Below are 72,089 nucleotides of genomic sequence, written 5' to 3'. Positions count from 1 at the left end.
TGATATGAAACTTCCTGGCAGATTAAAACAGTGTGCCGGACCGAGACTCGAACTCGGGACCTTTGCCTTTCACGGGCAAGTGCTCTACTGACCTACTCAAGCATGACTCACGCCCCATCCTCACGTAGAGCACTTGCCCGCGAAAGGCAAACGTCCTGAGTTCGAGTCTCGGTCTGGCACACTGTTTTAATCTGCCAGTAAGTTTCAAATAATTTGCTAATTTGTAACTAAAATGCGTTAAGCACACAATAAAAAAAACAAAGAGAGAAGGGGGTTTGCCAGGAATTCTGTGTGTCATGATGTAGCAGTCATCCCCATCTAAGAACTTCGGGAAAACTTCCTCTCTTTTTTATTTATTTATTTAAATTGTTTAGACCCATAGAGAATCACACAAAGTGAACTACGATTTTTGGTTGCTATTTTTCTTGTCTTTCCAGAATTGTTTCATCATCTTGCTATGTTTAGCTCAATGTTCTTGTGTCCATTTTGCCATACATCTTTTGGGATTTTCTTCTGGTACGACTTCCCAGCAACAGATCTTCTGTCTGAAAATTTTTCTATCTGCAATCTCTGCGGATGTGATTTTGCCATTTTTGAGACCATTTTGAACTTGTTTGATCCAGAAAGAGATTTTCACTCTGCAGCGGAGTGTGCGCTGATATGAATCTTCCTGGCAGATTAAAACTGTGTGCCGGACTGAGACTCGAACTCGGGACCTTTGCCTTTGGCAGGCAAGTGCTCTACCAACTGAGCTACCCAAGCACGACTCACGCCCCGTCCTCAAAGCTTTACTTCTGCCAGTACCTCGTCTCCTACCTTCCAAACTTTACAGAAGCTCTCCTGCAAAACTTGCAGAACTTTGATCCAGTCTGTTGCCGTTTTTAGTTTCTGTGAGTACATTAGAATTTTCTTTGTTAATCTTTTGTCATCCAGTCTCATAATGTGTCCATAGAACTTCAGTCGTCATCTGCGGCAGTCTGTTTCAGTGTTGGAGTATTTTTCTGTTGTCATGTTTGAATATAGCCAATATCCTTCTTCTGTGACCTTTGGACCCATGTTTTTGTGAATGATTTTTCTTTCAACTTTTTTTTATGTTGTTGAGATCCCCTTTGTAATTGAGGTTTATGGTCTCGCTTGTATACAGTGTTTCGGGTTTCATGAGATTGCAATTTCCCTGTATGATTTTCGCATTTTGACTTGCCCCCTGCGGGTCCGGGGGTAAGAATAGGCCTGCGGTATTCCTGCCCGTCATAATAGGCGACTAAAAGGAGTCTCAACTGTTTCGGCCTTTAATGTGATGGTCCCTTAAGGGGTTTGACCACTTCATTTCAAAATTTGCCATTAGTACATACCATTTGGGGAAGGACGCCTTACATGGTGCATTCTATATCCATCTTGCCCTAAGATCTGGCACACCCAATATTTTCATGGAGTTAGACTTACACCGAGCTTCTGGCCACATCAGCTGCAGTGTGTTCCGGGTAGCATACATGCCCTCCATTGTGCACTTCCATCTTCGCCCTCGTGATACACATGGGTATTCGACACCCGACATCCAGCACGATAGCCAGTCTGTTGTGGTGTGGTCGTCATGTACCCTCTTGGTGGTAGCCCCCTGACTACAAAGGGATCGCACTGCTGACGCCTGAGCTGGTACCTCCCCACGTATGCCGAGGAGTAATTGCCTATCCCTCTGGTGCATCAGGACTCCCGGCAAAGGCCATCCTGCCAGGTGGTCTTTGCTGTGGCTGGGTGGCGCCCGTAGGAAGAGCCCCTGGTCGGAGTGGGTGGCATCAGGGCGGATGACCCGCAATGAAGCGTGGTACATCATCTCTCGCTGGTGGGCCTCCACCAGAGGTCTGTAAGTGGTCGAGGTCTAACCTCAACGGGAAGAAATATGATCCGAGATCATTTCCCTCCCTGTCCACTCCATGGGAGGAACGTATGGCTAAAGACAGCAGTGCCGATTATTCACTCCGGTACCTTGTCTGTACGCGAGTTGATGGTGAATCATTTATGCCAACCAAGCCTCAGTTTTTTGTGGAGCATTTAGAGGACAAGTTCGAGGAGGTGGAGGGCTTGTCCAAAATGCGCTGTGGGACAGTTCTAATCAAAACAGCATCCTCTGCCCAGTCACGGTAGTTGCTCGCTTGTGACAAATTGGGGGATGTTTGTTACCATCACGCCCCATAAGAGTTTAAACATGGTCCGGGGTATTATATTCCACAGGGATCTTCTTCTGCAGTCAGACGATGAACTATGCGCCAACCTAGAACGACGAGGTGTTCACTTCGTCCGGTGCGTCCATCAGGGTCCGAGGGATAATCAGGTAGCCACCAGTGCCTTCATCTTGGCCTTAGAGGGTGATGTCTTACCCGAAAAGGTCAAGGTGATGGTTTACTGCTGTGATGTTAAGCCATATATCCCTCCTATATCCCTCCTCCGATGTGGTGTTTTAAATGCTGGAAGTTTGGGCATATGTCATCCCAATACTCCACGTGCCCCACCTCCTATCTGTGTTAACTGCAGAGAACACCATTCCCCCTGCTTGCCAGACTGTAGGATTTTCCAGCAAGAATGGAAGATAATGGAATATAAGACCCTGGACCGCCTGACCTACATCGAGTCTAAGCGGAAATATGAGAGGCTACATCCTGTGCCAATGACGTCAACCTATGCCGCTGCTGCAACAACGATTCTCCCATCTCCCTTGTCGTTACGTACAGTTGGCTCTATGATCCGTCAGAATCCACCGGCCCCCTTGATTGTGGGGGACACTTCACTCCCTGTTGCTCCTGCTCCATCTACTTCAGGAGCAACACCCCCCCCCCCCCCTCCCCCGCCCCTCCAACCATCAGGGACGTCAGTTCCCACTTCCCAGCCGGAGAAGCATAAAACTTCTTTGGCTACTCTCGCCAGGAAAGGGTCCCTTGGGGACCTCCCTTCGCAAGTTCCGACCAGCGGAAAAGCGGACACCCACAAGTGGCTGAAACAACCACCAGTTGCTGTTCGTAGGGCCTCACGGTCGTCATCTGTCCCTGAGACCGGCCCAATGAAGCCCTCCCAGCCTGAACCACCGAAGACACAGCGCGAGAAGCAGGAAAAGACGAAGGTTCCCAAGAATCACGACATTGCGGTGGCACCCGTCCCACCGCTTCCTAGAAGCTCAGTGTCTGAGGATGAGGTCGAGATTCTGGCGTCTGCTGAAGACCTGGATCTCACCGGACCCTCGGACGCAATGGATGTCACTCGCGCGGGTACTGAATCGGTGGCAGCAAGTGACCTGGTGGTGTAAACTGCCTCCCCAGTCCCTTCCCACCTTTCTCAGCCATGAACAATACCATCCTCCAGTGGAACTGCAGCGGTTTCTTCCGCCATCTAGCTGAGCTCTGACAACTTCTCAGCCTTCACCCTTTCCTCTGTATTGCTCTACAAGAAACTTGGTTTCCGGCAATGCAAACCCCCACCCTCTGTGGCTATTGGTGTTATTATAGGAACCGGGCAGCTTATGAAAGGGTATCTGGTGGCATCTGCATCTATGTCCTTCACTCCCTTCACAGCGAGTCTGTCCCTCTACGAACACCTTTAGAGGCTGTTGCTGTTTGGGTGTGGACGCCACAGGCCGTTACTGCCACAGAATCTGCCATTCCCCGTTCTTCTGGGTCCCCTTGGCGGAGGACTGTGACTTGGTGATCGCCTGAGATTGATGAGGTGATTAAAGATTGCCAGCAGGTGCTCCAGCGTCACAAGCGACATCCCTCCACAGAACACCTCATCGCCTTTAAACAGCTGCGTGCACGGGCCTGCCGCCTTATTCGTCAACGCAAGCAGAAGTGCTGGGAACGGTATGTCTCCACCATTGGGCTCCATATATCTCCTTCACAGGTTTGGGCCCAGATTAGGCACCTCTATGGCTATCGGAACCCTGTCAGCGTCCCTGCGCTCTCACTGAATGGAGCAGTTTGTACTGACTCCGACGTAATTGCAAACTGCTTGGCAGAGCATTCCGCTTCTGCGAATTACCCACTGGCTTTCCGCTCCATTAAAGAGCAGGTGGAATGTCGGAGCCTTTCATTTCACACCCGCCATCCTGAATCCTACAATGTTCCATTCAGTGAGTGGGAATTCCACAGTGCCCTAGCCGCTTGCCCTGATACAGCTCCTGGGCCAGATCGCATCCACTGTCAGACGCTGAATCACCCTCAGTAGACTGCCAGCGACGCCTCCTCGACCTATGCAACCATATTTGGGTCGAGGGTGAGTTTCCATTGCAATGGCGGGAAAGCATTGTTATCGCTGTTTCGAAACCTGGCAAGAACCCATCAGAGGTGGACAGCTACCGCCCCATTAGCCTCACCAACGTTCTTTGCAAGTTGCTCGAACGCATAGTGAGCTGGCAGTTGAGTTGGGTACTCAAGTCTCGGGGCCTTCTGGCTCCGTCTCAGGGTTGGTTCCGTAAAGGCCGCTCTGCCACCGACAATCTGGTGAGCCTGGAGTTAGCCATCCGTACGGCCTTTGCCCGCCGTCAACACCTCGTCGCTGTCTTTTTTGACATGCGGAAGGCGTACGATATGACATGGCGCCATCACATCCTCTCTACGCTTCATGATTGGGGTCTTCGGAGTCCATTGCCGATTTTCCTACGAAATTTTCTGTCGCATCGTACCTTCCGCGTGCAAGTCGTAGCCTCCCATAGTTCCTCCAGAGTTCAGAACAGGGTACCACAGGGATCTGTCCAAGTGTCTGCCTGTTTTTAATTGCAATTAACGGGCTCGCTGCAGCGTTGGGAACGTCTGTCTCAGCTTCCTTGTATGCTGACAACTTCTGCCTCTACTATAGCTCCATTGGCATTGCAGCTGCTGAACGTCAGCTGCAGGGCACTATCTGCAAGGCGCAGTCTTGGGCTGTAGCGCATGGCTGCGTTATGCATTTCTGCAGGCAACGAACAGTTCACCCTGAGCCGCGCCTTTATCTTGCCAGCGAACTTCTTGCTGTAGTGGAGACACATCGGTTTTTGGGTGTGGTTTTTGATGCCTGGTTGACTTGGCTCCCACATATTTGGCAGTTTAAACAGATGTGTTGGCGGCATCTTAATGCTCTGCGATGCTTGAGCCACACCAGCTGGGGCGCTGACCGATCTACCCTCTTACGGCTCTACCAGGCGTTAATCCAGTCCCGTCTGAATTATGGGAGCCTGGCTTATGGTTCAGCATCCCCTTCTGCATTGCAGGTGCTGGACCCAATCCTTCACAGCGGGATACGACTTGCCACTGATGCTTTCCGGACCAGCCCTGTGGACAGCTTACTTGTGGAGGCAGGTGTCCCTCCACTGCAGTTATGGCACCAACGTTTACTGGCCACTTATGCTGCACATGTTTTTAGCTTGCCCGGGCATCCTAATTATCGTCTCCTGTTCCCTCAGTCAGTTGTTCATCTCGCAGAACGTTGGCCCCGGTCGGGTCGTATGATCGCGGTCCGAGTCGGAGAGCTTCTCTCAGGGCTTGAAGTTTTCCCTCTTCCACCTCCTTTCCGGGCCCCTCTGCATACACCCCCGTGGTGCATGCCCCGCCCTTTCCTTCAGTTCGAATTGGCTCAGGACCCAAAGGACTCAGTCCCTCCAGAGGCCTTCCGCCGCTGCTTTCTTTCCCTGCTTGCCACGTATCAGGGCTCTGGCATTGTTTACACTGACGGTTCAATGGTTGCTGGCTGTCGGTTATGCTCTGACTCTAGGAGACCATTACGAACAATATTCTTTGCCGGCTGGCTCCAGCGTTTTCACTGCTGAGCTGGTCGCCATCTTTTGTGCCCTAGAGCATATCCGCTCCTGCTCAGATGAGTCCTTCGTTATCTGTAGTGACTCCCTGAGCAGTTTACGACCTATCGACCAGTGCTTCCCTCACTCTCGTCTGGTGATGTCTGTCCAGGAATCCCTCCATGCTCTTGCCCATTGCGGCCGCTCTGTGGTCTTTGTGTGGACCCCAGGCCACGTTGGGATACCCAGCAATGAACATGTTGACAGCCTGGCCAAACAGGCCACCAGTAAACCATCTCTGGACATTGGCCTCCCAGAGACTGATTTGCGAGCGAGCTTACGCCGCAAAGTTTTTGAACTTTGGGACACTGAATGGTGCAACCTGACCACGCCAAAATAACTCCGCCCTGTCAAGGAGACGACGGATGTGTGGCGATCATCCATGCGAGCCACTCGCAGGGGCTCAGTAGTCCTTTGTTGGCTTCGCATTGTCCACACCTGCTTGACACACAGCCATTTACTGCGCCATGAGGACCCGCCTCTATGTCGCTGCGGGTCGGCTTTGACAGTGGTCCACATTTTGTTGGCCTGTCCCCTTTTAACTGTGCTCAGGCAGATGTTTACGCTGCCTGATAAGCTCCCTGTCCTTTTAAAAGATGACACTGCTTTGACAGGCTTAGTTTTGTATTTTATTTGGGCAGGGGACTTTTATCACTTAATCTAAGTGTTTGTCCTTTTTGTATTGATTCTGGCCTTAGGTTTACAATTTTAGTCTGAGTTTTTAGTGTGTTTCTCGGTGGTTGGCTTTTCCTTTTTTGTCTCTATGGTCGGCCTACCACTGTCACACTCTGTGTGATTTTAATTCCTTTTGTCTGGCCTCTGTCTAAATCTTTCTTGTCCTGTGTCGTCTGTTGTCTTTTCCATTGTTGTTTCTATTCTGTGTGGGTGTTTTTAAGTTTTGGAAAAAGGGACCGATGACCGTAGCAGTCTGGTCCCTTTAATCCCCCAAACCAACCAACCATTTTGATTTCACGTGCTTTTTGGGCTAATCTTTCTGTTCCTGTGGGTTCGATGATTTCACTCAAGTATTTAAAGTGATTGACTCTGTTTACAGTGCTGCATTCTGTTTTGACGTGTTTTGTGGTCATAAATTCAGTTTTTATGAAAGAGTCTTGGAGTCCGACTTTTTCAGCATTCTTTGAGTACTTCTATCTAATGAATTGCTGTTTGTTCATCCTCGGAGAGGATTGTGAGATCATCAGTGAAGGCTAAACATGTGCCATTGATATTATCTCGTTTTTTTTCCTTGCATGATGGGTCTGCGGCTGTTTTGTTTTTCCAGTTCCTTTTCCCATTCTTTGATGACCTTATTGAGAACGATGTTGAAGAGTAGTGGGGAGAGCCTGTCACCCCGTCAGACACTGGTATTGAAGAGGAATGGTTGGGAGATTTCTCCGCTGAACTTGACTTTGGAAGTTAGTTAGCATTTGTTGGATGAGTCGTCATGTTTTTGGGTCAAGATTGCTTTCTTCAAGTATATTAAAGAAGGATAATCGATCATTGGAGTCGTAGGCTTTCTTGAATTTGACGAGTGTGCAGATGGTTGGGAGATTTCATGTGGCTCGAAGTTTTAAAGTGGATTTCAGGTTGAAAATTTGTTCAGTGCATGATCTATGTTGTCTAAACCCTGTTTGGTAGTCACCAATTAGGGGCTCAAGCTGTTCTTGTGCGCATTGTAGGAGGCAGGCGGAGAGTATTTTGTAAGGGATGGGGAGGAGGGAGATTTCTCTGTAGTTATTTATGTTGGATTCGTTTCCTTTTTTGTGGAGTTGCTGGATGGGTGCACATTTCGAGTCGTCAGTGAGTTTTTCACTCTGCCAGGTTTCTTGGATGATCAGTGTGATTTCCTGAAGCAATCATGGCCTCAGATTTTTCAGTAATTCTGCGACAATTGCATCTTCTCCTGATGCCTTTCTTTTCTTGAGTTTCTTGATGTTGTGGTGGATTTCTTCTTGTGTTGGTGATTCTGCATCTGGTTTTGTGTGCTCTGGGACTAGGTGTTGCAAACATTCGTGTGGTTTGGGGCAGTTGAGGAGGTTGGAAAAGTACCATGCCAGTCCTTTGCAGTTTTCTTGGTTGGTGAGTGCAAGTTTTCCATCTCATTTTCTGAAAGTCAGATTTTGCCATGAGTAACCTTTAATTTTGCTGACAAAAGTCTGCTGTTGAAGTTTCTGAAGTTACCCTCTATTAATTTCAGTTGTTCAGTGATGTAGTCGCATTTTGTTTTCCTGTAGTCTGCTTGTAGATGTTGAGGAAGTGCTGTTGCATTTCTAGTGATTTGTGGCTGTTGTATTTTTGGAAGACAAGTCGGCAGCTAATGATAGCTTGATCACCGTCAGAATTCCAGCAGGGGTGTTTTACCTTCTTTTGCAGTGGGATCAGGTCTTTGGCTTTTCTGATATTTTGTTGCGGAAGTCAGTCCAATTATTTACGAGTTCTTTCTCCCATTCTTCTGCGATTTTTGTTTTCTGAATTTTAAATACATCAAACTTGTGGATGTGGGCTTTTTTGTGGTGAACTCTCTTTGGGGAAAATTTTACTTTGATTCATGTAATGTAGTGGTCCGAATTGATGTTCACACCCTGTCGGACTTGGACATCATGTATGGTTCTGTAGTGGACGTGGGAGATGGGTACGTAATTGATGTGGTATTCACAGAGTTGTTGGATTGGTGATCGCCACATTTTCTGTTTGTGTGTGGGTTTTCTGAAGTGGGTAGACATAATCTTTAGATCAAATTGTTGGCAGATATCAACCAGCCATGTGCAATTTGTGTTTTGTTGTGCAGCATTCTTTCCACTGATTTTTTGATAGATATTTTCCTTCCCAAGTTGAGCACTGAAGTCTCCCATTAGGATTTTCATGTCATCTTGATGAATTTTGCTCATGGTCTTTTAGAGTTGATTCTAGAATTTTTCGATGGTTTCGGGGTTCTTCTTATTGTTGATGTCGGTGGGGCATATGCATTGATGAGGGTATACTTTTTGTTGGCACTCTGGATGCACATTGTCATAAGTCGATTGTTGACGGGTGAGATTTCCTTGAAGAACTTGATAGAGCTATGCACAAGGAAAGCCATGCTGAAGATTGGTGCACCTTTCGTGACTTTCTGTTGTGTTTTGCTCTTAAAAAGGCGGTAATTTCCATAGTCCATGGTTTAGTCATCGGTCAGTCATGTTTCTTGAAGAGCATGGATGAGGACTCGTTGTTGGTCGATTTCTTGAGGGAGGTTGTGTAGTTTTCCTGTTTGAGTGAGTGTGTTGACGTTCAGTGTTCTGATGAATGTTTTCTGTCTGTAAGGAAGTTTACCAGACATCTCCAACATTCTCTGCTGTGCTTGTCAGGACTCCGTCTCTTGATAGATGGATTGTGTACCTGGGGTAAAGTTGTGATTGTGTGCACAGTTCATGTTCACTTGTATTTCAGTGGTTTGGCCTGGTTCGTTCCAGGGCTGGCTAGGACCAGAGGTTTTTGAGGTCTTTGGAACGTATTGTTTTCAGCCAAGCTCACTGAGCTAACAGACACTGACCAGAGTATCAGTGGTTTTCATACAGGTGTGAAAATGTGTTTTACTTTAATCAACTCTTCATATTATGCACTTTTTAATATTTGGGTATCTGTAATATCTTTTTTGGAACTTGAGATTGTCACATAGACTAGTCCTACCTGTTAAGGAATGAGCTTCACCAGCTGCACAGTTCCACTGTAGGACTTATACTTAAAATGAACAGCCAGAATCTTCTTTTTAAGTTCGAAATTGGAGGTTTATCAATCTTTAATCACATTTCTAAAATCCTATTGGCGATGACCGGGTCTCTTACAGTCTCTAATAATGTTTACACACAAGTACTTAGTACGTACACATGCAGAGCATAATAGTTCTTCTTTCTTTAAGAAAGTAAAACTTCAGACAGTACAGATGAAGTGTATATATGTTGTCTCACATGCAGCTATATAGGAAAAGACACAGAGCTGTTATTAGTCACAAACTTTGTCCAAATACTCCTACTCATATTTCGATTGTGTACTGATGAGTATCATAAAACAAGTTCTCTCCACCTGGTTCTCATGAATGGAGATGTGTCTCAAAAAGTTTCCCGAGGTTGGGCTAAAGGGGAACAGCTATACCAGCCAAAGGCTAAGAGCAAAATGAACAGAACTGAGAATGGACTAACACTGATCTGTGTGAGCAAGAGTACAGATTGAAGCAAGAGTGAGACCTAAAAGCAGACTTAAGAGACTAACTGAAAATGTTGTGAGTGTTGGCCTTATAAAGACTTGCTCTAGGATATTTCAGAACTTTGTTTACAATAGTTTGCCAATTCTGTGAGTCAGAAAGTTCATCTTTTGAAACTTCCTGGCAGATTAAAACTGTGTGTGGCAATTGATTTTGCCATTATATTTTGTTCATCTATTATTTATCATTAGCAGTAGCTATTAAAGTTTGCAGTGCTATTTTGTGCCTCAGCAATAAGAATATCGAGTTTATGGCCATGGGATCCATCTTGTATGTTCAAATTTAGTTATTGAAAATTTAATAATTTTTAATTAAGCACCCTTACTCATTAATTTGGGGGTCAGTAGATTCAGAAAAATCAGGCAATCAATAGTGTGTCAACAGATCCTGGAAATTTACAATAATTTGGCTATAATTGGCACTGAAACTTTGGACCAGGTGAAATCTGTAATTAACAATATCTTTTAAACAAGTTAAATTTGCGTTAATATAAATAAAAGGAAAGAGAAAAATTAGCTCTTTAATTTGGAAGTGGTAGATTTTCCCTATGGCTACATGTGCGAAATTTTATAATTGCAATAAGTTTAGATGGTTGTTATTCCTGATGAAACTGATTAGTTCATGGCAACAAACGGAAGTTTTGTGGGGGTATTTGTTTCAGCCAGTTTGATAATTTGCATGATATGTGCTTAATGTAGAAACTTTATCAACTGAATTTTGAAAAGAACATTTGCAGTACTTATAGGGTGGTAGGCATCAGTCTCCTTTGTCACAACATGTAGCTTTCATTATGTAAATAATGGAAACTGCACTAGTTATTTATTTTTTGCTGCTTAGCACAATGTGCTTCAAAAATTTCTGCCTCTCTTGCGTCTTTTCGAAGTTAGACTGCAACAGGAAAATTGGACAGTACAGATTTTTGAGGAATGGAATGTTAGGAATAGTAAAATGGTATTTTTGTTTGTTTACGTACAGGTATTGTGCCTCTTCCATTACACAGAATGTATATGTAAACAAAACATGCTACAAATTTATTATGATGCTGCAGCCTCACAGAGAGTTTGTTCACAGTCAGAATTTTTAGAGTGTTTTGGATCACATTATGTATGTATATAAGGTTTTAAATAATAAAATGTTTTTTTACCACTGTTGACTGCTAAATTATTGATTACTTTTTTTCCTAATGAGGAAATGTACATATTTATGAAAATTGTCACAGTTATCATATGCAAGAGAGACATTTGAAGAAATTAACTGATTCAATGTCTAGCTTGACATTGATATATATTTTTTTTTTCTCCTTGCATTTTGTGGTGCACAAAAATGTCAAGCTCCTCCATTAAATCCAATTTGAGATTTTTGGAAGTGGTGGAGTATCTTAAGATCTTCTATGTTGACAAATGGATGTCCAGTGTTTTTTGTGTGTGTTGCTATTGCTGATTTTGTAAATTGGTTGTGTGTAACATTTGATGTGTTCAGTGTATCTAATTTTAAAATTTCTACGTGTTTGTCCTATGTACCTGTTTGAACAAGTTTTACAAGTTATTTTCTATATTCTAGAGTCTGAGAATATATATATTTTTATTGTTTAAGGTGTGGACTAGTTTCTGTTGTATTCTGTTGTTCGTGGAGAAAGTTACTTTCGCTTCGAGACCTAATTAATTTTGCTATTTATGGAAATGTTATCTACATAAGGTAGCCATTCGTTTGATTGCACTATTTGTTCCCTCTAAAGAGTCAGGAATTTCTCTCATTTTTGTTATTTGTCTCTACATACTGTCTATCACTGAGCTGGGGAAGTAGTGTTGTGCTAAGCAGCAAAAAAATAAGTAACTGGTGAAGTTGTCATTATTTAAATCATGAAGGACACAGTTGCAGGGGTTCCTGAAACATCTAATATGATGAACAAAATTAAATTGCTGAATTTGTGTCAAGCTACCAACTTTCTCTTTCCTGGTGATGGGGATTGGAGATTTGCTGATAACAGCTGGATTAATCTTTCATTATACAAACAAACGCAAATTCTGAGTGTTTCATCTCGTGAACACAAACACACTTTCACTTCACAAATGTAATTGCAACACATTTCAGTATACAAATGTAAACAATGTGAGAATCAAAGAGGTTAGGTCTTTACCCCCTTGCAGAGAACTTACTCAAGGAGGAGGGGCAGTAGTGAGAAAGTACTCCCTGGTCAGAAACTATGCTTTGTACTTTTTATTCATATGAAATTGAAAACTTACTCAGAGAATGTTCTTTTGCTCTGAAAATCTTCTGCAGAGAATGATCCCATTCTTATTCATAAGAACCAAAAAAGGTATACGTAGCACATACATACACAGAAGAAAGAAACCATAGAAGCTTATATAGACATAACAGGGAAAACATTATTTGGCTGCTGAATCACTTTCTTCCTGAAAATCACCAATGCATAATGAAAACTTTTTGCACTATTTAGCAGACCCAGGCTTGAAGATTGATGTAGGAGAAGGCTTCAGAATGCACCAGACAACTGTGATACACATTTTCATATTTTCTTCAGCAGGTTACCAAAAAGCACCATTGTAGATCCAGTTTCTGAGAAACGTAAATGAATGAGAAACAGCCAAAGTTAACTGGCAGTCACGACATCTGTTTCTCTGTGTGGTGGGGGCCATCGGTTGAATACACATGCCAATAATGAAACATTATGCATGTTGAGACACATACGTTAATCGAAAGGGCTTGCCTTCTGTAATGTGCAGGCGATGTCTAACTACTGTGAAATGTTCATTAGTGTTAATTCCTCATGGCCTTGGTCTGTACATGGTGCCAGGATATGGATAAAATCATACGTATACCAGATAGTATGAGAGAACCAGTGTGATGCTTTAATTTTATGAGGCAAAGATGTAGCATTGTGCTGTGGTTAATAACACTATTCCAAAATCCTAAAACGTCTGATGAGAGGGTTACAACAGGCTTCACCTTAAGAAAACTGTGATGATCGAATGGTGCTTTGGGCAGATGGAAAGATGTTGCCCAGTTCTGCAGAACTAAATAATGCTTGTCCAAACAAAAATCAACAGTGTGATCATAGCCTGTTTGTTTTGCTGTGTTGTGCAAAACAAGATGATGAAGATTTTGAGGCACCTAGTGACGATGACAATCTTCCAGTATTTGAAGAAGAGGAAGCAGCAGGCATATATGACACAAACAGAAGATGGGAAATTGTGTATGTAATACGTCAGTTGTAGTGTGTGGGAGTTTGTTCCAGACATTGTATAAGTAAACCTAATTCATGTAATATTTGTAATTAAAATAATTTTTATTTCTTTAGATACAACAAAATACCATTTTGATGAAAATAAACTGTGCTCTGTTGTCACATTAGAAAATGCAATTAAGTTTTCTTCTTCCTCTCTTATCAGTTTCACTTTTACAAAGAACATTTGTTACTGGAACTTGTTACTCTATTGTTACACTTTCCCAGAAATTGTTTCAAGGGTGTGATGAAAGTAGTTGCCAGGTACTACAATAAATTAGTGCACAAATTGTTTAACCTGTACCAGTTCAAACAGAGACATGTTACTCGTATTGTTTCACTGAAAAGAAATGTTATCGAATAATTTCTTTAAGAGGGCAAGCTGTTGTGTAAATGAATAGTGCAAATAAACATTTCATTTAAAAAATAATTTTTAATTAATAAAAATGGTGTTCTGTTTTTCCATCACAAAATGCATTTATTGTTTTCCATTTTCATCTCTTGTCAGTTTTCTTTTCTCTTAAATACATCTAACTGGTGCAGCAATATCAGTCACTGTACTTCAGAATTTGGCAAATTGTCTCCCCTGTTTCCATGGTTAACCATCTTCATCTGTGTTCTGTGAGGACCCAAAACCGGTAAGCATGCAGAGGCAGCTACTATGATTTCTGAGTCCACTATATCTGGATCACCTTAGATTAAAAATTTGGGGATGGTGGAGAAATGATTGTCTCGATAAGTTGAGTCCGAATAATTCTGATCGACGTATTCCTTGCTGGCCTCTGGGGAATTGAGACACATAGATGCCCCAATTGCACAAGCTCCTAAAACAAATAAAAAACAAGAATATTAGTGTGAGTCTAACTCCATATTTTGAAGTGAGTATGTACAAGGTGCGACCCAAAATATCCAAGAATTTCATTGTAAAATCAAAAAACTACACTTAATCCTAATGTCCTCTGTCACCTTCAAAGTAGTCACGTCAGGCATTTATGAAACATTCCCAACACTGTTCCCATGTTTGAAAGCACTTCTGAAAGTCTGGAGGGTGAAGGCTGTTTAGAACCCACTGTGATTCGCTTGGATGTCTTCAGTCAAGTTGAAATGTTGCCCTTTTGACAAGAATTTCATCTTCAGGAAACCGCGTGCGGCTAGGTCTAATGAGTAGGGAGGGTGGAGGACTGTTGCCATGTTCTTTTGGGCCAAAAACACAACTCTCGCCATTTGTGCAGAAAAATTTTCCCTCATTCTCCTTGAAACCTGGCAGTAAAAGCTCCTGTTGACAGTCTGATCATGTGGGCAAGCTTCTTATGCAGTATTTTCCAAATGTCCAAAAAAATGATCAGCATTGACTTTACATTGATTCGAACTTGTCGAGCTCTTTCTGGCCTCAGAGAAGAGTTTTTGCTTTGTGATAATTGCTGCTTCATTTCAAGGTCATAACCATAGACCCAAGATTCACCACCTGTTATGTCTCTGGATAAGAATTTTGGACACTTTTGAACTCATTTGTTACACGTCAGTGCACGTCTGAATTCTGAGCTTTTGTTGCTTGCTGCTGAGAAGACGAGCGAAAAACTACCCTAATTTGTCTGATGTTCAGTTCGTCAGCTAGAACTCATTGACAGGTACTATATGACAGACAACGTCAGTTACAAACATCATGAATTGTCTGCCTTCGGGCTTCTCGAATCACGTCATGCACTTTAGTGATCATTTCCAGTGTTGTGTATGTTGACAGTTGACCAGAATGTTTGTTGATCTTCCCCAGATTCTCAGCCTTCCTTGAAGCACTCGAACCATCCAAATGTTCGTGCTTGAATTGGCAAACTCTCACCAAATGCCTCTGTCAGCATGGAGTGGATTTCAGCTGCAGTTTTCTTCAACCTGAAGCAGAATTTGATGCAGATCTGTTGCTCCATCACGTTTTCCATTTCACAATTTGCAGAAACACTGAAATACATCCTGACATACACTACTACAACTCACAATAGTACTGCCAAAGATAACACAACTTTGTGCCACAGTAGCTAAGAAGTACTTCAAGACATCTAGCAGCATATAAATAATGTAAATAATAATATGCTTCTGCTTGTAAGGATGAGAATACAGATCAGATAATTAATAATATTTCAAAGTATTAATATTAAACAATATTATTTCCTCATACATTGTATAGCATGCAAACAAAGTCATTGGTGGCTGAGGTCATGCATTTGCTAAGTATTTTTACATTACCATGTGCCTTGCACATTATCAAAACAAAATATCGGACTTCTTGCAGTAAAATTTCTGTGAAGATTGATTTACGGTTCTTGTATGCTAGGACTTTATAATTTTCCATCAGATTGCACACTAACCTCTGCCATGTTGCAGCCACTTAAGTAATTTTTAAAACTACTAAAATGAAAAAAAGACATAGAGGTTAATAAAATATACATTCAAGAAATCGAATATGCACATAAATTATGAATAGACACTTGCATATAAATTATGATTGTTGCTTGGCAGTATATTAATGTAAATGAGTACGTTGATGTGCCTCTTTAAATCTGCCTATGTTCAGTACGTAACAAAATGTCTGGAGAGTCAGAGCAATGACAAAATGCGTCTGTACAGAAAGAATTATCTCACCACTCTGAATAGTGAGAGAGGAGTCAGAGCTGAAGTACAATACTAAAATATTTGCTGTTTTTTCACTGCAAGTACATATTGTTTACCGATAGTACTTTATATTGTGTCTTTGACAGCACAAAAATTTACATTATCGCTTTTGCGTGCAGTTGAGTCCTTAAAAGCAGAATGTCATACTGCTCCTGGCTTGACTGGTACAATGAAATTTTCGGATATTTTGGACAGTACCTTGAACGAGGGTAAGTCAAAAATTATCTGCAATGTACCTATACCTCCTACTGCAATACAAATAGCACTTTTATGTTAATATCATTTGTCAGTATACTCCCTTGCTTTTCCATAAGACTTGATTCATTGTTGTGCAAGCTACCTTATGCCCGCAGAAAAGGTTTTCGGCTGAGCAGCAAGCTACCCGTGCACGGTGTCCTTCACTTTTGGATCCGAGGTGAACCGATGGCCCGTAATGCCTCTTTGAGTTGTAGTTAGAAGGTGCAAGATCAGGACTACACAAAGAATGAGCCATTACTTCAGACTCGAGTTTCCGGAGTGTTTTAGCAGTGTAGATAGTGGTATGTGGATGTTGTTGTGTAATACACCACCACCTTTTGACAGTAGTCCTCTGTGTTTGCTTCGAATTGCAGTGTTTAGCCTGTCAGTAATTGTCCCACTATGGTTTGTTGTTGTACTACTCTCCTGATAACATTCCAGTACTGGTCACTGAGAGTGCCAAAAATTGGTAAGCATCAATTTTCCTGCGGATTGTTTGGTTTGGAACTTTTCCTTGCTGGGTGATTGTGAATGTTTCCGTTCCATACTCAGCTGTTTACTCCATGTATTCCATCACCAGTGATGGTTATGTCTAAGAAACTGTCACATTAATTACCATAATGATCCAAATGTTTGTGGCAAATGTCCAAGCGCATTTGTTTATGCAACACTGTAAGTTGTTTTGGAACCCATATTGCAGGCTTTATGAAACCCAGATTTTTTGTGGATGATTTTGTAGGGAGAACCATGACTAATGTGCAGATGATGCGCCACGTCATCAGTTGTCACCTGTTGTGCACATTCAGTGTTGTCATCATTTGTGGCTGTGGATGGTCGTCCGGCTCCTTCCTTGTGCATCACACTTGAGCGATCATTTCTGAATTTTGCAATCCGTTCGTAGACACTCCATTGCAGCAAGACACTCTACCTTATTGTGCCAAAATTCTTTGATAGATTGTGGCACCTTATACCACTTCAGACATCAAAGACCGGATCACTGCTCATTGTTTCTCTTCAGTGCAAACTTTTACTGGAGTGGTCTATCTGCATCAAAGTGAAGGTAAATGCAGGAATTACAACCAGACTTTTATATACAGGATCACAACACCATAACAATAAAATAAATGAGGATGAAGGTTGGTATAAACAGTGTAAGAAAAGGTATGTCAATATTGCAGATAATTTTTGACTTACACTTTCATAACGAGCAGGTTTATGCGGAAGTATTGGAGAGGCTTGTCCAGTTATATGCATGCTCCGCTGTACTTGTTTAGCTGAAAATTCATCTAAAGATCAGAATTGTTTCATTACTGCAGAATAAAAATAAGTTCACTAGTTCGTAATTTCAAAGTGTTAAGCACTTAATGAAAAATGGAGAGAAGGGAACTTAGCAGGGATTTCGTTGGGACTGCAGTCATCCCCATCCAAAAACTTCAGAAACAGCTCTTCCCATTTCTTTTAATATGATTTTCATGTTCCCTGTCTTTTTAAGATTTGGCTTCAAATTAATCCATGACTTCATATTATGCACTTTTTTAATATTTGCACATCACTAATTTTTTTCTCTGAACATTGTCATGTAACGATGCTGAATTTACTGTAAACTTTGTCTTCTCCCTCCTTGCAGTTGGAGCTCGTGATTTATTTGTCAGTGAATAGTCTTTTTTTTTATTAGCTTGATTGGCCAGATTGAACCACTTGAGTCATTCTGTGTTCACCTTCTCTTTGAAGATTGGACTACTTGCTTCTTGTACTCAGTCCAGTACTTTTTCATTCATTCCGAACACAGTTTTCTTAACTCGTCTGAAATCTCTGCCAGTCTTCTGTGTGTCATTTCTGCTGAAAATTAATGATTCGTAAGGAGAGTGTTTTTGTTCTCTGCATCAGTAATTCTAAGACCAACTGCTTCAAGATCTTGCTGCATTTCTTTGACCCACTGTCCTCCTGTCTTCTTTCTGAGACTTCTCATCACTAGTTGTTTTAAAATCCTGTTGTCAGGTAGTTGTAAGACGTGAAAGAAATATGAGAGTCTTTTCTTCTTCATTGTGATGGTGGTTGGGTCAATGTGACAATAGACAGTTTCATTATGGAGGATTTTATGGACTCTATCAACCTGGTATTTTTTATTGATGCATGTTCTGATAAATCTTTGTTCAATCTTGAGGAGTCGATTGGTTCTTCTTTCATTTTTAATTTTGAACAGATGTTGACAAGCATAAGTTGGTTCCAGGAGGGTTACAGTATTGTAATGTTGGATCTTAGTGTCTGTTGACAGGCATTTCTTAATTATATGTTAACCAGGTTAGAAATTGTGCTTTTTTCATTTTGTTGGTTCTATTTATGCATGGAGAAGAAATAAAAACTTTGAGGTTCGCCGATGACATTGTAATTCTGTCAGAGACAGCAAAGGACTTGGAAGAGCAGTTGAATGGAATGGACAGTGTCTTGAAAGGAGGATATAAGATGAACATCAACAAAAGCAAAACGAGGATAATGGAATGTAGTCGAATTAAATCGGGTGATTCTGAGGGAATCAGATTAGAAAATGAGACACTTAAAGTAGTAAAGGAGTTTTGCTATTTGGGGAGCAAAATAACTGATGATGGTCGAAGTAGAGAGGATATAAAATGTAGACTGGCAATGGCAAGGAAAGCGTTTCTGAAGAAGAGAAATTTGTTAACATCCAGTATTGATTTAAGTGTCAGGAAGTCATTTCTGAAAGTATTTGTATGGAGTGTAGCCATGTATGGAAGTGAAACATGGACGATAAATAGTTTGGACAAGAAGAGAATAGAAGCATTCGAAATGTGGTGCTACAGAAGAATGCTGAAGATTAGATGGGTAGATCACGTAACTAATGAGGAAGTATTGAATAGGATTGGGGAGAAGAGAAGTTTGTGGCACAACTTGACCAGAAGACGGGATCGGTTGGTAGGACATGTTCTGAGGCATCAAGGGATCACCAATTTAGTATTGGTGGGCAGCGTGGAGGGTAAAAATCGTAGAGGGAGACCAAGAGATGAATACACTAAGCAGATTCAGAAGGATGTAGATTGCAGTAGGTACTGGGAGATGAAGAAGCTTGCACAGGATAGGGTAGCATGGAGAGCTGCATCAAACCAGTCTCAGGACTGAAGACCACAACAACAACAACAACAACAACAACAACAACAACAACATTTATGCATGTTGCTTCCTCACCCAAGTTGTGCAAAATAATTTCTCCAGTATATTTAAATTGTAGAACTATGTTAATTGTTTTATCATTTATGAAGATCTTATCTACGCAAAGAGGTTTCATGGGCATGATTTCAATTTTCTCAAAGGATATTTGTAATCCTACTTTTGAAGCAATTTTCTGGAGACTTGTGATCTGAGCATGAACTTCTTCCATATCAAGGGCTCAGAGAGCTAAATCGTCAGCAAACCCAAGGCAGTTTGCTCTTATTGCTGGTTTTCCTCCAATTTTGATTTTACATGGATTTTCTTTTTGCCAGATTGTCATCATGTAATCAAGGGCCACATTGAAAAGCAAAGGGGACAATACATCACATTGTCTGAGTCCTGTTTCTATTGCGAAAGCTTTTTACATTCCTCCTCTAAACTTTACCTTTGAATTTGTGTTAGTTAAAGTTAGCTGAATGAGTCTTACCAGATTGGGATGGAAGCCATACGATCTAAGGCTTTTTAGAAGTGTGGGTCTATGAACACTATCATATGCTTTTCTTAAAATCTATGAATGAGACGAATAACTGTTTGTTTCTGTACTTGCAATACTCCATCATTAGTTTCAAGCTAAGAATTTGGTCTGAGCAGCTTCTGTATAATCGAAATCCTCCTTGATATTCTCGAAGTTGTGGTTCCAGAATGTTTTTGATCCTATTGTAAATTATGCAGGAGAAAATTTTGTATGTGCAGTCCAGAAGGGTTATTTCTCTGTAATTATCTGGGTTGATTCTATCTCCTTTTTTAAATAATGGATGGATTATTTCTGAGGTCCAGTGCTCTGGTATTTTCTCTGTGATCCACATTTCAATTAGATGTTGGTGGAGATTTATGACTGCAGGTTTTCCAGAATTGTACCAGATTTCTGCAAATACATGGTCTTCACCACATGCCTTGTAATTTTTTAGTTCTTGAATTGAGACCTCTACCTCATTGATAGTTGGAGGATCAATTGGGTCTGAGGTGGTTAGAATAAGTGCTTCGGTGTCTACTTGAAATGTTTCCAGTGGGTCATCACAATTTAAAAGTTTGTTGAAAGTGTTTGCAAAGATCTCTGCATTTTCTTGATTACTATGCGCCAATTTTTCTAACTTCTCTCTCAGCATCAATGTTGGGGACTTTTTACGATATCTCTACATCCACGCAGCCCACAATGCCATAATCAATGTGATCAGTTCATCTTCAATGAACTACGCACATCAACACATGTATGTCTGTGTGATGATGCGGTTTGGCTGCCTCTCACTTCCACATACTCTGGTTAATACAAACTGCTCTTGAGGGGACCCAACACTCTCATCATCCACAAGGGCAAGGAAGGAGGCATGGAGACAGTCTCAATGGAAAAACTCAAACTTGCCTTCATTGCTCTTCCCCAAGATGAACTACCATGCAACCCACCTGTGCCGACACCTGCAGCACACGCCCTTGTGACCACACCTGTCTTCACTTTGTCTCAAGTGACACCCTTGTCCCGCCACCTGCTACACTGCAAATTTTCATTGGCTTTGCTCTCTGAAACTCCAATAGTACTGCATCTTTGTGTGCCAACTTATGTCCAGGTTCCTGCCATTTTCAGCTCTGTCGAGAAACGGCCCAGCCATGCCTCTGTTCAGGTGGCCTGCCACAGGCATGAGTTTGTCACCACCTAAAGTCCTTGCGGAGGATAGTAGTCGGATGAGGCACAATGCGCCATCGATCCGGGCTGTAGTCTCTGCAGCTTTTCAAGGGGGGGAGCTCCTTTGGTGACCACAATATTGACTAACTGATCAACGCCAGTGAAATGACTGTGTGCGAACTTCTTAGAGATGTATTCATGGCTTCTTAAATGTGTGTTGAGGTTTTATGTATCTGTGCTCCTCACAAGTGTTTTGATGCTTAATAAATTGTTTACTGTGCTCTGTGACAGAGTGGTTCATTCATAGTTGAGATAACTCAGAAATTCCTTTCATTATCTCCTACATACTTTTTTGTGATCTACTTTTATGGGGGGACATTCTTATTTGTAACAAATGTTATTCTGACAATTCATAAAACCAAAAGTGGCGGATCAAGAATTCTTAAAAATTGTATGTATGAATGATTTTATTTTAGAGTTCAAAGTGTATAGTTAATAAATATGATTACTTTTCCAAAATGTAAAATACTCAGTCACCAAGAAGATACCTTTTTTCCCCCTTGCCTCTACGATAAATTGTATGAATGAAACACACTGTAAAAATGAGACACTCTCGGTATTCCTTATTCTGCGGAATGGGACTGCATACATATGATCTTACATTCATTTGCATTTAAATCCTTTCCATTGGGCAGTGTTACATCAGCGTACATATAGTGTGATATGTGTCAATGTCATCAAAGTAAGACTTGTGTAAAGACAAATTTACATTTGAAATGCTAATTGGGGCATAATCCAACTTATTAAAAATGAAGAGGTATTTTTTAATATCTGGAAAGAGTGTATATTTTGATGTTCTACCAATACCATCATGAGTGTTGAGAAAGAATACAAATAAAATGTGCATGTCTTAATTTTATTGGTGAAAATATACATAATGTAGATGAATTTAACTTCAAGTGAGTCAGAATAAGTCAGTGACTATTCAGTTATAGTTGTGTGTGTTCAATGAGATAAAACGCAGGTATAGCACATATATCAAAATGTACTGAGTGGTTACACGAGGGATGTTCGATAAGTAATACAACATATTTTTGCTCAGGCCATTTTGGTTGAAAAAATGTGGAATTTGTTGTGGGACATCATGGAATATTCCTGTTTCAGCCCTACAGTTTCATGAAATTCCAGTAGGTGGCAGCACTATACATAACCTTCAAAATGGTGACTGTAACAGATTCGAATTCAAAGCAGAGAGCTGTCATAGTGTTTCTTTTGCAGAAAACCAGATAGTTGCAGATATTCATAGGTGCTTGTGGAATGTCCTCAGAGGGCTGGCAGTGAACGAAAGCACGGTGGGTTGGGCAAGGCACCTGTCAACATTGCAACAAAGTCATGCAAACGTGTTCGATCTCCCAGCTGCACACAGCTACAACACTTGCAGTGTTGCAGTATGCAGACACTCATTCGAGGTGATTGACAGATCACAATCAAACACATCACTTCTCAACTGGTCTGCTGACACATTTGTCCGCCAGATGGGGTACTCAAAGGTTTGTGCCCACTAGGTTCAGTTACAATGGACCATCTGTGTATTGTTGCTTGCAGGTTACAAGGCTTATCTTGAATTTTTTGTCGAACATCAGCACGTGCAATGAAATACGGGTTCTCACTTTGAACCAGAAACAAAATGGCAATCCGTGGCGTGAGCCACTCAACCTTTCTTCTGAACAAAAATTTCAAAGCTGCGCCCACAACTGATAAAGCCGTAGAGATAGTCTTCTGGGACTCTGAAGTCGTTATCATTCTGTTTGATGTAATCCCTCATGTGCAACAGTCAATGCTGAAGAGTATTGTGCTACTCTCAGGAAATTGAAGAAGTGACTTCTGTGAGTTCGTCACAACAAAAATGAAAACCAACTACTCCTTCTCCATGACAATGCAAGGCGTCACTGAAGTCTGTGCACCGGCTACCAGCTCACAAAACTTCATTGGGCTGTTCTTCCTCAACCACACTATAGCCACAATATTGCACCTTCCAATTTCCATCTGCTTTGCTCAATGAAGGATGCCTTCTGTGGGAAGCAGTATGTGGATCATGGGGAAGATATTGATGCAGCAAGGTGTTGGCTCGGGTGTCAACCAGTAGTGTGTTACCAAGGGGGTGTACAGGCCCTACAAATAAGGTTGCAAAAGGCCATCACATCGACTGGATATTAAGTTATATAATAGAGTTTTGTTGCCAAAAGAGTGGGGAATGTGAATGCAAAAGAGACACACATAGAAATGTTCCCAAATGTAATTAATTAGGAATGCAACACGGGCAGAAAAGGTCAACAAGTGAGAAAGGCATAATGTTGATATAATTAACTGCTGTGTATGCAATTTGTTCAATATGAGCACCGGAGACAACGATGACATGCTGTACAGTGCCTGATTTGCACCTGATGTCCAAATTTAGAAGTCATTTTTCCTCAGAATAAACAGGTTCTGCATTAAAATATCTACCAAGATTCGCTGCCGTACAATAACTACAGCCTGCACAGGATATCTGAACACCTGCATTTTAATTGTAACCACCCTGTAATAAGCAGTTTATGACTTGTATTGCATTAGGGTGTTTTAGCTGTTGAAGCCATAGCTAGGTACAAGCAGGACAGGTTGCAATACCATGCAACAGAACAAAATTTTGTGGCATCCTACTTGTTTCCACATTGTTGTGGTCAGTGCATCATGGTAGTAACAAATATTTTGAAGAAGAAAATTTTGGTTACAGTTAGTCCAGCTTTGATGCCATGCTCCATGCTAAGCTATTGTGTCCAAGGTCATTCATCCATGCCTAACTACTGCAGCCTACAGCCATTTGAACTTCACTAAAGTAAGCACATATTGGTCCCCCCTGCCATTTACATCAGCATCTCCCCTCCAACCTTCAGCATTGTCCTGTAGCACCAAGTTTCAAGTTATCTTCTTGCCTGAATTATCTTCCAAACTTCCATTTCTGTAAAAGACCACACTCCAAAAAGGATTGAACACAAATTTTCAATAGTAACAAATTTAACTCTTTCTGATACTTATTGCAACTCTGCATTTTATATCTTCCTACTTCAGCCATAGTGTTATTTTCCTACCCAGACAGAAAATTTCTTACCTAATTCCCTCAACCTCACTGGATTTAATTAGACATCCTTTGCTCTTGTTGATGTTCATTTCATCTCTTATCAAGACAGTCAGCTCTTCATCCCTTGCCAACTACTACGTCATTGGTAAACTAAACTGTTTCTTCTTCTTGGACTGTAATCTCCAAATTTTGCTTTGTTTTCCATCATAGCATGGTCAGTTTACAGATTGAACAGAACAACCCTGTCCATCCCTTCTCACTGCTGACCATACAGCAATTAAGCATCCAAGAACATGGTTTTGCAATGGGAGAACAGGGCAGCAAGTAAGTGCCAAAATTAGCAATATGATGTGGGTAGTAGTGGTTGGAGAAGGGGGGGGGGGGCCAAAAGGAGAGGGAAGGTGTGGAAATAATGACAGACCAACTACTTTTTATAGAAATATATTTATTACAGAAATGTATACATGTTTCAGTAATATGAAAATATTCTTCAATAAATAAAATATTTATTCATGTATTCCAATAACATCAAAATACTCTATACTGAATTAACCAATTGGTTAATTTCAAATGCTAACACACAACTTGCAATGAAGGTGTAAATTTCACTCCTTGCACAAATCTGCCTTTACAAACTCATTGCTCATGTTGTCTTGCTGTTTTTCCACAACACATGGGTGTATCAAATTATTGAGAGGCAGACAAAGTTGTCAATTTGTAAAATCCAAGACACAAATGGACTCATCATTGGCCAGTACTTGCCTAACTGCCAGAGCTGCTAGTAGGAACACTTAAATAGAACACAGCAATATTTGCATTCAAAGAATAGATTCATTGTTGAGGGAGGAAAGAGGAATTGATTGGAGTTTGGATAGGGTGCCAGATCATCCACACACCAAGAGGCTAAGAGAGAGACCCCTCTGTCATGAGGAGAAAAAATTACAAAAACATAGTTTTCAGTTATAAAGTGATGTATAATTGGTGGATTAAAAGAGGAAGTGAGATTAGTACGATTTGGAGGAAAAGGGTTTTCCTTTTAGGGAAACTGAAGGAGAATAAACAATAAATATAAAATTCTAGCATACAGCCTGTAGGAAAAAGGGGTTAGGTGTTTGAGTAACTGAAGTTATGTCAAAGAGAATGGTACGATGCTGGAAAAAGTAAACTTCTCCAGAGTTCAGTGCTGACCAGGAGGATACTTGTGTGGCATAGAATGCAAACGTTATCTTGGGTCATGTCAGAGACCACACTTCTCAACTAGATGGCCTCAAATCAGACAAGTCTTCTGAAATCACTGATTCAAGTAATTTGGCAGTTTGGTAGTCATCCCCATAAAGAAAGTCATGCAGTAATCATGTCAGTTGTTAATATACCTCAAATTTTGTGTGATTACCCAGTTGTGGTGTTTAAGTACATGATTGCGGGTACATGCACAATGTAGGTTATACAATGGGAATGATGGTGGGTATAGAATCACTGCCCCATGGAAAGTGCCCTCCAGACAAAAATCATGCATGTTGCAAATGAGGTTACAGAGTTTGGGGAGGGGGGGGGGGAGGGGGGAGGAGGAATTGTTGGGAAGATAATGCAGATCCAAAAAAGGTATCTACTGAATCACCAAAGTTCCAAGAGATTGTGTGTAACAAGAAGAATGCTTCTGCGATTATAGGTGCTGGAGGAGGCCCGCAGGGTAATTGTGGGAGATATACCACTTTTCAACAGGCACTGTGGCAAGTTTCTCAATTTAGAATCCTGTAAGGCAGACTGGCCAGTAAGTGACATTTGATAAAATTTAGGACAAGCTAACATTTAGACCACGATGGCATATATTTATATTCCAACTGTAGGAAAACAGTCACTGGTTCAACAAAGATACACAATAACATTACAACAATAATCACAGCCAATATAAAGCATCAGTTTTAGCACTGAAGTCAACAACATGTTACCAACAACAATGTTACAGAAAATAGCATAACAATATATAAAATCAATAACCAGATCAAAGAATTTGTGCAGTACAAGCATATAGCAAATGACAGCCACTTATTTTGTAATAAATAAATAGAATGTACACTTGTGTGCACTATAGACGATCATCAGGATATACTTCATGTTTTGTTAAGAGTGCATTTAATTGTGATAGTTTTCCTGTTCAAACAATTACTTTTTATTGTCAAGGAATTATGTCACCTTATAGCTAACCATTATATTTTTTTTTTTTAAATTGTGCCATCAGCTTTTGCTGGGTAGCCAATATTAGGATTGAAAGCAATGCCAGCTAACAGGAAATAAAAATTGTAACCTAAATTTCAGATAAACTTTTCACATCTCAGTTTTATCTATATACTGAAGGTGCACTAGTGCTATGAAGTTTACAAATGGCTTCTTAACATGTTTGAATCACAACACAGTGTAACAGTTGACAAATCTGAACTACAAAATTTCATGGAAAGAGGAAACACTATAATATCACATCCTTCATGCACCTAAACACTAACAAAACTGATTTACCAACACACCTCATCACATAATAAAAATATAACCATGGGGACTACATCCATGGCTTTTCAAAGTGACAGTTAATCCAGTCAAGTACTGCCAGGTGGGGGCCCTGATATTGATTAAATTTGTTTGTTAAATTCACTGTTCCCCATTCACAGGTTTGCAAAATAAGTACGTAGATGTACCAACAACACTTGCCAAATTTAACCTCACTTTTAAAGTATCTGTCACACTATGTCCATTTCCAAATGGCAGCAGAAGAAAAAACACAAGATTTTACATATGAAAGCTTTCAGAGCCAGTGGATCCTCCTCCTAGCAGAAAGGTTGAAGGGAAAGGAAGAAAGGTGAAGAAAGTACTGGAGAGGTTTAAGAGAAGGGGTAGAGTTCAGAGTAGTCCCTCAGAACCCCAGGTCAGGGGAGACTTACTGGACAGGGTGAGAACCTACAGCCTCTAAGAAAATTGAGTTAGATGGTGTTTTGATAATGGAAGTTATGTCCAAGAGGTGTTCGGTAAATCTCCCCTGACCATGGGTTCTGGGTGACTTTTCTGGACTCTACCCCTTTTCCTAAACCTCTCCAGTCCTCTCCCTTCACCCCTCTCCCTTCCCCTTTTAACCCTTCTGCCAGAGGAAGGAGCACTTGCTTCGAAAGCTTGGATATTTGAAACCTTTTTGTATGAGAGGTCTTCTGCTGCCACTTTGATAGATTTTTATTCATCCAGTTACATTATATTGTCAAAAACTGATTATTTTCGTTGTTACACTGTATATTGTGTGACATTTTGACACGAGTGGGAATGGCTCCCAATGCGGACCAAGCAGTTCTTGCACTGCACTTACCACTGTGTATAAAGAAGAAAAATATAGGATGCCAGTTCAGCAAATGGTTGAAGTCTAGAGATAAAATCTAAAGTTTATTTTACTATCATAATGTGGGAACATATACATTGTCCAGAAAACTGGACAGCTACTTTATTTTATTGCACTTCCATCCTTAAGTTCTGCACATAATATTCATTTCCTTCTTAACCTCTTCCTGCATAATATATGGCAGAGAGATGCTACACCTATGCCGTTTTGGTAACTGCCAGTGCTCGTTTCTATTCAGTATCGTAAATTATGTAACAGCAGAAACTCAAGATACAGTGAGATAAATTTTAATGACAGCTCGTTCTCCCTAACACACACAGTGAAACAACAACACAAACAATGTTCACCATACTGGCAAATCTGCTGTCAATCACACTTTTTAGTGACCAGTCCTCCAACTGGTTTGATGCAGCCCACTACCAATTCCTCTCCTGTGTCATCCTCTTCACCTCAAAGTAGAATTTGCACACTCCATCTTTATTTGCCAGATGTATTCCAGTCTCATCTTCCCTACAGTGTTCACCCTCTACAGCTCCCTATCGTACAATAGAGGTTATTCGCTACGGTCTTAGCATACAATTCTGTCCATGCTTGTCAAGTGTTTTCAATATGTTCCTTTCTTTGCCAATTCTGTAGAGAACCTCTGCCAATTCTGTATGGAACCTCCGCATTCTTTATCAGGCCACCTAATTTGCAACATTCTTCTGTAACACCACATCTCAAATGCTGCAATTTTCTTCTGTTTCAGTTTATCCACTGCCCACGTTTTGCAACCATAATGCTGTGCTCCAAACATACATTCTCATAAACTTCTTCCTCAAGGTAACACCTATGTCTGATACCAGTAACTTCTAATAAAGGTCAAACAGCAAAAAAGTACGAACTGTTTGTTTACAGGTGTCTTTACTACTAATTATACAATTACTAAGCAAAATACGAGGCAAAATACGCCATAGTTATGAGCAATGGCATTAGTAATTTTGATACGCAGTAACAACATTCAACGCAGTAATGTTCTGATGGTTCACTGAATATTCTTTGGTTTAAAATCTTAATGTGTAGAAAAGGAACAACACTTTATATGGGCATTAAAATTATCACGAAATTGCAGTGTCAGGTATAATTCTGCCAATGCCCTTTAACAACTACTAGTTGATCAGTGTTTCCTTTTTCAGCATTTTACGTACAAGAACATGTCAACAAATCCCTTTTAATACCAAGGGATTTGCGGACAACATGTTTAAATTTCCTGCATACTTTTCCACAACTATTTGCAATTTCCTTCCTTCAAAAGTCTGGCATCCTGAGGTCCAGTGATTAATTGGCACACTAATAATATAAGGTCATGCAGTGATCCCCCACTGATGCAAGGATGTTTTTCTTGTCATATATAACTGCTTTCGTCTCCAGCAATTGCATGCTAATGTGAAAAACTGAGCTACAATGTGGTTCATAACATGTTACACTGCAAGTCCTGCAATAACTGCCCAGTTAAATCAGTTCGAAGGTCAGAGGAAGGCAATGGCACTGTCCCCAACAGCACCATGCCTAGTAAAGCACTGACTTGTTCAAACCAACACTCAGGTTGAGGACAGCTTTACTTTTTTAAAACATTAAATCACAGCAAAATCAGATTTAACAACAATGTTAAAAAATAAACAACTACTTTCAGTTTAACAGCATTTTGTAGTCAACTACAATAAATAGGCCGATAACATTCAGGGTTATCATTTTGATACACTTCACTGTTCCTCAGACAATTAGTAGCAAGAGACAGTTTCTCACTCATTCATGTTTTCCAGAAAGAGGTCAGATATACCTCTTTCACCCCAAATAAGGTTTTCACCGTCGCTCTCACTATCGCTGCTACTGTTACTATCGCTGTCACTGTCATCATTTTCTGAACCGCCATCCTGCACATCATCTGCATCTCCAGGACCCGCATTCTCTTCATTTCCTTCCTCTGCAACTTCCGCGTCACTTTCGTGACCTTCCGTGTCGTCAGCCCGTTCTTCCTCTTCAATGTTGCCATGGATTTCGAGGTCGGGCATCTGCTCTGTCAGCCCTTCCGTGGCTTTAGGGTCACCTCGACACCACTGGATATTCAACTCCCTGAAATAAAAATTGAAACACTCCTGTTACTGTACTCATGCAAACTACTGAGGTACTTCTATACTGTGATGGTTTGTACAGCACTGATAATGAGATATTTTATTTGTGTATGTTTGGGCTCATATTTAAACAAAAAAGTTTGAAATGAATCTGAATGAAGGAGACAAAAGAGAAGAACAGTAAGAAAGGGAGGAGGCAAAAAAATATGGGGAGGGGGGGGGGGGGGGGCGGCAGGCACAGAGGTAAATGTAAACAGGCAAATGGGGGAAGGGGAAGTGAAATACAAACTTGTGAGAAATTATTTTGGGAAGAATGTGTTTTGTTGCAGCATACAGTGAAAGATTGTTGAAGTCCTTCAGAAGCTGTGGGTTTGTTGCTCCCATATGGGTGATATTGGATAATGATACTGCTTCTTTGCAGCTCATTTGTGGGGATGGTTGGAGACTTAGGAGCGTGACTGACACTGCACAGAATATCTGTTTACTATGTTTCGGGGTTGTTCCCCTGCGTCAAACCTCTGAAAGAAAAACTGATCTGTTGAAGAGAACTCTGACAGAAAATATTTTCAAAAAGTTCTGATATATTTTCATCTTAATTCTTTAAACAAGTTCAGTATTCTTATTCACATTGAGCAAATAGTAAAGGAAACAAGGGGAAACTTGGAAGAGGAATTCAAGTTCATGAAGACAAAATAAAAAAATTTGAAGTTTCCCAATTACACTGATTTCTGTCAGACAGCGCAAAGGACTTGGCAGAAAAGTTGAATGAAATGGATAATGTCTTCACTTCACAAAATAAGTCCTATGATGGACACCATCAGAAATAATAGAAAGATAGCAGAATGTAGTCCACACAATGCCAAGGGAAGCAGGGAACATATAAGGTAATGTGGTATAACCATGATTTGTCAAGTGAATCTGTTGTAGAATACATAATATGTGAGTAGGACACAAAGAGAACAGTCACAGAAGTCGAGGTAATGACTTCCAAAACCCTAGGGAACAGTCACTGCCTGTAAGTAGTGACAGGTTAGAGAGAAAGGGGGCAGAACGAAAGGAAAGGAGGATTACAGTGTGGAAGTTTGAAGAAGAGAAATGCAAAGAAGAATTTTAGTAAATAGTAGTGAGCAACATACCAAGAATGAAATGCATGCAGCAGAGGAGGAATCAGGAAAGTTAAAAAATGATGGAAATTCAGAAAACCAGTGATAAACACTGGAAAGAGACCCTGATGGAATGACAGCAGGTGAGGAAGTTGCAAAGAAAAATAAAGCATTCTACATGTGTTATTTGGAGAAGACAGAAGAATGAAAAAAGGCATACACTTAGAATAAGGTGGCTACAGGTGATAGCAGGAGAGAAGAGGAAATGGATGAAGAGTGGACGAAAACTATGGAAGAGGACAATGTGGGGTATAAGAAGATCCCTATGGTATGGTTAAAGCTAAGAAAAAAAGGCATGTTGGAAGATGCCAAATGATCAATAAAGAAGTAAAGGTAGTTTTAGTTGGTAATGTACAGGGAATCAGAGATATGTGGATGGGATATTTTCAAGTGTTACTAAATGGCAATGGAAATAGGGAAGAGGAAAATGAGGAGCAGATAATGTAGAGGATCTGGAGGTGGACGTAACTGTCTTTATCAATTCCACTACTGCTGTCAAAGAAAGGAGGAAAAGCATTCTTGCCCATGGAAGTAATTGTAGAGGTGGTGAGACCAGCTGATACTGTGACAACAGTATGGAAAGAAAGGGCACCTGAAGGTTGAAAAAAGGACATCTTAGTACTAATTTTGAAAAAGGGTTCCAGGAGACTCGAAATTATAGGGCACGTAGTATGATGCATCGTGCTACTAAATTATTTGAGATGATTCCGGAAAAGTACAGTAGATAAGAGGAGCACAGAGAACCAGTGACTAGATCAGGAAGGTCGACTGTGGATTCAAGAGCTCGAAGACAAACTATAAATATTGTAAGGATTTAATAATGGTTTTCCTAGACACTGAGAATATGTAAGATAGTGTGAAAGGTAGCAAGATGCCTGAAACCCTTAAGAAGAAGAAGAAGAAAGGTGGGGGAATTAGAAGCCTGATTACAAGAAGAATGGGAGGGGGGAGGAGGGAATTAGAAGAAGAATGGAGTGTACGAAGGAAATGTGAGATAGGTAAAAATAGAAGGAGAAAAGACAGCCTGGTTTGAACAGAAAAATGACCTGAAGCAAGGAAGTGCACTATCCCCTCTACTTTCTATCACCATTATGGATAACAATGACAGGTGTACTTGTACAAAGAGGACATGAAAATAAGAAGTCAGTGGTATTTGAAGACGATTTAATGGTGTGGGGAAATGGAGGAGGAGAGGTGCAAGAAAGGCTAAATATACTTTAAGACAGAAAAAAGATATGCACAACCAAAGCATTTCTGAATGGCACAGAAATCTGTCAATGTAATTTGTGTGTACAGACAAGTAAATGATTACAATTTCAATTTCAGAAAAATTGGATGGTTCATTCCAGAGGAAGAGCTCCACAAACCGAGCATATCAATAACACCTTTGTCTTCTTCTGGCCCTTGTGTAAGCATATGTGCAGCTTGACACTGATTGTAGAGATGTTGGACACCCTCCTGAGGGACATCATGACAAATTCTGTCTAACTGCTAAGTTAGATCGCCATATCTCGGGCTGGCTGGAAGGCCCTGCCCATAATGCTCCAAACATTCTCCATAGGGGAGAGATCCGACTACCCTCCTGACAAAAGGTACGGCTTGAAAATCACGAAGACATTAGTAGAAACTCTCCCTGTGTGTCTTGCTGAAATGCAAGCCCAGTACAGCTTGCCAAGAAGAGCAATAGAACAGGGCGTAGAATATTGTCGATGTACCACTATGCTGTAAGGGTGCCACACTTAACAACCAAATGGTCCTATGCTCGACAACAGAGTCCTGCTATAAAAAGAAATGGCACCTCAAACCAGCGCTCCAGGCCGTAAGGCACGCGACAGTCAGGTCGGTATCCCACCATCACTTATCGACTGGTTTAGACTTGTTTTCAGTCATAAGTCCCACTTTCAACAGAGTCTCGATGACCTGCGAAAACGTGTCTCGAGATGCCCCAGAGAGTGGTAGGATACCAACACGACTATTGCTTGCAGTACGGCCCATCAACCGGGAGTAATGGTCTGGGGTGCCATTTCTTTTCATAGCAGGACAACTTTGGTTGTCATTCGTGGCTCCCTCACGGTATAGCAGTACACTGAATATTCGATGTCCCACTTTGTTGCCCTTCATTGCAAGCCATCCTGGGTTTACATTTCAGCAAGATAATGCCCACCCACACACAATGGGAATGTCTACTGCTTGTCTTCATGCTTGCCAAACCCTACCTCGGCCAACAACATCGTAGGCTCTCTCCTCAGGCGTGAACATCTGGAGCATACAGACAGGACCGTCCAATCAGCTCAGGATTTTGATAATCTAATGTGCCACTTGGCCAGAATTTGGCACGATATCCCCTCATGAGTACATCGGACAACTATACATCAATGCCAGGCCAAGTAACTGCTTCCACAAGGACCAGAGATTGACCAATGCCTTACTGACTTAATTTCAGAAGCTTTAATTAATCTTTCACTTTTTCTGAAACTGCAATCATTTGTTTTATCTTTGACTTGTTCAGTATCACACATATATTAGGATTTCTTGGATCAATCAAATGCAGACAATCATGTGGTTAGAACATTGCTCTTGTAACCATGGTCAGTTTTCTGATGTTGGAGTTGTCACTTACAAACAGCTCCTGGATTGGTTCCTCATTGCTGAAGTAATAGTTCCCTCCTCAGAGTAGAAAGGGGAATTGTTTGGGGAAGGTGAGAATTAGGGCAGTTCACTCAAAACCCAGTATCAAAACAACTCAACTCACTGTTTCTGAGGATGAGGGTAAAATTTATCTGACTTATTAGGATATTTGGATCAAAACAGTACAGAGTGTTATGGGGTTAGAACATTTAGTCGTTTTCAGTTTTCCAATTTTGAGCTATCACTTACGAATAGCTCTTGGATTGGTTCCTCAGTGCTACAGTAATAGTTCCCACTTCAGAACAGAGGGGGAATCATTTGTGGAATGTGGGAATAAGACATTTCATTCAGAACCCAGCATCAAAGGAATTCATCTTTCCGTAGGATGAGGGGAGAGATGGTTTTCCTAAACTTAAAATAGTTGGTTCCCTCACATTTTGCAGTTTTATTAACCTTGCTTCTTTCTTTTTTAATCGTCTCATAACTAGCTCTAGCTCCACCCTGAGGAACAAACTACTGTTAGTTCCAAAAGCTAGCGTATTGTCATTTTTAATATGTGCCTACTGGCAGCACTGAACTTTCAATTCCTCAAGATATGTTGTAGCTTTCAAGTCCATAATTTTAGAATGAATTTTCCTTCTGATATGCATACGAGGTACGGCATTTAAAACCTTTTTGGACATATCTATATTGGAAGAACATACCTATTTAAATTTTTTTCACTGAACGATAAATGCCACTAACTGTCCAAAATCAAAACAGTTTACAAACTATTGATAAATTATATCACAGGCAATACACATCAGATTAGTATGAAAGGAGATGCAGTTATTATTAGCTCTTCAATGAGAAACTTTTTTAATGGCGAAAATAATGATTCTCCAGAATATAATACATTCCTTTGTCCGTACTGGTCTACTTTCTAGCACAGATGTCACTGAAATGGAAAGCAGTTGGAACAATTCATTGGTCTGTTCATCAATGAATCAAACTACTTTTTGTGTTAGCCGGGAACTATGTGAGCATAGTAGTATTTTGTTTCCTTCAAGATGATTTTTTTTTTTTATGCGAGTCCTCTTGCCTCTCACCAATTCCGAGACTTGCTTGTCATTTCCCAACACTTTTTAATCCCTTTGACATTGGTTGATTACAAAGCTGCCCGCCACAAAAATAAAAAATAAGTTTAAGTATTTTTCCCTAGAGAACCCACATCTCTATACATAAAAGGCAATGTCCTGACTCACTAACTCATCATTGCCCATTCCAAATCACTAAGGGCAGAAACTTCAAACTTTTACAGCAGGCATCATTTAAGACGGGCTTTTACGAAATTCCACCCCTAAGGGAGTGAAACAGGGAATGAAAAGTTTCCTTAATTATTTCATTATGAAAGTATTTTCAAAGCTAAATCAATGACAATTTGTATTTAATTACTGTTAGAAATAAAAACTACAAAATTCACTGTTTTTCTGTTTTTGGAAAATTAGTCCCTAAAGAGGTGAAATACATGAAAATTTAAGAAATTTTTTCTTTATATTAACAGTTTTAAAGCTATGAAAATTGGCATTTCACTTGTCAGTTAAATATAAAGACGTGTGTGTTAGGAGATGACAGTTTCTAAGGAAATATCATCACAAGAACACACAACACAATTAAACACCTTGGACTCGGAATGAGGTACTGCTAGAAGTAAAGACATCACAACAGGTTGCGAGTCGTGCTCAGGTAGCTCAGTCAGTAGAGCACTTGCCTTTCACCGGCAAAGGTCTCAAGTTCGTCTTCAGTCCAGCACACAGTTTTAATCTGCCAGGAAGTTTCACCTCGGACTCAAGCCATCACAACTGCTTTTTGGTCAGAAGTACATTCAGAAAAGACCATGCTTCTGTCGCTTTAGTGCGAAAAGTTTAGAAGGCATTGCAATTTGTGAATATAAAAATTTGATTAAAGAAAAACATATCTGTGCAGACCATACACATTGCACCAGCAAAGCAGCAGGTGTTAAGCTAGTCTTCAATTAAAAAATGGGGTTCCTATTTAAGATTTCAAAGTTGACTCCACTCTCACCCCCTGGGTTGGGGGGGGGGGGGGGGGAGGGGGGGGAGTCTAGCATGGTGTCATTGGATCTCCCCTGCAGAGAGAAACAACTTATCACAACCCCTTTTTAAATCCTCTATGTAGTTTTCGAGATATTCCCAAAAGCAGTTTTAAATGCATCATCCTGTATAAATATTTTAAGCTCTTTTCTTACCTTAGATTGACAAGCTTGCCAGGAAACTTATCAAATGGGACTCCAGTAACAAGGGAATAGTTGAGTGTCAGGCAGCGCAAACCAGACAATTCGACAATGCTGCTCAGACCTGGCTGCAGCTTTGGAAACTCCATTTCTTCCATGGACAATGTGTGAAGATGCGGTAGCCTGGCAAGGCAAGGTATCACGTCCCCGCCAAGACCTTTGCAGCACGATAAGTCCAGTCTGGAACAAACCACAAATGTGCTATTGTTTACCCAGAAAGAGGTGGAAAAAGCAAATTTAATAAATTTTATCCTTACAATGAACGGCATCTGTGAAATAGACCATCTTTGATATAAAGCAAGACAAAATAAGTATCTCTAAGAAAAAGTTACACAAATAAATCACAATCTAATATAGATAGAAAGGGCAGGGGGAGGGGGGGGGGGGGCGCATGTGGTGGATACTTAGGAAGCAACACCACAGCCACAAAAAATGAATGTCACAAAAGCAATACTTATACATGGTGTCTCAAAAGAAAGTTTATATTCGATGGGTCAAAATAAAATCAGGTTGAAGTCTATTGATAAAAATGTTTAATATTGAAATATACAGGTATGGAATTTACTACTTAATGTCCTTTAAATGCAATCCAGCACGACTATGGAACTCATTTAAACGATGAACAAAATTTTGCACGACAGCACAGCACAAACACTGGGATCGCTGCCACTTTGCTATGGATATTTTATTTCAATTGCGAAAGTCCCTGGAACTCTTCTCTGGACTGCATGGGGCCAATTTATGTCACCCCTCCTGGAGATTAATTTGCCATGGAAAATTTCATGAATTTGCTGTACAGTCTGGATGTGTGTGTTGTGGCTCTGTCTTGCTGAAACCATGTTCATTGGTTACCATCAGGGAAGCTCTATCAATTCAGGCACCAAAAAGTCACCTGTCACTATGTTCTGAATTCAATGTAACTGCAGGACCAGTCTTGTCCTTGGGAAAGTATGATCCAATTATTCCTCAAGCCAATATTACAGCTGATACAATAACTTTGTACGAATACTCATACTTGAGCTTAGGATTCACTGCACTCGAGTAGCGGCAATTTTGCTTTACTGACGTGACTGTTCAGGTGAAACAGCCTTGTCTGAAAACAAGATGTTTGAATGACACTCAGCAACATCATTAAACTGCAGCCTACAGCTGGCATTCTGAGACAAATCCCTGCACCAATTGGATTTTGTATGCGTGTAGTTTAAAGTATTTTTGCAGAATTCAGTGCAGTGGTTGTCTATGCACACTTACAACTGGAGAGGTCAGGATCATTACAGACATGCCAATTTACTCTCTCACCCACTTTTTATGATCTTTGTCACCCCAATGTTGGTTTGGCCAGTGTTCACACAGTCTCCTCAAATGTTTTGAGCTATTTCCAGATAAGAGGAACCCCTCGAGCAATATTTACATTGAGCAATTCACAATCACTGCAAAATTTCCTCCATATTACAGTCGCCCAATCAGTTTTTATTAGATTGTCACACACACACACACACACACACACACACAAAACCTACATCTCCCTGATTGGCCATCACAGATTTCACTGAAATTTTATGTGAACATTGACATGTTCCCAGTGAACAATTGTAAAGTTCAACATTCGTCAAAACAATACACTGGCCTAGATCTTATCATTTGTTTGACTCCATGCGCGACTGTGCAGCTGGTGACTGAGCTGTTGTATCCAAGTCAATATTTTGTTTGAAAGAAGTGAAATTTGACCATCTTTTACAACTTTATGCAATCTCTTAAGACTAATAACAAAAGAGTAATTAGTCATTCAGCCAAAACATTTTAGGAAAAATCTCCCAAAAATATTTCAAAGTTTGGCTTGCTATATCTCTGGTATTAAAGATATGACAAACATGAAACTTGGCATGTACAGGTTGTAACCTAGCACAACAAGTTTATCAAATTTGAATTTTCATTTATACTCCATTTTCCAGTACTGAATCAATCACGAGCAAAGTTGATTTTGTATAAAGGTAAAAATGCAGTATCTTATTCAGCAAAAAACGATGTTCTATAAAACTTTACAAACAGTGCTCATTAGAAAGAACATGGTTTTCACTGCAAAAAATTTTATTATTAAGCATTTTTCATTTTCATTTCAAATTATAAATCTACGCCAGTGTTTTGAAGTTCGACTAAATGAATGGTTCTTTTGTGAGCAAACTAACGGATTTTAGTCAAGTAGATGATTCCATAACAATTTTAAAGAATGAAGCATATCACAAAAAATTTCTTCTTTTGATATGATGGATTTTCGAATCCTGTGTTATCAAATGTAACCTATAAATTCCCTGCAAGTTTTCTGTTTGATGGACCCATATCACACACAACTGGCCATATCTCTCACAAATGCTCCCACTTTAGATTCAACTTTTTTATTGCTTGAATCATTTCAGCCAACAAGCCCTTAGGAACAGATGTCTCAGAGTTAGAATAAATGGACTGCACCATTTTCCTACCAAATTTCTGATGACCACAACTTGAGCATTGTTGATAATCTCCTCTGCATGGTCAAAACATGAATCACTGTTTACTTTCATTTCACCAAAGCTGAGAACTAAGTCTTTCATGCCAACTTTAAAAGAATGCAAAATTCCCAAGATTGGCAAAGTTTTACAGAAGTTCTAAATACGGCGCGTACTTCAATGCGAGATTCTTTTAATAATTTCCAAAACAAAATTCTGTCTCAAAATCTGCCAGAAAACCCAAAGAAATTCTGGTCATACATAAAGCACACCAGTGGCGAGACGCCATCAGTACCATCACAGCGCGATAACAATGGGGAAGTCACTGATGACAGTGCCACTAAAGCAGAGTTATTAAACATGGTTTTCCGAAACTCCTTCACCCAGGGAAGACTAAGTAAATATTCCTGAATTCCAATCAAGAACAACTGCCAAGATGAGAAACATAGAAGTAGATATCCTCAGTGTAACGAAGCAGCTCAAATCACTTAATAAAGGCAAGGCCTCCGGTCCAGATGGTATACCAGTCAGGTTCCTCTCAGCGTATGCTGATAAAATAGCTCCATATTTAGCAATTCTATACAACCACTCACTCACAGAAAGATCCATACCTAAAGATTGGAAAATTGCTCACGTTACACCAATACCCAAAAAGGGAAGAAGGAGTAAACTGCTGAATTACAGGCCTATATCACTAACATCGATTTGCAGTAGGATTTTGGAACATATACTGTACTCTAACATTATGAAGTATCTCAAAGAAAATGATTTGTTGACACACAGTCAGCACGGTTTCAGAAAATATTGTTCTTGTAAAACCCAACTAGCTCTTTATACTCATAAAGTAATAAGTGCTATCAACAGGGGATGTCAAATTGATTCCATATTTTTAGACTTCCAGAAGGCTTTCGACACTGTCCCTCAAGTGTCTTCTAACCAAACTGCATGCCTACGGAGTAACACCTCAGTTATGAGACTGGATTCGTGATTTCCTGTCAGAAAGGTCACAGTTTGTAGTAATAGACGGAAAGTCATCGAGTAAAACGAAAGTAATATCCGGCGTTCCCCAAGGAAGTGTTATAGGCCCTGTATTGTTCCTGATCTATATTAACGACCCTAAATTGAAATGACCACATAGATATTGTGGGTAGAGCAAACCAAATACTGTCAATATAATAGAAGGAAACATTCCACGTGGGAAAAATTATATATATATATATATATATATATATATATATATATATATATATAAAACCAAATACTGTGATTCATTGGCAGAACACTTAGAAGGTGCAACAGGTCCACTAAAGAGACTGCTTACACCACACTTGTCTGCCCTATTCTGGAGTACTGCTGTGCAGTGTGGGATCTGCATCAGGTGGGACTGATGGATGACATCGAAAAAGTAGAAAGAAGGGCAGCTCATTTTGTACTATTGCGAAATAGGGGAGATAGTGTCACAGACATGATACGTGAATTGGAGTGGCAATCACTAAAACAAAGGCGTTTTTCGTTGTGTCGGGATCCGCTCATGAAATTTCAATCAGCAGTTTCCTCCTCCGATTGCGAAAACATTCTGTTGGCACCCACCTACATAGGGAGAAATAATGATCATGATAAAATAAGAGAAATCAGGGCTCGCACAGAAAAATTTAAGTGCTCGTATTTCCCGCATGCGGTTCAAGAGTGGAACGGTAGAGAGACAGCTTGAAGGTGGTTCACTGGACCCTGTGCCAGGCACTTTATTGTGAATAGTAGAGTAATCACGTAGATGTTTCAAATTTTGTGAATAACTGATTGGGTTTTCAAAACACTGAGGCACAAATCAATAAAACCTGGAGGAATGCTAATTACCTGAGTCTTCTTTTAATAGTTAGTTCACTTGGAAGATATTTCGGTATGTCCCTGACAAAAGATAATGCTTCATAAGGTAGGAAACCAAGTTTCAGTCTTTGTAGAATCTTCAGGTAACCAGTTAGTGCACCCTCCTTTCATAGCCACTTGTTGACCCTCACAAAAAGCCCTGGATCACCCTCTGAACATGTTTTGGTTTTAGTAAATTGACATTCTTTTGTTTATAGTCTTACTTTTGTTTCCTTAATTTCTAATTGTCGCATTAACATCAGTATGTTTTCACAGTTAATATTTTGTCTAGTAGTAATTTCTTCATTAGTTGGTAATATATTTACCTGTAAAATATTTTCTACTTCTTTATGGTAGCTTCTTTTTGTGCCAGAATATCTCTCTCATTATTAGGCCAGCAGTCATCTACTTCCATTTCAGAAGAATGTTAAACTCTTCACTTTTCAAACCCCTTTCATAATCCTAATCGGTAAAATGTGTTGAGCAGACATGCTTTTTCAACTGAATACTAATCTGCACATTTACAAGCACTTATTTTCATTTCGTCTTGTTTTTAGGAAATATATGAAACTTAATTTCTAACATACCTGTCTCTTACAGTTGAGCAAACTGGCACTCATGCAGCAAAACTATTTTTCACTTAAAAACCTAGACTAAAAAAATCTCAATATTTGATAATTATGGCATAACTCTGTACTCAAGCGCAAGTCTCTAACAAAAATCCACACTGTGATAACCTCATCTTTGTATATAAAAGCAATCAGAACAATACGTTATGGGTACTGTGGGATACTGAGTTTGTCGAGTTCACTCCGACGTCACTGGCATGGCTTGCTCCTGCTTGTACAGCTTTGTATCCCTACCGCGTATTATTGTATCCATGCTACATACTAGTCTCTTGTGGACACTACTGTTGTGGATACTGGAACCAGTCATTAACCGACGATAGTCCAATAAGCTGGAAACTGGATCAAAATAAACAAATCTCACTGGGATAAAAACAGTTTGTTTTTCAATCTTAAATACAAAATTGTGCTACCAAGAAGCAACAAAAATCCATAAAAACTCCATTACTCAGTTACTTTGTCTGCTCTACAGCGCAAAGTCAAGAAGACAGCTTACATTTCAAGGTGTTGCAGACGGTAGATCTGAGAGAAAGCAGCATCAGACAGCAGCTCGGCACCTCTGACACTCAGTTCTCGCAATGCAGGGCACCCACGGCTGGCAGCAATTATCGTGTCACTGTCCACACCGAAACTTTCTCGTAGATCAAGCAGTCTCAGTTTCGGGAGGCCACCAGCCCTGGAAGACGAGTATGCAGTTTATATTACGGCAGGTTTATTTTTCCTCGTAGTGGGAAAAGTCACAGCTATTTGATATTAAATGCCAACGAGGAGAGAATAGGCCCCATGACTGACCTTTTTCTACATTCTATACACAAGTCGGGGAGGCAGGCAGAAATACCACCAACAGAGCATTCAGGTGATTAAGGTTCCTTTATTGAAGGAAGCCTAAGCTAAAGGTCACAATGCATGATCTGTTTCAGACCAAGTGCAGTTGCTGGAACACAAACATCTGGTTGGTGGAACTGATTATCAGGCGGGGAAGTCAAAGTTTTCAATTAGTGTGCTCCAGCTATAGTCCGATTAAAATGACTTGATAGTTAACAGCTGTCACTTGCCAATTTAGTGTTGCCACATTGACTGGAGGGCACCTCTCAGTTACAGGTGACATACAAACACGGTGGGTCACTTCACTAATGCTGTTATCCTGTAATGTGAAGAAATAATGGAAACGGCCACCACGAGGTACACTGGAAACAGCAGATATTATGTCGACAGCTGATTTTAAGCGACTAATGATTGAACTGCAGCAGACAATGTATTTTGTGGCCTGAATTTAAATGCGTGTTTGAAGCTAATCACTATCTCATGATGTGGAATGTATCCGAGAAAATGGCGGTCAACAAGCTGCAGAAGAACTAAAATCACGATCGCTTTGTTTACAGTGATTAAAGCTAACCTCTACAAGCAAACTCGAGACAAGAAATTCAGTTACAGTGCTAAAAGCACACTAATTTCTCACTATCATTGGCTACCTGAAACCATCCTCTCACCGGCTACACAGGCTACTGCATTACTAAAAGGTGAGCACTCCTTGTTGGCACTTTGTTGCTGACAATAGGTGACAGAGGTAGATTCCAAATGAGGAAAGAATGATAGAACAGAAATAAGAGCAAATAAACATCAATACGATGAAAATGGCAAAAAAAAAAGGAAATAAAAATCATATTTAAACCAATTAACCTGCATAAAAATAATGAACTCTTGATTAGATTTTGAAATTAAAAAAATTGTGACATTTGACGAGACACAGCCTTATAAGGTGGAGGTCTTGGCAACAGCACGACACAGCACAAATCTATAAGGATGGTGCTGTAAAACACATAACTACTACTTGACAATAGCTGGGGTACAATTAGTAAAATGCCCATTACATACTTCAACCAATTAGCCAGAATCCTGAGTAATTTTATTGAATTGCATTCCCAATAGACTATATATTCATGTACGAAAGGCCTGTGTTATACAGATAACTTACTTAAATGCCAGAGCAGCTGAGCCGGGTGGTGGTGGATCAATGAGTGAAATCTTAAGTTCCTGCAAGTTTTTTAGACTTCCCAGGGCAGTAAATGCCTCCCTCGCCTCATCACGGACGATGTCGAACTCGTAAAGTTGCAGACGTTCCAAGCTGTCGGCGCAGACTGTCAGCAGCGGTAGGACACACCTGTGTACCAACGGAAACATGGGTTGCGACGTCTAACTTTTGTCACATTTCAGAGCCCAAAAAAACAGAAGACCATATATTTTAACTCCAAGTTAACGGTGCTTATCCTGTACAGAGAGTAATTCCAAATTAATGTTATTTATCCTGTACAGATAGTAATTTCCTGGATTTTCCCCAGCTTTTACAGTTAAAAACACCTTTTCCGGGGCAAAAATACACTATACCCCAGCTTACAGTTTTTTTTTTTTATGTCAAGTGACAACATACTTTCCCTTGAAACTGCAAAATTTATGAATCCTTTGAATGGTAAATGTTTTACACAGATGTAGAACTTCACAGCACTTCAGGAAACAAGAACCAACAAACAATGTGTTTTGGTACATTGCAGCATCTGAATATTTCTGACTAGCACAATTATAAATTTCACACCTGTGCACCGAGCATTTCGTGAGTTACCTGGCCAAATACATATTGCATTGAGCACTTCGATTTTTCCACAGAAAAAGCCATTTGTGTGTGAATTGTTCAAGAACTTACTTTTTTTGAAGGATTATTATACTTTTTGCCATTGTTATTGCATAATTTGTGGTCTATGAAAGAAAATACAAAAACTAACCTTCAAGCTGGGTCTTTTTAGTGTATGTTCCCCTTTAAGATACATCAGACACAAATGTGCTAGTAAAAGTTGACATAATGGCATAAATGGCTGCTTTTCTGGGCTCAGAAGTTTTCTAAGTTTCTGGTACTCAACATATTGACTTTTGAATGCTCCATGATTTAAGAAATTCATTGCACATTCTCACACGTAAAATATTTAATCTTGCGTAAAAGGAAACTGACAGTAAAGCTTCCAAAACTTTTCAAGCTATTCCAAAGCTCGGAATATTTTCCTGAGACTTGTTAGAAATGTAAACAGTTTTGATTTTGCACTCACTGAAAGCAGTTTGTTACCAAATACTGCATAGTCTCTATCCTAAAACCTCTGACATTTTGCTGTCGGCAGATGCTCTAGGGTGTGCACTGCATTTTGTTGTAAACAGCACATTTTCTTTGCAACTAAAGTTTTATTTTGATGTTATTTTCTCATTTGTGTTTTACTGCTGCATTATTATTCTGCAGTAATTGGCTAAAGTAAAATTCTTAATTAAAGAGTTGATCCTTAGCAGTAAAAATTACAAAAATTTAACAAATCTAAAACAAAAATTCCCATAATTCTAAAAAACTCCTAGGTGTTTCCTGGATGAAAAATTCCTGCATTTTTCCAGTTTTCCAGGGGCATATACACCCTGCTGTAATTGTAGCATTACAATGTTCAGTTTTAACTATTACGTCATTTTCCATTAAAAATGGGATCTTTGTTATAACCACACATTAATTTTCATCAAAAGTACACTAAGAAACATTACTAGACATTAGACATTAACAATGGTCAGCTCACACAGTGGGTTCTTTGACAAGTCTCAAAGGCAGTGTGTCTTAGAAAAATGTTTCCTAATCCTGCAGCCAGTGACAAAAGATGGCTTCTTTTTCAGTGTTACACCAAACTAGTAACCCTGGAAATGTTATGACATTTCTAAGTAGAGGCAAAAAGAACTGATGGTAGAATATCACTGATATGGAAGTGTGAAAGTAATGAACCTAGAATGGAGACCTGGGGGACATTCCAAAAACTTCCCAAGTTACAGGTTGTGACTATGCAACCACTCACTCAAGATGGTATTACTTAAATTTTAAGCAACATTCTTCATTGCAATACACCAAAAGCAGTCTAAAAATCATGAAAAGCTGAAGTAGCCAAAAACTGGAGGCAGGAAAAAGTTCTGCTGGGTACTCTTAGAACTGAACTGAGTACAACCTAAAAAATACGGGTCAAACAATGTCACGAGTGGAAATAACACCACAAAAAATATGGCAGCTTTCTTAACTTTGCACGTGGGAACAAACACTGTTTTCTCATAATTTTGTATTTAATAAGTGCCTCATATACACAAGAATGAAATACACTGACCAAATTCTCACTACAAGAATCCCTGCAATACTGTGTTATATGAAACGATTGAATGCATTTGAAACATACTTGTGAACCAAAAGTCAACTCTAGAAAGCTGTACAATTGTATGAGGAGAGGTAGTAACACTCACCTTTTTCCAACCATTGCCCACTTCATGCGTACAGATTTCAGGGTGTTCCTCTTGGCATTCAGGAAGTACCTCAGATCTTCCATATCAATAGTCATCCACCCAAAGTCAACCTCGGCTAGTCGTGGGCACCCGTCACCCAAAGGTCGCAGCACGGGAGTGTTTTCCGAAAAGTACTCTTCCAGATCCAGCACACGTAGGTTCTTTAAATGGGACACTGCCTCTGAGAATTTCTCAGACTTCAGCAGTTCATTGGATATCCTCAGAGTGTGTATCCCAGAACACTTTTCAACCAAGTTCTTCAGCACCTGGAACCAAACAATTCCCTTACTCTGTACACACCCACTAACAAAGGAATGGGAAACAAAGAAACACCATTACTGGTAAAAGCATATGATCAATTTACAGCAATAGAAGTTGCTAATTACCATGACAGATGTACCAGTCTAGTGAAGGAAAGTTAGTAAGCTAACTATTAGTCATGAATGCAACCACTTCATCCACAATCACCAAATTAACTACTTGTCACCTAAAGACTCCTCTAAATGACCAAACTATTTGCCAAACTTAAGTAGTTTTGTCAAGTAACTGACAGTTTGCAACTGTTTTGTGTGTGACACACACAGAACACATCTGACATGTTAGAAATTTTACAGATAGTTATATTGACAAGATGGCAGACATTTGTGTTGATGTATCACTGTGCATTTTAGGCGAGACAGTTTTTCTACAATTTATCTCACACTACAGTCTAAGATAAAAACAAAAGAACAGTAGAGTGTTACCTTTCTACCAGCCATATATTACACAGGAAGATGTTAAGAAGAAAATTAAAATCATATGAGGTGCAACCCAAAATACCTAAGAATTTCACTGTAACAGTCAAACCAGTAACAGAACAACATTCTACCACTAGACGTCTTGTACACGTTTTAGCTACTGCGGCACAAAGTTGCGTCACCTTTGGTGGATGCAGTTGTGGGTTGTTGTGCATGTCTGAACTGTTTCAGTGCTTCCGCAAATTGTGAAATGGATAATGTGAAGGAGCAACGGGTTTGCATCAATTTCTGTTAAATTTGAAGATAACTACAGCTGAAATCCATCAGATGTTGACAATGGCACTTGTTGAGTGTACACCGAGTCAAGCAAGAACATTTCATTTCATTGGTTCAAGTGCTTCAAGGCAGCCTGAGAATCTGTGGAAGATAAACATTCTGGTTGACCGTCTACATGTCCAACATCAGAAATGATAAACTTAAGTGCACAATGTGATTAACAAAGACTGAAGGCAGAAAATTCATAACATTTGTAACAAACTTGGGCTGCCATACGGTACACACCAACAAATTGTATCTGGTGAATCAAACACAAGACGAATTGCAACGAAGTTTGTCTCTCGCCTTCTCCGCATTGAGCAACGAAACATCAGGATGTGCACTGAGCTCCAATGAAGTTCACTGGGTTATACAGATGTCATACGTATTGCATTTTGAAGAGAAACTCAGTTTTTTTTTTTTTTTTTTTACAAACATTCGATATGCGAATCACGAGTGACCCGGCAGATGTCAATACGGTAATCTAATTCTTGCCTTACCCATCCGAGCATGGCATCATCGACTGTGGCAGTCGCTTCCCGTATCCTCTCCCAGACCTCTGCTTCATCATGTGTTATGTGGTAGAGGTGGTACATACACCAGATCATTAATGTGTCCCCACAGAAAAGTCAGAGTAAGTGAGATATGGTGATCAGGGAGACCATTTCATTTCATGAAACAGCTATCCACTTCTGTAGCACGGCCGACCCATCGATGCAGCAGCTCCGTGTTCAGGTAACCACGAACTTCACGATTAAAATGGGGTGGAGCCCCATCCTGCTGAAAAATGAATGGAGAATCTGACTGCATTTGAGGCATCAGCCATTGCTGCAACACGTCCAAGTAAGAATACCCAGTGACTCCTTATGAATGTCTTTCATATGCACTCCACATTCACTCACACTGGGATGTCTGCTTCTCTTTGCCAGGCACAAGCAACCCGCCAGAATGAATTTGTTATGCCAGTGGTACATGGCCACCTTTGTTGGTGACTCCTTACCGTACTTGACCATCGGCAAATTACCAAACTACACTGTGGCAGTACACATGAATAAAACTTTCAGGGTTTCGCTTCAAAATGACACATGTATGATATCTGTACTATGTTTGCAATAAATAATTGATAGTGTTGCTGGACTTTATGTACTCCCTATATTTATCTATTTTAGCCATTCCCTGGAGCAGCAGCTTGTTCTCTCTCTCTCTTTTCATCTGCAGTGCTGAAGTCACTGCAAGAAACGATTTGTCTGCATTGGAAGCCATTCCCATGGTGTTAAAATACTTTGCAACATGATGCACACAGCATTGACAAAAATGGGGATAAAAATTTGACAAACTGTTGTTATGTCTGCATGCTTGTTGGACAAATTCAAAGAAGGGAAATAGTGAATCTGACAAATGAGTGATCATCTCCAGAAGTCTCAAGACAAAGGCCGGTATTCACCATGCAAATGTTTCAGTCTTCTCTGGCAAATCCTGAGTTTTTATTATCAGTGTTACCACTGCTTCCACCATCCTGCACTTTTTCAATACAAGCAAATGCTCCACTTGAAATGTCTACATTTTGGTACAATCTAACTCAACACACTTTCCATACTGCCAACTTGGTTGAAGTCTAGGGAACAAATAGCAGCGTCATCAGTCCCCTATTCGAAGAATATCGAATATGGAATAAGTGACAAATCTGACTGTCTTGTGAAATGTACAAGGTAGTGACAAAACTGAGGCACCAATAACAGTACTGACTCCGGAGATGAGAAAGAGTTGCATGTGACACTGAAGTATATTTATCAGCTTGATCAGCAGGCTAGGTCCGATTACAAACCCCCAGGCCTTATCTGTGGCTGGGGTAAGACATTAACGAAAGTAATAATGCATGAACACAAATACAGTTGACAATAGTAAAACGAGGGGAGATAGATAAACAGGTCGGTAAGTCAGTGCAATGGAGAGTCCTTTGGGACTTGACATACGGCAAGACACATCCTTTCTGCAACCATCCCACCAATAACCCAAGGGATAGTGATATGCACTTATACAGATAGTAATATTATTGCATGGACAAAGTATAGAAGGACAACTCGTTGGTGGAGTTGTCATTTGCACTCAGGTGGTTCATGTGGAAAGGTTTCCAACATGGTTATGAATGCACAATGGATATTAGCATACTCTGAATGCAGAATGGTAGTTGAAGCTAGACACCTGGGACATACCATTTTAGAAACTGTTAGGGAATTCAATAATCCACTGTCCACAGTGTCAAGAGTGGGCTGGGAATACCAAATTTCAGGCATTACCTCTCACCCTGGACAACACAGTGGCTGACAGCCTTAATTTAATGACAGAGCAGCAGCATTTGTATACAGTCGTCAGTGGTAACACACAGGCAACACTGCCCAGAATAAAACAGAAAGCAGTGTGAGATGTACGACAAAGATATCTGTCAGGCCAGTCCAGTGAAATTTCGTGTTAATGAACTACAGCAGCAGATGACAGGTCTGAGTGCCTTTGCTAACAGCATCACATCGCTTGCAGCACCTCTCCTGGGCTTGTGATCATGTCAGTTGGACCCTAGATGGCTGGAAAAACTGTAGCATGATCAGATGAGTTCCAATTTCAGTTGGTAAGAGCTGATGGTAGGGTTCAATTATGGCACAAACCCCATGAAGCCATGGACCCAAGTTCCAAACAAGACACTGTGCAAGCTGGTGGTGGCTTCATAATGATGTGGGCTGTATTTACATGGATTGGACAGAGTCCTCTGGTCCAACTGAACCAGTTATTGACTGGAAATGTTTATGTTCAGCTACTTTGAGACCTTTAGCAACCATTTATGGACACTCCCCACCAATCATGGAATTTGTATGGATGATAATGCGCCATGTCACTGGGCCACAATTGTTCACGATTGGTTTGAATGACATTTTGGACAATTCAAGTGAATAGTTTGGCCACCAGACATGAATCCTAGTGAACATTTATGAGACATAATTGGGAGGGCAGTTCGTGCACAAAATCTTGCACCAGCAACACATTCACAATTATGAACAGCTATAGGGGCAGCGTGGCTTCTTCCGGGGATTTCCAATGACTTGTTGAGTCCTGCACTGCACAATATCAGGAGGTATCCCAAGACTCCTGCCACTTGAGTGCATATTCAAAGTGCTACAGATGGAAATAGAACCCACTTTCACCAAGGACTCAAAAAACTTATGTGCTTTTCTGTCACATGCTAGTACCAAGGATGAGGAATCAATGCCACATTCGTAGGAATTACATGAAAGGGCACAGTTAAAAGGAATTTTTTAAAAAGTGTAAAATAAAAACGAGTGGAGTCACTGGTAGCATGGTAGGATCAATGACCCTATATATGGCAGGAGGCACCCCATCCCTAAACAGATTAAAACATTAGATCTGAGAATAAAAACAAGTTCCTGAGATGAAACAAAGAACCAGTTCAACTGTCCATATTTCATCAACCAACATTAGAGGCAAAGTGTTTGGAAGACTGTGCACATCATGGAGACCCAGGAGGAAGGGGATTCTACTTGAGAGAGAGAGAGAGAGAGAGAGAGAGAGAGAGAGAGAGAGAGAGATTGTTAGAAGTGTCTGAACTATCATAGGGAAGGTAAATTGTAGAATTTAGGAAAGTGGGGTTCATCTATGACAGAATGTATAAAACACTAGTGCGACCCACACTCGACTAAAAGGAGAGATCAAAGCAATTCAGGGGCAAGCCACTACAGTTGTTACCCATTGTTTCACCAATGTGTATTACATAGATGCTTTGTGAACTCAATCTGGAATCGCCAGAGAAAAACGACTTTCTTTTCACGAGACAGTTAAGAAAATTTAAACAACTGGCAATTGAAGCTGATTGTAAAATCATTCTACTGCTGCCAATGTACATTTCGCATAACAAGCATAAAGATAAGAGAAATTATGACTTGTACAGAGGCATACAATCACTTTTCCCTCATTCTTTTTGCAAGTGGAACAAGAAAGGAAGTGACTATAAGTAGTATAAAATAGCCTCCTCCATGCACCATACAGTGGTTTGCAGAGTGTGAATGCAGAGCTGCCCACCAGATATTCCTCTCCAAGCAAGTACAGACCTCTGCAGACAAACCTGCACCCAGGATTGTCAAAACAAGTAATCGCTTCTCTGATCAAGTGGTCAGCCAATTTGTTCCCTAGGACACCCACATGACTTTGAACTCTGAAAAATACAAGTTCTGTGACTAACAAGGAACTCCTCGAGTGCAATGTCACAAAAGGGCAGTGGTGTTTATGACATCTGATGCCCCCACATATTGCCTACCATGCAAACACAATAACTACTAATGGCAACAGGGAGCAGGACAGGAAGTATGTAATGGTGAGCACAGCAAAAGGCTGCTGAGCATAGCAAAAGGCTGCTGAGCATAGTTGAACTGCTTCATCGAGAGAGAATTCTGAACAGTGTTAGTGGTATTGATACACTGCAGAACAATGGCAACAACAACTAAGTGATAGATGAAATATTATCATTTCTAGTCAATAGAATGCATAGTGTTTTGTACATTCGACTGTATGAACAATGTACATGAGGAGTACAATAACAAAGATATTTGCTCAGCAAGTGATGTGACACTGAAACAGGTGTTGAGCCATGTATGAGCATTGCCTGACAGGAAGCACATATCCCATCTCCAGTGAAATGTTGTAAAGGACAATCTTCGTACAAGGAGCAGGTGCTAAACAATTACATACATAGGTCATCTCCAACATAGTAAAAAAAAATTACAAACAGAGTCTGAATAAGTCCACAGCAGTATGACCATATAGCGCATAAGAAAAACCAAACGACGCACATGAGAATCCAAAATTGGCCCAAAAATTTGTAGCTGAGAAACTTATCCCAACATTCAGTAAGGAATTTGTTTTCAACTGACCAATTGGAATTTGAAGAGGAAATACATATGAATGGAACCCTGGAAATTAGAGGTACCAAGAGAGTCATACCAAGATCAACTAATGTCAATGCCTAATGCATTCATAAACAATTATGCTGACTCAATCTGGATGGTAAATTGGCTGGACAGTTATGCTGTGACAAGGGGGTGAAGGGCGGGGGGGCGAGGGCGGGTGAAGATAGAGAGAGAGAGAGAGAGAGAGAGAGAGAGAGAGAGAGAGGAGGGGGGCGGGGGCGGGTGGAGAGAGAGGGAGGGCGGGGGCGGGTGGAGAGAGAGGGGGGGGGGGGGCAGGGGCGGGTGAAGAGGGGGCGGGGGTGGGTGAAGAGGGGGCGGGGGCAGGTGAAGAGGGGGCGGGGGGAGGGTCGGAGTCGCCAGTGTTCTCTCTCAGTAACATCTGTTGTTTTGGGACTCGGTTTGGTTTTGGGTACAATTTTTTCCTCCTGCTGTGGGCTACACAGATGCTACACTAACAGGTATTTAAATTCTTCGTCTATTACCAATTTAAACAGCAAATATGTTGAAAACATTACTATAAAGAATTGTAAAGGATTTCATCTGAAAACAACACAAACTGCAGAATTTAGAAACCTGTGTTCACTAGCTTTTGACACCACCTCACTGTGAGAGCAAATGTTAGGGGGAAGCTAGTTTAGTTCATGTATAAGGTGTGATCAAAAAGTAATGGGAATTTGTTGTTCTTAAAGATTTATTATTTATTGATCATCATCGCCGCTGCCGCCTTCAAAGTAATCCCCCTGATACAATACTCTTACCAACACCTTTTCCAGTCTAGGAAGCACGTCTGGATCTCACTTCTTGTTACAGTGTTCAGCTCCTTCAGCAATTCAGTTTTTACCTCATCAATGGTGACAATGTTCTTTCACATCAGGGAAAAAGGTTACACGGGGTCATGCGCAGCGAATGCAATGACTGCGGTAATGTAACAGCTTTGTTTTTTGCCACAAAATCACAAACAAGCAGTGCATTAGAGGGAACAATACCATGATGTTTGGATGAGTGGTTTTTCCATATTTTTTTTTAGATTGCTTCACACAAATGGCACTTAACTTCCAGGTAGTCTTCTTTGTTGATTGTACGATCATAAGGCAGGAACACTCAATGCACTATACCATTGTAATTAGAGGAAACAGTGAGAAGAACATTCTAATGTGATTGCCTCTGCTGAATTTTTTAGGTTATGTCTCTTTAGACAGTTTCCACTGGGACTGTTTGACTTTCGTTCCATGTCATGACCATATATATACACACACCAATGTTTTGTCACCTGTTAAAATCTTCTAAAGAAGTTCTGAATCACTGCTGACTTAATTCAGCAATTCCTGGGCAATGTCTGTGTGATGTTTCTGCTGTAATTCAATTTCAGAACAAACTTTGCCGTTACATGTTTCATGCCAAAAACATCCCAAAAAATTGTTTGGCATGAGCCAAAGAATAAGCCAACAGCAGCAACCTCTCTAATGGTGATCGGACAATTTTACAGAACCATTTTCTTTGCATCTTCAACATTGTCATCAGTAATTTATGCATTAGGACATCCAGGGTCATTAGCTTCAATGCCTTCTCACTCATAAACTTGAGTATTACAGTAGAATCGTCAAACACCAGTCAACTTTTTTTTTCTTTCAAGCAAAATTTAATGCAAATTCTTTGATCTATATTATTCAAAAATTAAAATATGTAAGTCTGTGAAATTGAATTCCCGTTACTTTTGATCACACCTCGCATAGTACTTAATGGCAAATATTTAAAAGAAATATGGGTTTCTCCAACATTAAGCAGCAACACTTTACAGAATGTTACACTTACTGAGTAGCTGAGCTTCTGCGTGTAATGCAGGCGCAGCTCGGAGAGTCTCTGGCATTTGTTGTAGAGTGCACGGAAGACACCAGATTTGGCACCACGCCGCATGCAAACTTTACGCAAGTTTGGCACATCACAGAAAGTCTGTATTGCCTCTCGGTCGGTCCTGCCACCCTTGCAGGTGTCCGAGTCACAATCACTCCAGCTCCTGTCACACAACAATATGCTGAAAGCTCATTCCTGAATAGCTGCTCGAACATGTGACAAAGTCAACTTTCTTGCATAACACACTACAGTAGCTTATTTTTGCTTCTATAATAAAAGTTATGTACCACTGAACCCACAAGCAGACAGACAGGAATAAACCCTTACCTCTATTAAATGGTGCTATATGTAGACACAAAAAAAGAGAGAGGGAGTAGCAACACAAACTTTTTAAACAGCCAGTTACTTCACAGCAAAAGAAAGGTTGTATGCATAGCCGAGTTATGTTAATCAAAAAGCTAACTTCACTAATCATTAATCCATTACTAAAAAGTTAACTTAGTCAAACTTTAAAGTGTTACTTTACAGCAGATTTATTGGAAGTTAAAATTACTCATTAACTTAACAGTAAACTTTATGTGGTGAGTACTGAAATGATCAAGTGAATAAAACTTATTACTGTTGCTTCAATAAAAATGTTTTCACTAGCGGTAAGTTTAGGTGGGACATAGAAGATAAATAAAGAAACAGTTTAATCTTTTAGTTTTATAATTATTTAGTTATCAATGTTAAATCACAGGAGAATGAAACCACAGGATAATCAGCATCTGGCATAATGTGCCTATTTCCCTTTATGAACATCACTATGTTAAAGTTTTCATCCAAGAGCACAGCTCATTTAGGAGACAAAATGCCTTCGCCCACAGAAAAAAATTCATTCAACTGCAGCACTATAAGGGTATTTTATTTAATAAATCAATTAACTAAATTAAGGCTCTAAGGCTAAGCCCTAACTGTCTTGTTTAGGCAATCAATTTACAATTCAAAAGTATTTCTTTCCACAATCTGGGTACAAATTTAATGTAATATTTTAACACGGCCCAAGATTTTCATTAGTTGCAGAGCTAGAATCTAATTTCATGAGTTAGTTTCCACAGTCAGTCAATCCACTAACCAACTGAAAGCAGTATTTAACACAAACTCAGTAAACAAGCAAACAGCCAACAGCTAGTCAGTCTCTCTCAAACTGCTTACATCAATCGTGCACACCTTGGCGTAACTGTACACCTATTTGAACTGAACTTGTCAGAATGATTTCTGCAGGTGGTGTGGCATCAACAACACTAGGTACCTAAATAACTTAATGGACTCCACGAAAGTTAAGGAGTTATGAGTCTGTTAATATTTAAAAAAAAAAGTTAATCTGTTAATTGGAAAGTTGACTCGAGAATTAATGCTGTTGAGCCCACCTATGGGTATGTGGAAGCAAATAAGGCCTTCTCCACCATGCTAACTAATATTTATGTCACACTATCACAGAACAGTTTTGATTACACGAGTAGGTGTTCCCTGAGGCTGTCTACACCTAATGCAATTCTTGTGCAAACATCTGACATTAATAACAATTTTTATTATAACTTTGTCATTAATTTGTGGTACATGAAATATGTTTTGAAGCTATACTTTTTTGATGTTTTATTCTGGCCAACAAAAAACTGAGATAGTTCAAATTTGATATGTGACAACGACAACCAGGATTCAGCAGGTTTCCTCTTCTCTGTACAACACATGAAATGACAATTCAGTAAAAACTAGTGATACATAGAGTGGTAAAACGTGGAGATTAACTATAGTTTGACTTGAATGGGCACTTTTCAAATGTTATTCTGTTGTCAAGTCATGAAGTCAGTGATATGTGTGACTGACCACTGTAACTTAAATATTTTAGCCACAATTCAGATCTGAAGAGACCTCTCTGAGTAAGTAGGCATTCACAACATGTTCTTAAAAAATTTTGTTAGTTTCATCTTGTTAGATAGCGCGTTATTTTTTACCGGTTTTTACTAACATGGAGAAGTCCCTATCAGTGGGATCAACTTTTTGAAACCATCTATATGATGATGTACGTTAAGCTCCCAGGTATCACACACTGCCGTCATTCACCCAGGTATGCCCTCATTTGCGAGTAACTGACCAAAAAAATAAAAATTTTAAAAAATAAAAATTTTACGGGACATTCACCAGTGGTGAAAGAAAGATTTTGTAGGTTGGTCATGTGGTGTAACTGTAGCGTAAGGCCTTCACATGCTCAAGGCTGTGGCTTCGTATCACGTCACAAACTTTAAAATGTTTTATTTTTAAATATCGAAATGAATGATCGATATTTTTAATTAATTGGCTTAAGTGTAATTTTATTTCTATTGCTTTGTCACATTTTAATCATATGAGTTTTCATTTGGTTTCATTGTTTCTTTATATCATTCTTTTCGCACATGGAATTTTTGTGAATGTGGATTTAATAATGATTTCAGAATGAGATTTTCACTCTGCAATGGAGTGTGCGCTGATATGAAACTTACTGGCAGATTAAAACTATGTACTGGACTGCTTCAGTTCTGCCAGAACCTCATCTCCTACCTTCCAAACTTCACAGAAGCTCTTCTGCGAACTTTGCAGAACTAGCACTTCTGGAAGAAAAGATATTGCGGGGACATGGCTTAGCCACAGCCTGGGGAATGTTTCCAAAATGGGATTTTCACTCTGCAACAGAGTGTGTGCTGATGTTAAACTTCCTGGAAGATTAAAGCTATACCTAGATCAATGTGGTACTAAATTCCAGTTACTCCGTAGTACCGAGTTCACCTCATAGCCTCTTAATATTCTTCTCCCTTCTGCTATTAGCTGCAGAAATTTTTTTCATACTCAGGGAAAAAAGCACGAAAACAACTCAGAACAGTTACATTAGCAATCATAATTGTTGCCCACAAACAAACTTGTTAACAGTGAAAAAACAGAAGGATAATGATGTAGGCCGAAGCAACAAATCAAAATACGTACCAACGAAGGATTCGCACCTGCATCTCCTGCTTACTAGGCAGATGCACTGGCCATTCCACCACACAGGCACTGTCTCCCTTCCTTTAGGCACGAGGTGGAATTTGTATCACACCCCCACCACAACCCATGACAAGCAAAAAGATCTACATCTACATATCAACAATATATACTCCACTAGCCACCAGGCGGTGTGTGGTTGAAGGCACTATTCGCACCGAAGTCATATTTCCCCCATCTGTTCCACTCGCGGATTGCGCGAGTTAAAAATGAACGCCTCAGTACGAGCTCTAATTTCCCTTATCTTTGAATGGTGATCATTGAGCTATATGAAAGTTGGTAATTATGTATGCTCTACATCCTCGGCAAAGATCGGAAATTGGAATTTGGTGAGCAGCCCCTTCCGTTTAGCGCGTCGTCTATCTGCAAGAGTGTCCCACTTCAAACATTCAACGAGATTTATAATGCTCTCGTGATGACTAAATGTACCAGTCTTGAATCTTGCCACTTTTCTTTGGACCTTCTCAATCTCTTGAATCGGACCCAACTGGTAAGGGTCCCATACAGACGAACAATACTCTAAGACTGGGCGAACTAATGTATTGTAAGCAATTTCCTTTGTTGAAGGACTGCATCACTTCAGGATTGTACCAATAAACCGCAATCTAGAGTTCACCTTACCCATTACTTGTGTAATCTGATTGTTCCATCTGCGATCACTTTGTATAGTCACACCCAGATAACTGACGGATGTTACTGCTTCCAAAGACTGGGCATTTATTTTGTACTCTTACATTAATGGGGATTTTCGCTTTGTTATGCGCAGTAGGTTACACTTACTAATATTGAGAGATAACTGCCAGCCATTACAGCAAGCATTTATTTTCTGCAAATCCTCACTGATTTTTTCACAACTTTTGCGTGATTACTTTTTTTAGACTACAGCATCACTGGCAAACAGTCTAATGCTGCTGTCAATACCATCAACCATATTGTTTATGTAAATCGTAAAAAGCAGTGGACCTATTACACTGCCCTAGGGCACACCTGATGTTACGCTTGATTCTGTAGAAGTCTCCCCATTCAGGATGACATACTGCTCTGTTAGAAAACTTTCTATCCAACCGCATATGTCATTGGATAGTGCACTTTTTGGAGCAAGCAACTGTGCGGAACCGAGTGTAACGCCTTTTGAAAGTCGAGGAATACTGCATCAATCTGGGAGCAGCTATCTAGAGCCTGTTGTACATCATGCACAAAGAGGGCCAGCTGTGTCACGACCTCTGCTCCCTAAAACCAGCATGGTTTTAGACCATGCTGGTTCCTGCAGATGAGCTTCTTACAGTCTAGAAAGATCATCACGTCTGAACACAAAATATGTTCAATGATTCTACAACAAATCGATGTCAGTGAAATTGGCCGGTAATTACATGCATCCAATTTTCTGCCCTGACAGGGCTCTTGTCACTGCATTTCTACTTCTCCATCAGTTTTGCCTGTGAGGATCGTTTGGTGATTTATGCCACCTTTACTAGCTAATACAGCAAGCTCTTATCTTTTTTTTTAGAACAGACACATGTGCTCACACAAACTGTCAGTGTTCTTTTATCTTCCTGTTTGCTCTTGTGCAACGTCCCACGCAAGATGATCATTACATCACAGAATCAAACAAACCCAAAATCCAGTATTATAGGTTCAGTTGAACTGTTACAAAAATGTTTGTTTTTCACCTTTCAAAAACATTCTAAGACATTCTTGGCAAAGTTACACACAAAATAATGCAACAACTTTGATTTCAATTCCTTTTAAATGGTCACAAAGGCAGAACCCTTTTTGAATATAAAAATAGAATATTATAATTGTCTAACCTGAGCTCAACACACACACAAACCAAAAATTTACCATATTCACATTAAAATACAAGACAAAGTTATCTAACATTTTTATTAGTGGAATACAAATGTGCAGCTTGCTGTTTTTGTATTTGCAAATTTCTTACCTGATCTCATACTCCTTATCAGTCCATAACTCTGCATCTTGTGACAGCCTTTTCCACCGGGAGCTCACTTTCTGTATATCAACGAGTTCACTGAAAGACAGGTGGGAAAATACCTTTAGCAAAATTTCATCTGGCAAGGTGTCAATGCTTAAACACTGGGAGCCCGTGTCGAGTGCTGTGTTGTCAGCTGTATCAGCGACATTTGTTTCCAACTGCTGCGGGTCCAAATTTGTCATAGACACCTCTGACTCATCAGGTGTGGTGCCTGAACTTTCTAGAGGGGAAGTGACACTGGACAGAGGAGCTTTGGATGAGTCACTGCTCAGACACATTGCGACGTCTTCACTGGCCTTCTTGCATTCTTCACTGGGCTCCACTTCGGAAGTCATCTCACTGTTGTCTCTCTCTTCACACCTCTGGGAGATGGGAGGTGCTGAGGGAGGGGATGTCACACAGTCCTCTGCCTGAGATACTTGCAGACACTGTAAGAAACAACAAAATTAATGAACAAAAGCATATAAAAATCTTACCATTTTTATAAATAACTAGCAAACCTGGCAATGCTCCGCAATTGCAAACGCACTATATAAGAATTGTGTACAAATCCCATTCTGTTTCTTCCCATTTGCTCCCCCCTGCCCAAATCTATCTCCTTATCCTCTTCACCCCTCTGTCCATCGCATCCCCTCCTTTCCACTTCCCCCCTCTCCTCCACTATCTCTTTGACCTTATGCCTTGTTTATCATTACTGAAAATGAATTCTTGATCACAAAATGAAATCAATTAAAATGAATGGGTATCTCAGTTGGGATCATTAGTATAAGGGATGCAAGAAAGATCCTCCCCAGCTGCTGATTCTGTAAGGGTAGTAACTTTAATGAGGGTATTACTCAGTTTTAATTTGAATGGGTAAAGACTACAAATATTCAGATGATACATATTCCACAGTAGTATTATAGTCTTAAGTCTATATGCCATACATATAACTTCACTCTCTCTCTTAAAACTGTGAGGAAGAAAACGAAACTGCACATTTTCACACCACAGTATTTTCTTTCCCACAGAAAAACTGAACACTGTTGTTTAAAAAAATACATATATAGCCTCTGTCACTAAGAATGTTTAGCATATTATTGTATAAAAATAAGAAAAACAATCAAGAAATTTTCAAGATTTTTGCTAGCAATGTTTCCTATCTCCAATGTCTGAATGTTTACTATAACATTGTCTAAATTTTGAAATAAATTGGTCAACAACATTGACATTTTTACTAACATTTTCCCCTTATGTATTACATATATATTTATGTAACATACATATTAAAAATACACAGTTTGTATACTACTGAACATTTACTAGAGTATCATGTAAAAACTTGAAGTAGAGCATCATGTGTAGATGTGAAGTAAATTGGTCAAAATGGGATTGTGTGCGTGCATGTACACATGGGTGAAAATGTCCATTCGAACACTTATGACAGTACCGTGTAAAAATCTTATGTAAATCAGTCAATTTTTGGAGACAAAGTTAAATGATGACTTGACTTGTCTTTATATAGTAGCATATGTTCATATTCAGCTCCAAATGTCAATCTACAGCCGTTCTCTGCAAATTCCATAAGTATATGGCAGAGGGTACTTCCTATTCAACAATCAGGGTGTATATGCAGACCAGGAAAAAATTCCCAGATTTCCCAATTAGAAATACACTTTCTCCCGGGTGAAAACATACTTTTCCCCTGTTAACTGATAGTATATTTTCTCCCCGGATTGGGAAAATTATCAATCCTTGGAATAGTTATGGTTTTATACACGGGTGTTGAATTAACCGATGCTTTAGAAAACTAAACTCAGGGAAAAAATCAAATTTTGGAAAGATCTTTAATTTACAGCAACATGTATGCTGTATATTTTCATATTACCAAACACCACATATTACTTGTGTTTTTGTAAGCAGTAATAGCTCATGTCACGTGATATCGCCAGCCAATGACAGCAGACATTCAGAGCTTAGGACACGTGATGTAGTCAGCCAATAGCAACATCACTTAAGTAGCGCGAACACACAAACAGGAAAAGTTAATGTTGTTTTTTTTTGGGGAAGGAGACCCGACAGCGAAGTCATCGGTCTCATCGGATTAGGGAAGGAAGTCAGCCGTGCCCTTTCAGAGGAACCATCCCAGCATTTGCCTGGAGTGATTTAGGGAAATCACGGAAAACCTAAATCAGGATGGTCGGACGCGAGATTGAAACGTCGTCCTCCCGAATGCGAGTCCAGTGTCTAACCACTGCACCACCTCGTTCGGTGGAAAAGCTAATGGTTTAAATTAATATACATAGAGCTGCTACAAAAAAAAAGCAAAGCTTTCACATATAATATTGGTCTTTAAGGTTAATACGTTGCAAGGGAACCTAAGCTTTCACATATAATGTTGGTCTTTTATGCACATATTACACTTTAAGATACATCACACAAATGTACCAGTAAAATTTCAGTAACAACAAATGTCCGATCTTCTGGGCTCTAAATTCATCTAAAAGGCTAGTCATCAACGAGTTGATTTTTAAATGAGGGTCAAACACTCTCCGATTTAAGAAATTCATTGTACATTCTCGCACACAGTTCAACTTGCGTAGAAGGAAATTTACTTTGAAAGTAACACTTTTTAAACCATTATTCGCAATATTTTCCCACATCCTGTTAGAAATAGTTTCATTTCAGCAGTTGCCAGAGAGTGCCAGACAACAGGTGCCACCGTGCTTGTGCAGCGACGATGACGTAGGAGGCCCATATGCTCATATGTGTAAAACATTAAAAGATCTCACATTATGTCATGAAAGGAAGAAGACATCAGAGGATCTCTAAGAGCATCTGAATTTCGTGACCCATACTAAAATGTGCACATTCGCATGTGCAGATTCCCAGTGAATTAGGTCTCTACCAGATATTAAGCTTTTCAGTGTGGTTTTCGGGATGTAAATTTTCTTGGAGTACCAGTACTGTGTGATATCATGTTTGGTTCTTTATTATGGCATAATGCCATACATGCTAGATGATGAAAATGTGCAGTTGAAATGCAGTGAACAATTTAAACCAGCCAATAGTGTGGAATCAAACTTCATTTCAAATATATTGACTGCCTCAGCAGGAAAGATTAATAAAAGAAAATTTCTTTAGCAAACCGACAAACATAACTTCATTGTTCTGCAAGGCAATTAATGCTCGACTGTCAGAAAGATGGAAATAAAATAAAATCTGAAGCTAATAACATATCTTAGCATTCCATAATTATTTTCATTCACTTGATAGCTCCCAGCCACAGAAATCTGTTTTGTTTTCATTTGACGCGAGAGCAGTAAACGAAGAGGAAACAGCAAAATCACTAAATGTAAACACGGGTCACGCGGAGACTAACCGCTTCCCCACTATAACTCAGAGTGCTCTGCACATCAGCCCTGGATCTACAATATTTCCGAACTGGGGCAATAACCCACCACTCCCTCGAGCATTTGAGATAAGACGTCAAAATTTTTCAAAAAGATCGAATTTTGAAAAATATGTTCATTTTGTAGCACACATATTTCTGAAGAGTCTGATGCATGAAACATATGTATTCAAGGAAATGTAAGACATGTTATTTGGTCTTAAGTGTGCCAAAGTGCAGTGCCACACCTCTTCACACAGCATTCTATCGCCTGTCATCGTATTTTGCTCTGTGGAATTGAAACGTGTATATCTTGTAATGGATGCCATCAAACTATATAGAGGGCAGTGGAAATTAAAGTGTCCTGCAGCGCCTCTCCTGCTTCCAGTTAGCCAGTTCGGCATCCTGCCCCTCTTTTTTAAAAAAATAACTCTTTAGAAAATTTGCACTTGGTGATTTGTGTGACAAAATTAAATATAGGATACATAAAATCAGTAAAGACAAGAGACAAGCAAGACAGTACACATTTCTTCAATCCTTAGTTCCTAGAATTTTTTTTCTGTAACCTTACTGCAGCTTTACATAGCATGCTTTTCTTTCTGAAAAAGAATCTATTACTTCAAAGTTCGTTCAAACAGTTTGCTCCACGAAAAATCGAAATGTCATTTATTTCTGAGAAGTTGTTAATACAAAGAGGACCCAAGACTGGTGTGGTTTCTTCATCTGATTATGTCTATTTTGTCACTGTCTGCTAGATAAGACTAAATTGGCCTTTCTAATACTGCAGCAACTGTAAAACACACCAAATAAACAAGACTGTTTTGGTACAAATGGTCATTTTTATAACACGACAGAATATAATTCAAGAAGTACCAATATCAAATGCCTATCAGGCCTACTACAAGCAAAAAGCTTTACATTAGGAAATCGTTTCACACTTCATTCATATGCTCCAGTTTTTCAAGCAAGAGATTGAAAGGTAATAGTACAAAATTTTTATACAAATTTGGAATCGTCATATTCTTCCATAATTTGTATGAGATCCCCATTTCTTATCCTTCCTCGTTCTAACAGTCTTATCACTAATTCTGTAACTATCCCTGCCAATGTCAAAACTTATTTGCCAGTTAACTTCACTAACTCTGCCAGAATCACCAGTTTAGTTATCCTGCGATTATTCTCCACCTAGGGATTGTTATATGTTTGTATAACTTGTTTTCCGCACTACTTCCAGAATAGAACTTAAAGCGGCTGCTAGCCATGGACCGTACAACTGGCCCTTACTATTATAGCGATTTGGCCAAAAAGTTCGTCACAATTTCATTTTCTTGGATACACCGAGAAGATAATACGTAATCGTTCTTACCTGTTATTCCTGTTAGTCATTTACTTCCACTCTGGTAGTCTGAATCTATGGATTTCGCTAGTAAGTATAACAACACTCCTCATTCGCAAAACCCAATCAACCACATAATGAGACAGCAGTTGGCATTCACCCGCTCGGCTTTACTCTGCTCAGCTCTTATAGCCCCTTTTGTCTGCAGGGAAGTGTGTTTCTAGATGCGACAAGGAGTCCCTTAACAGGGACATCACGTACACTATGCACGCGTTCACAAATCAACTTCTGATTCATTCAGAAATTGACTTAGAATGTGTTCAAAAATCGACAGGGATGCGTTTCAAAGTCATATGAATAATCGATAGACCAACGTGCGCTAGATGCTAGGCGCTTTGAGAAACAAGGTTTTTTTCCTCAAGAAAATGAATTTGCCCCCCTCTTAGATCTGGGTCTGCTGTGCATGCATGAATCTGGCAGCTCAGGCGCACTGGCAAATTTTTTCCCAGTAGCATCTAGCTGCGACTGCCTGCACAGCCAACAGCCACATCTCTGTAGCCAGAAGTGGGAGAAGGTACTACCCAACTGCACATGCACATAATCCCTCTTAACTGCTAAAACTGGTTTACATGTACATAAAAATCTAGCTGTTTCCATCCTAACAGTAATCTTTTTTTAGGCTCCCAGGAAGGCACTGAGGGACAAATGCAGATAAAAACATTGTTCTTACCGCTGACAAGGGTAATGCCACAGTGAGGATTATCATGAAAAGATCAATAATATTCTGGATCCTTCAGAAGGATTTGACTACAAAGATTTTGAAAATCACTAATTGACTGGTGGAATCATCTTCACTTTCCTCTGATAAGAAGCTCCTCTGCAAATCAGTAACGTACCCACCTAGGCTCTACAGATTACCAAAGGTGAACAAATCACAGATTCCTCTGACGCCTATTGTTATTTCTACTGGGTCCCCCACTCACGAATTAGCTAGACACCTTGACTCATTGCTGCAACCTCATGCTGATGGAACTGACAGTCATTAAAAATTCGTATCATTTTCACGGACAAAAATGCATGTGGGCCAAGACGATATCCTTGTTAGTTTTGATGTTGTAAAATTTTTTACCACGATTCCAGTGAATGAAGGCATCTTGCATATAGCTGCTACCTTTTGAACAGATATTGTGGAATTATTCAGACATTGCCTCACCATGACCTATTTTCAGTACAATAATGATTTTTGCAAACCGACTGACAGGGTGGCTATGGACAGTCCTCTTAGTCCAGCTGTTGCCAATGTGTTTATGGAGAACTTTGCAAAACAGGCATTGCAGACTGCCAGAAAAAGACCACTATGTCGATGATACTTTCATAGTATGGACAGGTGCAGAGGAATTTGAGCCTTCCTGGCACATCTCAACAGCATCAACCTGAAAATACGATTTACTATGGAGATGGAGAATAACAGGCAGCTGAATTTCTTTGAAGTCTCGTATCAAGCTAGGGGACAGGACATTGGGCCACAGAGCACATACAAAAGCCACGCATACTGACCGTTACCTGTATACTGATTCTAGCCACCAAGCAACACAAAAAAAAGGGTGATTATAACCTTGGTAGATAGGGCACAAAATCTTACTTAAAAGACGAGCTTCAACATCTATGGTCGATATTCAAGAAGAAGAATTATTCTAACAAGGAGATAGATCACTTTACCATTGGGAGAGAAACAGGACTGATGAGGAATGATGGCCGCCCAGAGGGAAAGTTTTCCTTTGGTTCACATTGGGAAGTATCGAGCAACTGCGATGTGGAAACTGCCTTCAGACCCACTAGGAAGGTAAAAGAATGTTTAAAATTAGCAAAAGATATACGACATTCTATGGCTACACCGGGTGTGTATGAAATTCCTTTTAGTTGTGGACTGGTTTATATCGGTACCACAAAAAAATTGTTAACACCCATCATGTTGAATAAAAGAGGGACTGACACCTAGGACATACGATAAATCGGCCATAGCAGAATATCTTTACCAAAAAAGGGTGATCATGAAATCAAATTCAGTGAGACGAGTGCCGTATCGAAAACCTCGCTTTATCATGTATAGAGGCTATTGGGATTTTTAAACACTATAATAATTTTAACATAGGAGGAAGGTGTTTTATTAGATAAAATTTGAATGTCAACATTGCAACATAAGATTGATGATATATTACTTTCAATCGAGAATGTTGGCGGTATGAGTTATAATCTCATAGCCAATGTCATGTGACACTGGTGCCCTCTACACTGCCTATATATTTAGCACTCCATCTAGTTCTGGCTGCAATTCACCATTTCACCTCTGAAGACGTCTCCCACAGTCAGAAACAAAACATTAAAAGAGTTTTATACATCAACCATGGCCTAAGAGCCCAGAAGTTTTAAATTATGTAAAAATGTTCATTTATCATATTTTAGAAAGTAAAAGATATTACATCTTTTCTCTTTACATGTATAAATGAAGTACCCTGCTCTATTCTTTTTGTAAATCTGGACTACTCTCACGAACTGTTTTAGAGTGTTTTACATGGTTTTCTTAATAGTAGGCTGATTTAAGCGGAAACTGTATATAATATATAAATATTTTGAGTTAAAGTGGCTGAACTAAGAAGATTTAGTTAATCACCAGTGTGGCAACTACAAACTGCCATCTACCAGAGAATGTAAGATGAAGTTTAAACACTAAAGTTCTGGAATTCCCGGTATCAATATCTTAGCAGTATTGATATCGACCACATGCAAAAATCAAGATTCTTGATTTGTTAGATGGGTGAACCGTCCACATACTCGGGTTTGTACAGAACCCTCAGTTCACGGGTCCTACTCTCACCTTTTTTTAACCTACATCTGATTTGTGAACATGAAAGGTATAGTAACATGAGCAACACACTTCTACAAGTTTAAGACTCTTGATCAGGGTCTATTCTGCAAATCACCCATCTGTCATTACATTCTTTAGCTTCAGCTCAGTCTAGTTTTTCCATCTCCTCAGTTTTCAGTTCAAGAGTGACAATAATCTACATGCAGAAGGCAATGTGCCAACTGACTGAGCCACTTGACACATCATGCCCAACCCAAACTAGTCTGAATAGAAACTTGAAATTTACAGAGGGTGTTGATCTACTGAGGCATCATTCAGTAAGGGATTTTTTTGAAAGTCACCAAAGGATGTGAAACAGGGGATGTAAGGGCTTTTGAAAATATGTCACCATTAAGGCAGTTCTGAAGTAAACCTATGAGAACTGGTATTTTGTTTCTTGGTCAGAAGTAATGAAATAAGTGTTTTACTATTTTGGAAATATAACCGCTATGGGAGTGAAACAGTAAGTGAAAATTGGTTTTCAAAATAAATTATTAAAGAATTACTGAAGTATTTTTAAAGCTACAGCTCTGTAAATTGATATTTTTATTCTCGGTTACAAATAAAAATTTGTGTTTCAGTGTTTTTGAAAATTCAACCTCTAAAGGGGTGAAATAAGGGACGCAATGTATTATGTAAAAAAATTCATTATGAAAGCATTTTTTAAAGCTAAACCTATTAACATTTGAATTTAGCTTCTCAGAAATAAAATGTTTCGCCATTTTTGTATTTTCAAGTCCGACCGCAGGTGAAATAGGGGAAAAATGTAAGACAATAGTACATTTTATTTAAAGCTAAATCTATGAAAATTGACATTTCACATCTGAATTAGACGTGAAGAAAAATACCACCACCAAAACACAAAAGGCATGACTAACAAAAACTTTTGACTCCAGCTACCTGAATCACTTTTTAGCACGACACATAGTCAGTAAATACCATTCTTCTATGGCCTTAATTTGTGTGAAAAGTTGAGGTGTTGCAATTTAGAACACAAAAAATTCTATTTAAGAAAAAAATCTGTGCAGGCCATACGCAAGGCAAGCTGAGGACACTAAGCTAGTAATCACCAAATGTAACTGAAATGAGAGAAAAGTGCATTAATAATGCCAGTGGCTGAGGGAGGGAGAGGATGACTTCTTATCCCTTTTCACCCCAAAATGTCTTAGTTTTCTCCTATCGGACTTCAGCCAAATATTAACAGTACAATAAGATTTCCAGTGTGTTTACAATTTTCTTCCCTGGCCTGACTATTACAAAAAAATCGCAATTTGTATCAGACACGTGCACTGAGGTGGTTTGTTAGTAAACTTATCCATCTGAAGAGCATAGAAAGGGATAAATCCTACTGTCATCCCTCTGTTGTATAAACAATATTCCACTGTTTAACACTACTGACAAATGTTTCATTCAAAAGTTCATTAAGGAACAGCAATTCCACAACTAATCTGAATCACTTTTGTTGCTACAGTTTAAAAATCTGTTATGCTATATTAAGTTCTAAGCAACAGTGGACTTTCAGCGGCCAGGTTTGTGAGCCTTATTTCACGGTGATGTCCTAACATACAGCTACAGGCATCCACAACATGTTAGAAAATATTAAAACATGTCTGGGCTGCAACAGCCTTCATTTCATGTTCATCGCACCAAGAAACTGGGATGCTTTGCAAGTTAAATACTGACTTCATTCCCTGCCCCCTCCCCCCCCCCCCCCCTCTTAGTTAGAGAAGGACTTCTGAAACATCTCTACAAACTTTTAAAAAAATCAAGTTATCCTGCTGAGTGAAGCTACAATAGCTACAGGTGTAAACAGCCTTTCTTATTTCTGTTACCAGTGCAAGGAACCGAGTACAATGAAACTCCACATCAGAATGTTTCTGAAAACTCGGGACAAGTTGTACTGACAGTATTTCTAAATGAAACAAAAGTGAGCAGTGTTGGGAAATCTGTGATTGCTGCCTGTTAGCACCTCTCTAATTTTAACACTGAGTAGAATGTTTAGTATCTGAATGATATTTTCATTATCACTACTGAGAAATAGCAGTGACCACTTCTGGTCTTTTCAGCAATGGCAATCGCTACAGAAATGAGATCTACTTAGAACATTTGAGAAAGACAAACATTTCAGCTTGTTTATCACCTTCAACACAAAGTACTTCCTAAATTTAACATGTATAAGTAAAATGCATGAACACTGAGGGGAAAAATGAGTTGTGGAAGCACAACGGGAATTGTGTAATCCATTTGCATCATACCTCTACTACTGTTGAAAACATCTTTCCGGATATAACACCCGAGTCACATAATAATGTTTATTGATTTCTGCCCTTTTATTAGATTAAAAAATTGTTTTCAAAATATAAACATTAAATCATCAAATTTACTTCCTTGTGAAATGGTACCATTATGTATATTCCTCACTACTGTCCAATATACAACATTACAATGTTTTCATTCCAAGTTTAAAATTTTTATGTCACTGCAATCATCGTGGGACTCTGCTGTGCTCTTCAGTCATTGTAAAACTCTTAGCCAAATGTTTGAAAACAATTCATCCTCACTGACATCTGACACTGGCTGCAAAATACACTTATAAACTAATAATCAACCAATTAAGCAAATATGTCAACTACTGAAGACAGAAATGTTATGTACCACTGTTTCATTACGTACAGCACCTGAGGACTAGAATGAAAAGGGTATCTATTTATTGTATTTTCTTGACAAGCTTAGTAGCATGCAAGACCTCTGAACTATTGCACCATCAATAGTGGCTTGACATTTTGAAATATTCAGGGAGACAATCTTGTGAACTAATACATTACTTTCAATTAGTAAAAAATATCCACTCAGGCTTCTTTAAAACTTCACAAAAGCCGTACCTTTGGTGTAAATCTTTCCAAGTCATTATGCAAGACCACCTACAGCTGCTACAATTAAGTATATGTGCAACTGAGACAGAAAACAAATCACAGGCGATATAATTATATTCGAAAATGGCAGGCCATGTAGTTCAATTTATTTTGTTGCGAAACTAAACGTCTCGTATGCGAACAAACTGGGCTGCCACGTGAATTGTAACTACACGTACTCGAATATAATCTCGTAACATCTTTAAGCCTCTCATAAAACCCGTGGCCGGAAAAAAATTAAGCAATGCCGGAGCATGAAAATTTGTTACGCGTACAATGACGAAATTGTGCAATTACAATACCTTACATACTGCTACGTCCGACTCACTGCTGTTACAATACAAGGTAGTTATCAACAGATTGGAGAAGTACATTCCTTTATAAAGTCCCAGTCTCCCCACCACCCGTTATTGCGCAACTACGTGCGTAGAGATTAGTCAGATGACAGCCACCAACATTTTCCACCCTTTCCCCACACCTTCCTCGTACTCGATTGACGGCACTGCAGTTTTCCTCGAATCCAGAGATTAAAGCTAAGAACTACACCACAGATATATTTATAGTTTTGGGAGGAGTATACACTGCGAACATTATTTCTTCAGTTCAATTTTAACCATTACGACTTTGAGAAATGTCGATCGTCAAACGGGATTGGAAATACTGAAGCCAATTGAAACTGTGGCCTCCGGTATCCTTTCCCGGAGGACAAATTTAGGTACATTCGTAAACATTTCATCAAATAGCTTAAGTATGTTAACACTCAAAATTTAGAGAAATGAGCATTCTCATACATTTTGTCATGTATATGACACTTTAAATGGTCTCCGAAAACTTGCTGCAGTGTGTGTATAATTAATGAATCACATTTGGTCTGATACATATTTTGAAAGTTCCCTTGAATTTAAGGAATTTGCAGAAAATCTAAACCAGGGTAGCCAGATACGGATTTGGAGACTCCTCCTCCCGAATGGAAATCGAGCCCCTTAAACAGTACATCTCGTCACTGAGCTTTATTTTCTTAGACTTATCGAGAACGTCTGACACCATAAACTTTCTCGATTCCTAACAATAAAATGTATATATGGAGTGTCTTCTTAAGTGACAGAATGCAGTGGGCCTAACTTGTTCTTGAGACCAAATCAGCGTCGCATGTGCTCAATGAAAGTACAGTAAGGCATGTTTCGGATTTAATATGAAGAGGTAGCAGTAAGATTGCATATACCTATTATGAGGGTATGATGAGGAACAGTGTAACAAAGCTAATACTTCCAAATATTTTTGAAAACTATGTATTTGGCAAAACATTGTTCTTATTATTTATTTCCCTTCAAATAATTAATTTCTTTATTTATTCATACACATTTAAGCATTTGTACGAAATCAGTGTCATCAGGAGTAATTTAAAATCAAATTTGATAGTGGTAGATTGGCAGGGTAGGAAAATGTTTATTTATTTTATTTGGTTCGTGACATCTTTTGTAGATATAAGACAGTCAAAATATAATGCAGAGATAAACATTACGCGTTTTTCACATAATGGCAATACAAAAATTAATCATAATATTATGATGTGTAATTGATAATCCACAAATGATTCCTAAAGACCATACAGTTCGATAATACATACACATGAACACAGTTAAACATAAAGACAATACAGAAATTAATCATAATTATTCATCCAATGATAGTAACATTTACTTCATATATAGTTAATAATTCCTATAGACAATATGATTAGACAATACATGTGTAACAAGAAATGCATACAATTTACTTTACATGTTTATTATTTATATTTCTCAGATACTGGTAGTATTTGCTATTACTGCTAATTTTGCATGGAGTAGGCTACTGTACTACGCTTCATTTGCAGAGAAATTCAATAACAGGGTGGAAATTGTGGTTCATCTTTCTTTGCTTATAAATTTTACACTGAACAGAAGTTTATTGTACAATTTTGTTGCACTATGTAGGACAGTTTTCTGAAAGGCAGATGTTCTGACATGAGATGCATGAAAATTATTGAGTGTCTTGTCTTGTGATTATGTACAGAGCTGTTTTGTTTATAAACATTCGAAGCTGTTAAATATTCTCTTACAAAGACTATTGCTTCATGTAGCCCTACAAGCATGGAAGGTTGAGGATCTTTAATGTTTGGGAAAAAGCAAATCTCATCTCTTTTTGTTGCAGATGATTCTAAGAACTTGTTTTTGTGTTTTGAATATAGTTTGGCTAGACGGTGAATTTCCCAAGAATATGATTCCATATCTGGTTGCAGATTGGAAATGTGGATGATACGCCGACGGTACAGTTTCATTATTGAAGGTCGACTTCAGTGTTCATAACGTATAGCAAATAGCTGGAAGTTTACCTATTAGATACAGAATATGTGTGTTCCATTTGAGATCATCCTGAAGATGTATTCGCAGAAATTTCGCATCACCAGGCAGTTTTAAGCTTTTGTTGTTTATTTTAAAATGGATATAATTCTGTTGTTTTTTATGGGTATGTGAAAGTTCATAGCTACAGTTCTTTCAGTAGTTATAATGAGATTATTTCTTTCAAACCAGTCTGACATTTGCATCAGTATCCTATCTGCTGATGACTGAATGTCTTGATAAAGATCACATTAGCAAAGCGCTCATGTTATCTGCAAACACAGTTTTCTCTTTGGCATGAACGGAGTCATTCAGATCACCTACAGCTATATTTACATCTACATCTGCATCATACCCTGGAAGCCACCTAGTGGTGTGTGGCGGAGAGTGCTTTTTGTACTACTAACCCTGTTCCCCTTGCGAATTGCACATAGTAAGAATGATTGTCGATAAGCTTCTCTATTGGCTCTAATTACTCGAAATTTCTCCTCATGGTCATTACGCAAGATGTGTATCAGAGGAAGTAAAATATTGTCTGACTCTTTCTGGAAAGTGCTTTCTCGATAATAAATCTCTCCATGATGCACAACGCTTCTCTTGTAAAGTCTGCCAAAAGAGTTTGTTGAGCATCTCTCTGTTGGATCGTCTCTATCCCTTCTATCTCTGTATGCAGAAGGAAGGTGATTGCACCTAATATGGAAACTTGTGGCACACCATATTTTATGAAAACTTTCCCTGATGAGTATGTTGTTGTTTTTACAGCGTGTCCAGTTTGTATGTCATGTTTAAGAATTAGTTTTTGTTGCCAGTTTGTAAGGTACGATTTGATCCATTTATTTGAAATATTTTTAATACTCTTACTTTCTATTTTGTGTAGTAGGGTAAATGATCAATAACATCAAACGCTTTAGATTAGCCTGGAAATATTCTAGTAGTGATTTCTTTTTAGTCTATGGTTTTCAGGATTGCATTTTCATACTCATAGAGAGCTGTGACTATAGATCTAGATTTTTGGGAGCCATGCTGATGGTTCAATGCTAACGAGTATTTGTTTGTAAATTCTAATAGCTGAAAGGCCTAGAGCCTCTCAAAGATCCTTGAGAATTTACTAAGCTGTGCTACTGGCATACAGTTGTTAATAGTATATGTGGTTCTCTTTTTGTGCAATGCTGGGACGTTAGTAGCCTTTAGAAGATAAGGAAATGTACTAGTTGAAAAGGAGTGAT

At 39.6% G+C, this 72,089-nt stretch overlaps 1 protein-coding gene across 1 annotated transcript; it reads right to left on the bottom strand.

Moving 5' to 3' along the window:
• Positions 1 to 24,580: 24,580 nt before the first annotated feature.
• LOC126428143 (F-box/LRR-repeat protein 7-like) lies at positions 24,581 to 68,953 on the bottom strand. Its single transcript, XM_050090052.1, has 8 exons — positions 68,785 to 68,953; positions 57,906 to 58,387; positions 52,874 to 53,075; positions 45,001 to 45,305; positions 42,674 to 42,859; positions 41,195 to 41,374; positions 35,682 to 35,906; positions 24,581 to 29,643 (listed from the first exon to the last, which is right to left on the bottom strand). The coding sequence occupies exons 1-8, from the start codon at positions 68,854 to 68,856 to the stop codon at positions 29,313 to 29,315; spliced, it is 1,983 nt and encodes a 660-aa protein (XP_049946009.1). The 5' UTR covers positions 68,857 to 68,953; the 3' UTR covers positions 24,581 to 29,312.
• Between the last annotated feature and the right edge of the window lie 3,136 nt (positions 68,954 to 72,089).

The sequence above is a fragment of the Schistocerca serialis genome, chromosome 12, assembly GCF_023864345.2.
Source record: "Schistocerca serialis cubense isolate TAMUIC-IGC-003099 chromosome 12, iqSchSeri2.2, whole genome shotgun sequence".
Taxonomy (NCBI): domain Eukaryota; kingdom Metazoa; phylum Arthropoda; class Insecta; order Orthoptera; family Acrididae; genus Schistocerca; species Schistocerca serialis.
Note: the sequence above shows the minus strand (reverse complement) of the source record. Positions and strands in the feature narration are given on the sequence as shown.

What these genes read in the sequence shown, in the direction of transcription:
- LOC126428143 (XM_050090052.1), bottom strand. Translation starts at nt 68,856, where the DNA reads ATGTACTTCTCCAATCTGTTGATAACTACCTTGTATTGTAACAGCAGT. An exon ending in CGGACGTAGCAGTATGTAAG is followed by an intron (nt 58,388 to 68,784) that starts GTATTGTAATTG and finishes TGTTTCTTACAG; the next exon opens with TGTCTGCAAGTATCTCAGGC. An exon ending in TCAGCTGCTCTGGCATTTAA is followed by an intron (nt 41,375 to 42,673) that starts GTAAGTTATCTG and finishes CTCGTCTTCCAG; the next exon opens with GGCTGGTGGCCTCCCGAAAC.